At 41.7% G+C, this 72089-nt stretch overlaps 1 protein-coding gene across 1 annotated transcript; it reads left to right on the top strand.

Moving 5' to 3' along the window:
* Positions 1-17127: 17127 nt before the first annotated feature.
* LOC118588641 (T-cell immunoglobulin and mucin domain-containing protein 4-like) lies at positions 17128-47801 on the top strand. Its single transcript, XM_036195213.1, has 9 exons — positions 17128-17185; positions 21562-21903; positions 23803-24078; positions 25684-25767; positions 26085-26138; positions 41599-41645; positions 43849-43936; positions 46792-46831; positions 47717-47801. The coding sequence occupies exons 1-9, from the start codon at positions 17128-17130 to the stop codon at positions 47799-47801; spliced, it is 1074 nt and encodes a 357-aa protein (XP_036051106.1).
* The last annotated feature ends 24288 nt before the right edge of the window (positions 47802-72089 follow it).

The following is a 72089-nucleotide window of genomic DNA, read 5'->3' on the forward strand; positions in this document are numbered from 1 at the left end:
AACATCCAGTTAATCCAACATGTCCTTGGTCATGTGAAGGGTAAATCTGAAAGATTTCTAAATATTTCATATCTGATGGTTGTGTTGCCAGGCTTTTCTGGCAGGGTTTCAGGCTAAAACTGTTTTTTTCCTTTCTTTCTCTACTTTTCAACTAAATATTCAGAAGAATGGAATATAAAAGTAACTTAGAAGGTGTATATTCTGCAAGCCTAGAATGTGATGTCATATTTATCATAGCTAAAAGAAATTAAAGGGACAGGGAACAATTATGCCTGTGCTTAACAACGACAAGAGGTATTTTTGTTAAGTATAACAGGTATTTTCACAGGAAATCCTCCCTTTTCTCGGTATTAAGAAAAGAGTAGTGTGTGCACATACTCAAAACTTTAATCTCATTTGTGTATTTAATCTCATTTATATATTCACTTATTTAAATTTTTGACACAGAGTCCTATATAGTCCAGACTGGCCTTAAATTTATGACTGAGGATGACCTTGAACTTTTGATCTCCTTGAATCCACCTCCAGAATGCTAGGTTACAGATGTGTGCCACTAGGCCTAGTTACAGTGCTAGGGTTAAGTTCATGGTTTGGGGGAGGTGGCTCAGGTGTGAAGAGCACTAGCTGCTCTTGCAGAGGACCTGGGTTTGATCCTTAGAATCCACAGGGTGTACACAACCCTCTCTAACTCCATTCCCAGAGTATCTGATGCCCTCTTCTGGAATCTTCTGGTACTGCAAGCACATAGTTCAGTTACATGCCTGTGGGTAAGACATTCATACATATAAAATAAATAATTCTTTTGTAAAAAAAAAATCCAGGGCTTGATTCATGGTAAGTAAATACTCTGTCAACTAGCTAGATCCCAAGTTCTATAATTCTTTGTGAATATAATAGTACACAATGTAGTTTTTCTTGTCTGGGTTTTCCATCTGACATGGTATTTTTAAAAACATAATTATTTTGATTAATTTATAGTATGCACATGTATTGACCTAGATGTACATGACTGAGGTATTGCATATACCACCATTTTGTTATGATTATTAGTGTGTGACATAATATTATATGGACATTCAGGTCATTTCCAGTTTATGGCTAGTTAGAAAATGTTGCTATTGTCATTAAGAGCTAAGTCCTGAGTGGCATGCTTTCATTTCTCTCAAGGAAATACCAATCAGTGAAACTGCTGAGCATTGTGCTAAACTGTGGGATGGTATTTTGTCAAAAACTCTGTGCCAGATGAGGACAGCTATTCCTTTTTTATGGGTAAACTGAGGCACAAGAAAAATGTAATGACTTACTCAGACTTTTCTACTAATAAACTTTGACATGCTGAGACTGGGATGCAGCTCTCCAATGCTCACTTCCCTTTTGGTTTATTGTGTTTTATGCTTAAAAACTTTTGTTTCATGCAAAAATGTAAGTTGGGGGGCAGGGTGGCTAGAGTGCTTAAGAGCACTGACTGCTCTTCCAGAAGACCCAGGTGCAATTCCCCTCACCCACATGGTGGGTCACTTTGTGACCATTGTTCGTAATCAGTTCCAGGAGACCCTAATACTCTAACACAGACATACATGGAGGCAAGACACCAATGCTCGTAAAATAAAAATAAATGAATAGTTCTTAAAAGAATATGTTAGTTGTTGCATAGGGTTAGTTAAGATAGGGTCTTGGTATGTTGTCCAACATGGTCAACAATGTTCAAGCGATCCTCATGCCTCAGCTTCCTGTCTGGTGAGGTCACACATTCATGACACCAAACTTGGATAACCTTACTTGGAATATCTACTTAGAGTTGTGTCTAGGCATACATGTTGATCTTTTATAAATGATTAAGATTGTGCATAATCTTTTGTATCTTGGTTGTCTTATTTAGCTGTAAGGTTCTCCTATTCTGAATATATTTCTATAGTATTAGATGTGCGACTACAGTGTGTATGTGTATGTGTGTGTGGATGTGTTGCCTGTGGATCAACTCAGGCCTTCTTGCATATAAGCCAAATGTTTTGCCATTGAGTTCCATCCCAAACATGCATCCTTTTAAATCGTTGCTGAAATTATTATTATTATTATTATTATTATTATTAAATGTTTTAATTTTATACATCAGCCATGGGTTCCCCTGTCCTTCCCCCTCCCGCCCCCACCTTCCCCCCAGCTCCTCCCCTCCATTCCCATGTCCTCCAGGACCAAGACACCCCTGGGGATTCATTTAAACCTGGTGGATTCAGTACAGGCAGGTCCTGTCCCCTCCATCCAGACTGAGCATGTGTCCCTGTGTTAGCCCAAGGTTCCAAACAACCAGCTCATGCACTAAGGACAGGTCCTGGTCCCACAGACTGGGTGCCTCCCAAACAGATCAAGCTATTCAATTGTCTCACTTATCCAGAGGGCCTGATCCATCTGGGGGCTCCTCAGCCGTTGGTTCATAATTCATGTACTTACATTCGATTGGCTATTTGTCCCTGTGCTTTTTGCAATCTTGGATTCAACAATTCATGCTCTTGCAGTCCCTCCTCTTTCTTGACAGTTGGACACCTGGAGCTCCACCTGGGGCCTGGCTGAGGATCTCTGCATCCACTTCCATCAGTTATTGGATGAGAGTTCCAAGACAAGTGTTAGGGTGTTTAGTCATCCGATTACCAGACTAGGTCAGATCAGGCTTTCTCTTGACCATTGCCAGCAGTCTACAGAGGATATATCATTGTGGATTTCTGGGGACCTCTCGAGCACTCTGCCTATTCCTGTTCTCATGTGGTCTTCATTTATCATGGTCTGTTATTCCTCATTCTCCCTTTTTATTTGATCTTTCTTTATGAATCTTCATATTGATGTGCATGACACTTTCAACTTTTTGATAATCAGTATTATTTATATCCATATGCATATATACATTTTGTATTTCCAGATATTTTTAATATTCAGTGTTACATTTGAGGAAATCATTTGATCTGAAGAATCACTAATCTTCAAAAACTTAGCCTGAGTTTCTTAAGTTCCCTAGAGATGCTGGTGAGTGGTTTGGATATGAAGTGTTGATGGGAAAACAGAACTCATTTAAGTAAGGAGCCATGCCCATTATGTAAGATATCAACTGGAAAGTTGTGAATTTCAACTCAAATGTATTTTTACTTAAATATTGGGGGGAAATTCCTTTTCTATTCCAAAGAGCAACTGTGAGTAAGAATTTGGCCGTGAAACATCTGAAGGAATTAATATCTCTTAGCAATGTGACCCTGGAGTTTCACTTCTCCTCCTTCAAAGATAGAAAACACTTAACATACACAGACCTAGTTACAAAGAGCTTCAGTACCAGAGTGGGGCATAGAGTGATGACAAGAGACAGTTAAGTATCCCAACATTCAGTCACATGCTTGTCTGTTCCTGTGACAAAATACCTGTGAGCAATCAACATGAAGCTGGATGGCTCACTTTGTCATGTGGCTTCAGGAGCCTCCTCCATGGGCAGTTGGCTTTACCTTTTTGGCTCTGTGGTGAAGCAGAATATCACAGGGGAGCAGAGAGTAGAGGAAAGACACTACAGTGATCCCCAGGAAACAACAGAGAGTTGGGAGGGAGCCAGAACATAATATTCTGTCCAAGAGCATGGCCTCAATTATGCAACTTCCTTCTGTGAGGTCCATCTCCTAAAATCTCTATCATTTCCCAAAAGTGGCATAGGCTGATCACCCAGGCCTTTGACACTTAGACACTGAGAGATATTTCAGATCCAAACCACAACAATCTTTGTGTTCCCTTAAAGAATAAATGTTCTTGATGTCTCTTTTCCAGAGGAAATGATGGGATAGGAACATCATGACTGGAGATCAATCCACACTCATGTTTTTCTATCTCTGCATTTTCCATTTCAATAAGGAATATTTTCAGGTGTGAAGCTGACAGAAGCTTAGATATTCTTCAGTGTAGCTCTCCATTGTGCAGATGAGGAAGCATGAGGAGAGCATGCTCTTTAGATTTCTTTCTGATCTCCATTTTCCTTTTGTTCTGAAGGTTCAGTTCCCCAATTCTTAGTTTATGTGTTTTTGAAAAGGGTTGTTCCCTAGTTAATGCTTAATTTATAATGATTTACAGGGTTTTCCAACTGTGAAGAATTTTCTCCGAGGTTTAAATGTCTCAGCTTGAGGAATAATCTCTTTGATGTCTCTCATATAACATGTTATATTTTTCTGTGTTTTTAAACTTTGTTAGTTTACTCCTTCCTGTTTTAATGGAAGAAATAGCCTGGTTCCTTTGTAAATGTATTTTTTTTAAATTGCAAATGACAGAATAGTTTTAAAGTAGAAGTGTTGGGGCTGGAGAGAATGGCAATTCTTATAAAGGAAAACATTTAATTGTGGTAGCTTGATTACAGTTCAGAGGTTTAGTCCATTATCATCATGGTGGGAAGCAAGGCAGCATGCAGACAGACATGGTGCTAGAGCAGGAGCTGAGAGTCAATACATCTTGACTCACAAGCATCAGGAAGTGGTCTGAAACATTGGGTGTGGCTTGAGTATATATGACACCTCAAAATCCACAGTGACACACTTCCTCCAACAAGGCCATACCTACTCCAACAAAACCACACCTCTTAATAGTGCCACTCCCTTTGGGCATCATTTTTTTTTCCAAAGTACCACACTGGGTTTGGTCCCAGCACACATACTGTGGCTCACAACCATTTGTAGCTCTAATTCAAGAAGATCTAATGCCCTCTTCTGGCCTCTGAGGGCACTGTACACACAAGAAGCACGGATATCTATACAGGCAAAACACTTAAACAGATAAAATAAAAAGAAATCTTAAGAAAATTAAAAATAGGAGTGCTAAGATAAGTTAGCTAGGGCATCCTGACTAGTTTTTTGTTTTGTTTGTTTTTGTTTTGTTTTGTTTTGTTTTTCAGAGCTGAGGACCGAACCCAGGGCCTTGCACTTGCTAGGCAAGTGCTCTACCACTGAGCTAAATCCCCAACCCGGCATCCTGACTTTTGGTTCCTAGAAAAGAGTTGGATAATTTTCCATGATATTCTCTATCAAGTAGATCAGATTCTAATTAAACCTGGAATAGCCTCAGCAAGAATACAAGATGGAGGAACCTCTGCACTGTCTTTCCCAATCACAATCAAAAGCTGTGATACTGGCAGAAGAATGAAACATCCAGTGTAACATATATATTGTATGTTGTGGAGTCCTGCTCCAAGGCTACAGGCAGAGTTCTTAGAAGAAACAACAGCATAGCAAAACCTTATTTAGGACTTTTTTTTAAAATCTGAGGAGTATTTCTAGAGCATCAAACTTTTTTATGTGAGGGTCTTTACAAATAAATGTCTATCTATCCGAGGGAAAAAGACTCATACATGTTCTGAGGGTCAATTTCTTTTACTCTAGTTATAATTCTCGGATCTAATTCCCTAGCTCCTTTCTCTACATGTATACATACATCTAATAGGAGACTTTTGCAATAATAAGAATAGTTATAAAGCCCTCTGAAGATCACAATACATTCTTTGAATAGATGATAAGGAGCAAAGCCATTTACCATGGCAACCAATAGTTGGGGACATAGTGCTTGGCACTTTTTTTTTTAGGCAGTTGACACTGGTCTAAGTTATCAGCCTGATTTTAGAAAGCAAAAAATTGGCACCATATCTTAGGTTTCTTTGTGCTCATAACCTTGGTCCTGAAATAGACCTCTGGAAAAATATCCTTGTGTATTTTTTGTGGCAGTTAACCTTATAATACCTTTGCAGAAGTGTTTAGTTTAGTTTGAAATTGCTCTGAAGTTATAAATATGGCAATTGTCTATAGCAAGTCTTAGACTGTGGAGAAATTGTTATTTTCTTATGTTAGTCTGAGTAAGAAACAAAACAAGCCATTAAGTGACTTACAGTCTTCATGGAATAATAGATCTAATTATGAAGCATATCTTGGTGTATTTTCTATATATCAAAATTATACAGCTTAATGAGAAGTCATCTTCCTGACCATCCACAAATATATGTGCTCATTAGATTGAGATGTAATCATGGAATTACCTATACACATTACATGGAAATGCATGGTAATGGGGAGATACCATAGCTACTTTTGCACATGTGAAATTACAGACAGGATCAAGTTTCCAGAGTCAGTGGTCCCACAAGCCTTGCCTGGATGGGATTCTCCTCCATCAGAGAATCATTTCTCTGGTGGGTTGATATCTGAGTTATCAATTGCTATAAGCTGTATTTGTGTCATGGCCCATAGTAGCTTGTGACAGACAAGTAGCATAGACATTCACAATGATTATCTACTTGTCTGATATTTCACATCAAATACATGGCATTACATATCAATGAAAGAAAGATAGCTTCTATAGTGGAAAACTAGAATATAGAAAAAAACTGAAGTTGGACATGGACCTTACACCACAGATAAAAGCAAACTTCAGAGAGATTAAAAACCAAGTTAAAAGTAAAATTATAGTGTTTGTAGAAAAAGGCAATATTATAACAATTTTAAAGTGAGGCAGAGTCTCTTAAATAAGATGTCCAAGGAAGAGGCATAAGAATAAATCTTGATGAACTTAAATTTTAAAAAAAAATTGCTATGCTGGGAGTCAAACTCAGGGCTTTGTATTTGTTGGGCAATCATTCCCCTGCAGAATTACTTTCCAGATATTCATAGATTTTAATATGACAGTATTAAGAATTTTCATTCAATAAACGACCCAATGGAAGAAACCAGGAGAGGGATAACAGAGGAGCAAAATTATTTTTTATATCTAGAGAAGATATTATCTATCACCTATCATCTACTTATCCATCTACCAATCATCTATGGTCTATTTATACTGTCTCTTGGGTGAGGAAGAAGATAATGTATCAGTTACTTTTCTTATTGCTGTGTCCATACCTGACAAGAAGCAACTCAAGGGAAGAGGAGTTTATTTTGGCTTGTATTATTTGGGGTGCAGACCATCACGGTGGAAAGATTCTTTCTTAGCTGTAGTGACAAGAACATGAGTCTGCTCACTGACAGCTGAGTAGGTTATGAAGTAGAGAAAGGTTAACTTAACTGGCACTCAACTGTTTCTCCTTTTGCAGTTCTGGATTCTGTCCCACAGGATAGCACAACTCAAATTCAGAATAGATCTTCTTTCCACAGTTAAGGGCATTGGCATTGCCCTCAAAGACATGCCTTGAGGTGTATCTCCTAGGTGACTCCAAATCCAGTCAAATTGGCAATGAACATGACAACCAATAGAGAATTAGGCAAAGATGTGAGAAATCAATTCATTGAAGGAGAAACAGTGAATAGTTTTGTGAAGAGATGAGCAAATTAACTTCTGAACAAAGAAATTCCAAGAGATCAGCAATGAGAAAGCATATCACATCCAAACTCGTGGCAGATGTTATAATAAGTGGTTATTGTCATCACTTTCACACACAGGTGGTACGAATGGAATCAGTCAGAATTTCCTAGGGAAAGATTTAGTAATAGTTATTGAAATCAGTGTGTTGCTTCTGATTTAATCATTCCTTCTCTAGATACATACTTCTAACAAACTCTCCCTCATCTCTTTGTTGGGTACCTATGAGGTTGTTCAATGTCAATGAAAAGTTTATGTTCCCAAAACTTTTGTATTAGTAGGGATTTGGACGAGATGTAGAGATCCATAATTAATAGTATGGATACATCTTATAGGGAATATAACCTAAATAGTATAGTATGTAACAATACAAAGCCACAAATGAAGAGTATGTGTGGAAGTACAGCTAGGTTATGACAACTTAAAAAGAAAACAGAAATATTGCACACTCTTAAAAATATAACATACAAAACCATACTGTGCAACTTCTAAAGACACTTATATATGCAAGGACATTTACCCAAAACATTAAAGTTCAAATACGTATGGAGATGCTAGAGTAAACATGAAGACAATTAACAGACCATGATGGTGTACACTATATTATCAGCTCAACTCTGCACTTGTGAAAAAAATACAGATGTTCAGTCACATGAAGAAAATCTATTCACTCAACACATAATGAGCATTGCTGTAGTAGAACACAGCCACTACCAAATCCAACCACCTAGAAATAATCTTTGACCTTTGACATTTTGTGCCTCTGTGTTCTTTTCTGTCTTTCATTTCTGAATTCTTTCTTTAATTTATTTTGGTGGAAACAGTTTTCTGAATATTTTATAATTGACTTACATCTTACCTTCAGACAATGTTTTCAAGATTTTGAGCAAACAAACTTTCCTAATTATTTCTCAGTCTAGAATAATTGCTAATTGTTTTCACTCTTTCCTTAATGCTGTTTTCGTAAGTGGTGCTTCCTTTGCTTAGTAAGCATTGTTTGGTGTATGCCTTGCTGCATAGCCTGATGCACAGTTCTGTGCTAAGGGCTTAGGTGGGCTGAGTGATTCTAGTGCAGTTCCTGCACTCAGGAGATCATACTGTATTTAGAAAATATATAATGGAAAAGACAATCATTTTAATGCTTCTTTAATGTATCATATTTAAGTTGTTATTTCTACACTGCTACATTTGCTGTGTGCTATGTATTTAATCAACATGTAAAGCTATATAATATTTGTGGGATGCTGTATAATTTGTATGTGCAGTTTGAGTATACACTTATACGCCACAGTGCCCATGTAGAGGGCATAACAACTCGGTGGAGTCAGTTCTCTCCCTCTACCTTTATGTGAGTTAAAGAATCAAATTTGGGTCACTAAGCTTGCACAGCAAAGGCCCTACCCACTGAGCCATCTCACCATCCCCCTTCATATGATATTTTGATATATTTGTGATTATAGTTCAACATAGGCTTCTCATATTTATTTCCTTAACCATTTATCATTTCTCTGTGAGGAAAAAATTCAAAATCCTTTCTTCTAGTTTTTCAAATATCCAATACATTATACTTAGAAATAGTTAATCTTTTTTGTGTGTGACCCAATTAGTTTGATTGTGGTAATTTACAAGAACATGGGTGGAGGATTATTTACAGAATAGACAACTTACCAGTGGCTATTCTACTGAAAGGAACATCTCTTCTTCCCCCAGCAACCATCAACTTACCTCTAGATCCTCAGGATGAGACTGGACTTTGCCAGCCTGCACTATAAATGAGTGATCTAGATATGATGTTCTAGTAACAGGGTGTACTGGCTGGTTGTGTGTGTCAACTTGACACAAGTTAGAGTCATTAGAGGAAGGAGTCTCAGTTAAGGAAATGACTCTATGAGATCCAGCTGTAAAGCATTTTCTCAATTAGTGATCAATAGTGGAGGGTCTAGACCATGGTGGGTATTGCAGCCCTGGGCTGCTGGTCCTGGGTTTTCTAAGAATGTGGACTGAGCAAGCCAGTAAGTAGCTCCCATCCATGGCCGCTGCATCAGCTCCTGCATCCTGGATTCTGCCCTGTTTTAGTTCCTGCTTTGAATTCCTTCAGTGATGAACAGCAATGCTAAAGTCCAAGTCAAATAACCCCCCCCCTTTTTCCCCCAATTTGCCTTTTGGTCATGGTGTTTAATTGCAACAGTGGGAACCCAAACTAAGACACAGGGATAAGGTATTCCCAGGTTACTACTGGATACCAAGTAGGAATTTAGGATTTAGGGAGGCTTTGGGGGATGACACATTCTAAATGGTAAAGAATAGACCAAGCAGATTAAATTGATTCTAGACAAGGGCTTCCCACCCCTATGTGTATATTTGAGTGTTGGCCTCATACAAGGGTGACAAAATCACAACGTCCAGAGGTGAGCTTGTGGTTTCTTTCCTAATGGTAAGTAAGGTACATCATGTCTTGAGTACTGGAGCTCTGGGCTAACAGGGGAACAAGAGCTGGGATACAAGATGTAGACTGACTCTTCAGTGTCAGAGCTTCCTATTCACAATGGGTTACTTCAAAGAACATTCTTACCTATTCCTCATTATTGTTTCTGCAGGACAGAGATGGTGTTAGGGTGTATTATGATGTTGTGAAGAAAGATGGAATGGAGAGCTTTAAGACTTTTTTTCCTCTACAGGTTTTCTTTTATTTTGTACGTGTTTGTGTGACTGAGTGTATGTATGTGTAGTTGGTTTTTTCTCTCTCCCTTTTTTTCTTCCTTCCCCCAGCCTAAATTCTTCTTCCTACTTACTCTCTCTGCTGAAAGTTCTGCCTATACTTCTTCCCTTGCTATTGGCCATTCAGCTTTTTATTAGACCACTCAGGTCCCTTAGGCAGGCAAGGTAAAACAACAGCACATCTTTACATAATTAAACAAATGCAACATGTCTTTACAGAGTTAAAAAATATTCTGGAACATGTATGTGCATAGTGTATGTGCAGGTACTTACGGGGAGACCAAAGGAAGGTATGCCCAAAAAGGAACTAGAAAATTTGTAACACACACACAAATAAATAAATGAAAAATAAAAACAAAATACCCCCCAAAACAAACACAAACTCCTACCATTTACTTAACTATCACTAATCTATATAAAACCAATTGATTACAGTTTCCAGAGTCCTCCAGTTTTATATCTGAAGTTTCTCACTGTTGTGTGACCTGGAAGAAGCAATTTCACTATAATTGTACCAGCTAGTATCTCATCAAAGAAACTGAATGCCCTCCCTTTTCATTCTTAAAACTATTATTGTTCTACTTTCAATTTCTTGAAGCAGACTATCGTAAGAGTTCAGTTTCTGATATTTCAGCATTTTCTGTAAACCCTCAAATAGAAACTCCAATTCAGAGAGGAAAATAGATGCAACACTGACTTTTTGAACCATGCAGAACATGGACCCACCCAGGCTCCATTTCTCTTTTTCAGCTCGTGGCTCCTGCTCTCTGAGGTTAGTGTCTAATACCACATGACTCAAATCAGTTTCCTCACATCTTTGCTTCCTTTGCTTATAAATAATAACATTTCCCCAGTAATTTCATTCAATTTTCAAATCAGTTCTCTGGTAAAGAGATTATTTATTTGTAGCTTACAGATAAAAAAAAAGTGAGGTTCAGAGTTAAGGTCAAGCCTTGCCAAAATTCCCGACAGTCACTCTTGACTATTCTACTTTGTCATATCCCCCACTTAGTGGCTCGGAATATGAACCCATTCATCCATTCCTTCAGTCCTTCTTTCCATGTATGTATAATGGAGAAGACACTGCACCCTTTACAAGTTTATTTTGGAGTTTATATGTAAACAAGACACAGTGTTGAGCACATAGCCATGGTCTAGGGAACATGAGTTCCCTTTCCATTTTTCTAGCAGCTAGGTCTGGGGGAAGGTGGAACAGATGGCCTTGGGAGGAAGTGTGCAAGTAGACACTTGCTGTACATACCATGCTTTAGGATAAATGTTTAGATTAGATCCTTTAGTTGTATTTGTTTCCCAAGATTACACACACACACACACACACACACACACACACACACACACTTACACAGAGATAGAGTCAGAGGGAGGAAGAGACAAAAGTGGGAGACAGAGACAGAAAGACACATATACACATACAGAGACAAAGAGACACACAGAGAAAGAAAAAACTGGAGATGGATCACCCTTTGGCTGAGAGATTTCTTGAGCATTATTAGTGTTGTAGATAGCATCAAGATCTGAAGAGAGTGAGGGCCTTCAGCCCCACTAGACAAAGTGGGGCACCTACTCTTAAAGGCTTCTGAGGCAGACATTGACCCTTGCACCATGCAGAAATAGGCTAGTTAACAAGTGACCTATGCAATGGGCATATGTGACACGGACCATGTAATAAGAGTCACAAAGACACTGGAGAGTTGAGTGGGGTAGGTGACTATGGTTAGGTTGTCTCAAGCGCCAGCAGCAGTGGTGGTTGGGCATTCTTATACTCTTTCCACAGAACCAAGAGGAGAGATGATGGCAGGTGAGAATTATGAGTGGCCTGTTCCTTCTTCCGGGCAGCCCCACGAGGGGAGAGAGACGGCAGGGGAAGTGAGCCCTGACATAAAAGGCAGCAGTGTCTGGAAGGTCTGGGATCTGGAGCAAAGGCCTTTCTGGGTCTAAATTTCCAAAGGACAGAGAATCTGTCACAAATTGCCTTAGCTCTAAAGGGAATTTATTGGCTCACTGAAGTCCTTATTTCAGGAGCCTAAATTAAATCTTAGACTGAGACCAGCCATGCTTTATTTTTCACCCATTTTTCTGCTTGATCAGTTCTCTATCGGCCAGGCTTTACTAACTGGTGGCACAGTGGTTAGTATGTATTTGAGACCCGTGTCCTCAGAGATCAGAGATCAAGGGGAAAGTAGGGAGAATCCCAGCTTCTCAGAAGGCTCCCAAATTGTCTCACAATTATTAATTTAGTTTGGGTTACTTATTTAGCATTGAGCCAATCACCATGGCCACAATCAAAATCACCTGCACTTGAGCCATGTTTACTGAGAACAAGGAAGGACCTGTTCTCCAGAGGCAAATCTCCGGATGTGGAGAAACATGGTGGACTGTCAATCATAATGTGCTTTAATGCAAACTGGCCATGAGACTTTAGGATGCAAACTTCTCAAAGCCTGTCCATGGGACATTCCAGACACCAAATTGCTATTAACATTTGTGTGTCTTTACCGTTTCTAGAAACACTTCTCATTGGAGGAGTGGACATGCCTCGTTATGAGTGTGGAGGTCAGAGGATAACTTGCTGAGGTTGCTGCTCTCCCTCCACCATGTGGTCTGGAAGGATAGAACTCATATAATCATATGGCTTGACTGCAAGCACCTTTACCTTCTGAGCTACCTTGTCTGCTCACATTTGTGTTTCTTAAATAAAGGAATATGTGCAAAAAACTTTTATTAAAGTTTATAAAGTATACTAAGGCAGTTTTAGATTTATGTAAGAATCACAGAGAGAGCAAAAGAGAATCTTTAAATATCCCATATATAGCCCCCTTTATATTGATCTTTTTTACTTAGCATACAAAATAATGGGTTTCATTATGGCATTTTCATATATATGTATCATATTCTCCTTCCAATTGCGTTTCTTGTCACCCTTACTTCTGTCTTCGGGTATCCTTTCTCTGCCCAAGTAGTCCCCCTTTTTCAATGTATATACACATTTAAATGTATATTTCAATATATGCATTAAATGTATATTTAATAATAATGTATTTATATATTAAGTAGAATAGATATTTGTATGTGAAACATTTATCTAATAATAGATGCTTTAATCTACACTCCACATATGAGAAGTGTGACATTTGCTCTTTTTTTTTTCTTTTTTACTGGGAAGAAATATGAAGATATCTGCCTGTCAACTCATAATATGGATGTCCCCAACATTAAAAGGAACGATTTCCAGCTGATTGGCATCCAGGATGGGTACCTATCCCTGCTCCGGGACAGTGGTGAGGGAAGAGCGGACCTTCATTGGCCTGAGGGAGACCTTGGCAAGGAGATTGAGCAGAAGCATGACTGTGGAGAAGAGATCCTGATCACGGCCCTGTCTGCCATGACATAGGAGGCAGCGGTTGCCATCAAGGCCATGACAAAGTAACTGGCTCTCAAGGTGGCGGTGGTGGCATCAGTGATCCTTGAGCCTACAGAGCCCCCCCTCCCCCCAAGCTGGGTTCCACTCTGGCTGGGCCCTTGGATGGACTCCTATACAATTTATTTGACGTTTTATTTTGTTTTTTTTCTCACCCCTTCAAACTGTCGGGGAGACCCTGCACTTCACCTAGCTCCCTTGGCTAGGAATGAGGGAGCCATGGCCTTGGTGAAGCTACTACCTGCCTCTTCCCTCACAGCCCTGGAGGGGGAAAGGGAACTGGGTATTGGTTAGGTCCTCCACCTCTCCTTTTTTTTTTCTTTTTGATTCAATTTGGAATCAGAAAGCTGTGGATTCTGGCAAATGGTCTTGTGCCTTTATCCCACTCTCCCTTGTCTGGTCCCCTGTTCTCCATAGTCCTTCACCCCCAAGCACCACTTGTACAGACTGGGGACTAGCCCCCTTCCCTGCCTGGGTCTCTTCCCCAATCCCTTTTAGTGGTGGTGAGATTGGCAGGGGGGAAGCAGACAGGATCCCTCCTCAGGCATCTGGGAGGGCCTTGCCCCCATGGGCTTCACCCTTTCCTGTGGCTCTCTCCTTGACACATTTGTTAAAAATCAAACCTGAATAAAACTACAAGTTTAGGGTTGGGGATTTAGCTCAGTGGTAGAGCACTCGCCTAGCAAGCTCAAGGCCCTGGGTTCAATCCCTCAGCTCAAAAAAAAACAAAACAAAACAAAACAAAATAAAAAAAACTACAAAGTTTAATATGAAAAAAAATGTGGCACAATAGTTAAATAGCCTTGTTTTTAAATTTATTATTTGTTTTGTGTATATAGGTATTTTGCTTGCATCTATGTTTGTGGCCCATGTGTATGTAGTGCCCCACAGAGGCCAGCAGAGGGCATCAGATATCCGGTGACTGGGGTTGCAGATGGTTGTGAGCCATCTAATATGACTGCTGGGAGTCAAACACATGTCTTCTGGAAGAGCAGATAGTGCTCTTAACCATTGAGTCATCTCTCCCAGCCCGACTTTTCTCTTCTTTCTTCCTTTCTTTTTCTTTCTTTCTTTGTTTCTTTCTGTCTGTCTTTCTTTCCTTCCTTCCTTTTTCTTCTTTCTTTATTTCTGTTTGTTTGTTTCTTTCTTTCTGTCTGTCTGTTTTTTGTTCCTCCTTTCCTTCCTTCCTTTTTTCTTCTTTCTTTCCTCCCTTCCTTCCTCCCTCCATCCCTTCCTCCCTTCCTCCCTCCCTCTCTCTCTCTTTCTGTCTTCTTTTGGCCATTACCCTCACTTGACTTCTTTAGATATCTTCCCTTCCTTTCCCTACAGACCCCATTCTACTTTCCTATAAACACTCATACACATGGATTCTGTGTATTAGAGCAAACAGACACTTTATGATACTACTGCTTCCTCTACGATTAATATGACTGTTGCTATCATGGTTGTGGTGATGAACTACAAAGGACCTTGGTCTTGCAGTCATTGCAAAGAAACAAAGCAGCACAGTGATAGCCAGATCTGAGGTAATGGCCGTGGGACTGTTATCTTTCTCTCATCATAGGGGTGAGTAGGGAATGTTGCCAGACCCTCACCTGAGATTCCACCTTTTCCTGCCTCTGGCCTATGTGTGCTTTTGGGGGATGGTGAGGGGGGGGACTCAAGTGGTATAGCATTAGAGTCCTCACCCATGCCGGAGAAGGTGTTTAGGTGATGCGTCAACCCACAAGTCAGGCCTGTTCTCTAGTAATAATCCCTTATCCTTCCTGGTATAGACAACCCCAATAAATTCATTGGTTTACCAAGTGGACTTGGATAGAATGACTTCTTTGGGGTGTCACTGTGACTTTTTCCATTAAAAGTCACAGCACTAAGCAGTGTCTGTCAGTCTGGTTGGCTTTATTTCAGTTAACATGATGATCTCTGGTTCTGTCTCTTTTCCTTCACATGATGTATTTCACTTTCCTTTATAGCAGAGTAAGAGTCCCTTCTGAGTGCCTACTACATTCCTCTGTTCAGTCACCTATTAATGGACATCTAGGCTGGCTGCCTATTGTTTCAGTTGCTTTTCTACTGCTGTGACAAAGCACCATGGCCAGGACAACTTAGAAAGTGTTCAGTTGCACTTGTGGTTTCAGAGGGTTAGAGTTTATGATGGTAGAAGAACAAAGGCATGGTGGCAGGAATAGCTGAGAGCTCACATCTTCATCTGCAAGCAGGTGGCAGAGAAAACATACTGGGAATGGCCAGTCTTAGAATCTCAAAACCTGCCCCCAGTGACACAGCTCTTCCAACAAGGCCACACCTCCTAATCCTTCCCAAACATCTCCACTACCTGGGGACCAAGTGTTCAAACACACGAGTGTAGGGGCCCGTTCTGATTCAGACCACCACAGCACAGCCATCTGGACTGTTGTGAATAGTGTTGTAATAAACATGGATGTGCAAGTCTCTCTGTGGTATGCTGACTTGCATTCCTTTGGGTTTATACTCAGGGGTAGTTTATTATTCATATCATACATTAGGTTCTTGTATGTATTACAATTAATAAATTAGTAATGAAGCATCACAATGGATAAAAGTCCAAACGTTATTTAGACTTCTTTAACTAGACTTTTGTTTTCATTTAGTGGGTTTTTTTCTTATTTTAGTAATAATTTTTAGTTTTATTTTATATGTATGAGTGTTTGTTTGCATGTATGTATGTGCATCATACACATGCCTGGTATCCAAAAAAGCCAGAAGAGGGTGTTAGGTTCCCTGGAATTGGGTTTACAGACAGTTATGAGCTGCCATGTGAGTGCTGGGTCCTCTGCAAGGGCAGCAAATGCTCTTAACCACACAGCCAGCTCCAACCTAAGGGACTCTTTCTGTTCTAGGACCCCACCCCTGTGTTATGTCTTAGTTCTAGTCTGGTTGGTGAGGGTTGGCCTGATTTTTCCTTTGCCTTGTTCAGGTTGAGTATGTCATTGTGTTTATAGAATCCCAAAGAACTACAAAACCATCCCATCCAGGCCCTCTCATCTGGTTTCCAACTTATGCTTTGTGCTCTTCCTTGTTGGTAGTGATGGGCTGTGGGTCTGCTTGAAGGCAGGCCTGTTTTGGAACTAACTTGGTGAGCTTCCTCTACTGGAGATCTTCTTTCCTGTTCTAATAAACTCTGACAGTGTAGGGAGCGTATTTCTTTCAGTGACTGATTGCACCCTACTTTTCATTTTCCATTGTGAAGGCAAGGGGTTGAGAGCTTCATGGTGAGTGCCCAGGATGGGAGTGGATCAAACCCTAGTTTAGCTTTGCTTTGGCCATGACGAGGAACACTGTGGCTTCTGCAGTTGACACACACTCACACACGTGACCAGGCACACACAGGACAAAGGACAGAGAAGCAAATTGGCACCCACACTGTCCCTCCCCACATTTACACATACACACTGGCCACCATAAGAAAAGTGCTCAGCACATTTGATCACACATCCCAGATTGAGGGAGATCATTTAGGATGAGGAAACAGGAAGATTGTAAGGCAGAACAGGAAGTGAGAGTTCAATGTCCCACCCTGTCAGCAGTAATTGTGATATAAGGCATGGGTTTTGACAGACACACAGACTCCTGTCAAAATGTCCAAGGAGCTTCTTCTCTTCTGGCTGGTGACAGAGCTCTGGTGTCTTTATCTGAGTAAGTGTTTTGGAGGCTTCCATTTTGGGTCCCAGGGAGGGTAGACTGTAAGGTAGGGGTCCTACTAACACCTGCCTCCTTCTAGACTTACACTTTTATAGGATATCATCCTTGCCTTGTTACACAGAGATTTTTTTCCCTAGGGACTAATTTGGTGTTCCAGGGGTGAGTTTATCTGTGCTTGGGTTAGAAATAACAGTTTAAGAGATGGCATAGAAGAAACAAGGTGTCAAATGAAGGGCATGAGAAATTTCATCCACAGGGCTTAAAAAAGAAAGAGCTTATATATGCTTATTATTCTCTTTGTTTTCAGGAGATTTTATTCGCTTTCTATTTTGTTTTGTCTTGCTAGCAATAGGGCTTCATAATGAGTTCTCTCTCCTTTCCTTCTTCTCTCCACCCCCCACCCCTTTTGATATTTTGAGATGAGGTCTTTATATTATGTAACTCTGCCTGTTCCTGAAACTCACAGAGATCCTCCTGTTTCTGTCCCTGAAGTGTTGGGATTAAAGGCATACCTCACCATGCCCTACCACTGTCTCTGTTTCTTTGAGACGGGATCTCACTGTGTAGTCTAGGCTGCTTGGAAGTCAACAATCCTCCTCCTTCTGCCTCCTAAGTGTTAGTGCCCACCTACAGGGAGGTTTCTCTTCATCACACTGTTTGCAGATTCAGACTGACACAGATGAATGAACAGTCAGTTTGGATGGAGACTCTGAGGTGTCCAGCAACCACTCTGCTTTGGGCTGCAGCCCTCCCAGTCACTAATGCTGACATTGTGAATATGGCTTGTATCACTCTGCCTCACCCTCTTCCTCTCATTCTTGAATAGAGGAGGTCAAGCCAGGTCTCTGGTAAACAAAGCTTTTCCTATTCACCTGCAGTTTCCAGTCTGCTTCAGGGGTTTCTGCTGAGTTCTTATCATGGAGGTTCCTGTGTTAGAGAACTTGTTGCCACACTAAGTGCTAGCTAGCTCTGCTGCCTCTATCCTCAGATCCTCTGTAGAGCCCAGAAGGTGGGTGGGGACTGCTACATCTCCTGTAACTTGGCACATGATGTCATGAGTACGTAGACATTCCAGAAGCAATTCATGGAGTGAAGGCAGTCTCTGTTTTCACAACCTCTGTTTGAATTTTACACAAGCACTTATTACTTACTTACTTACTTATTTACTTATATTTATTTGAGACAGTGTCTAACAGTGTTACCCAGATTGGACTTCAACTTGGAACTCTCCTGCCTCACCCCCCCTGAGTGCTGGGATGACAAATACCTTGTCTAAGAAGTTTTTTGTTACATAGCAAAACTATAGAAAAAAATAGCTGGAGTTTATGTCCTTATGTCCCATCTGTGCAGGGACATAGCTGCCCAGCCTCCCTTCAAGGAGACAGCACCTGGTGAACTGATCTCTCTGTTTGCTTATTTAACTGTTTGATTCTGACATAGAGTCTTGCTAGGTAGCAGGAGCTCCCTTAGGCCTGCTTCTGCCTACTGAGTATAGGGATTACAGGTGTGCATCACTCTGCCTGGCTGATTTATTTCTTTTTAATGTGTCTTTACTTAAATGGTCAACTGAGAAGACAGTGACCATTCAGAGTTTCCAAGGATCAAAAGTAGATGTGTCAGAAGAGGTGGTCCATGACATCTTCAGTCTGACAAAACTGGGGTTTGGATTGGGGAAAGGTCTAAAGGTCACCAGCTAGAGAGGAAAAAGGCTGGCAGTGACAGAGAGGCTGCGTTCACATACAGCTGTAATCTGGGAGCATCGCACATGAGAAACTGATATGGCTGCTGTGATTTCATTTCTCCCTGACACTTTCATAGCTGAAGGAAACGTTTCTCATTCTGTTTCTGCATCTAATGTGTGTGGTTCCTCATTCTCAAACTTTTAGGAATTTTATGAGGTTAATTGCATGATGTTTCTTGGCATATGGATGTTGGAACTCCTTTTGTGGCAAGTACTGCCCTCTGTGCCTTTCGATAATGAAGAGTGTGGCTTCCCTTCAAGAACCCCCAAACACACACTGATAGAAAAATGACGTTCACCATGTCACTCCAAAGGGGATCTTTCTGCCATACCAAGTTTCTTGCTTCCTTTTTTGAATAGTAATTTTTTTTATTAGGTGAGTAATATGGAAACTTTTGGGTGAAAAGAGAAGAACATTATAAAGGTTAAATCCCTTTTGATCGCCATGCCAAGTTCCAGTTCTTTCCTTTCATCATGGAGGCATTGGTGCCATGAGATTGCTGTCAACCTCAGCAGATAATTTCTAGGCATCTGCTTTCATATATCAGTGTCTATAAGAAGACACAAGGGTTTTGTTTACTTACTTCACAAAAGAGACACAATCAGAGTAATAATGCATATTTCAAATTTTCTAAATCACTTTTAATGTCCCATAGTTATTGTACCCCATAAATATATATGATGATTAGTTATCCATTAAAAGAAAAATAAGTGGAGTCTAGAGAGATGACCTAGTGGTTCAGAGCACTTGCTTCCTTCCAGAGAACCTGGGTTTGATTCCCAGCGCCCACATGACAACTTACAGCTAATCAAAACACCAGTTCCAGGGGATCCGGTACTGTCTTCTGGCTACTATAGGCACTAGGCACACATGCTGTGTGATTATATGCCTACAGGCAAAATACTTACCCACATTAAAGAAAGGCACATACATCTTCTTTGAAAAGAGTAAATGAGTGAGTCAGGAGCTGTGGCTGTGTGCATAGGACCTGTACAAGATTAAGCCAGCAAAGGCCTCACACGACTGTTAAGCGGGTCATCAAGTCCCATCCCAAGCAAGGGAAGCTGTTGGCATTTGATGACCGCTAGGAGAGGGACAGTCTGTTGTTGTCAGGGCTGTGGCCCCGACAGGCTATCCATGCTCTAGCAGATGGTCCTCCATGCATGCTTATACTGGCAGCACCAAGTGGACTCCCTTAGGTTTTTAAACAAGGGAGTACATGAGTTGGAAGGGTGTGGGGGTAATTGGGGAGAAATTGGAGGAGAAAGACTAGACAATGGATTTCATCAAAAATACATTATAAGCATGAGTGAAATTATTAAACAGTGTTAAAAAGGAATAAATAAGTTATGTAGTGGATAGCCATCCCAGCATTGGCCTGGAAGTTCCAACCTCCATTGAGGCTTCAGTAATGATCACGCCCACAAGGCGGGGCAGAGGAGGGAGCGGAAGACCGAGGAGCAGGAGGAGGGGGGTCTCTTGGTTCCGGGACACGGGACGCAGGAAGAGACCAAGCAGAGTTCTCCAGAGAACACCGCCGGACTGCCCTATACCTTTGCCAGACCCTGCAACCTACCCCTTCATTTGTAAGTTATCCCACAAAATAAACCTCCCTTTTAACTATGTGGAGTGGTCTTAATAATTTCACCAATAAAGTTAGGTCCAGCAAGGTGGCTCAGCAGGTACAGGTGTGTGCTCTAGAGCCGTGGTTCTCATACCTTCCTAAAGCTGTGACCCTGTAACACATGTTGTGGTGACTGCCACCATAAAATTATTTTGTTGCTACTTCAAAATTATATTTTTGCTACTTTTATGTTTATGAATCATAATATAAATATATGATATATTCAGGATATATGATATAGGACCCCCAAAGGGGTTGTGACCCACAGGTTGAGAAGTACTGCTCTAAAGCCTAAAGACCTCTGCTCAGTCCCCAGGACTAATGTGAAAGTAGGAGGAAGGAACCAATTCATAAACACCCTCTAAGCATCACACACTCATTGTAGCATGTATTCAACTCACTACAAACACACACACACACACACACACACACACACACATACACACACACACTAATGACATTTTAAACAGTAAAGAAGTGCATATCCATGAACTCTTCCTAACTTTGTATCACCTAGCAGCAAACAGATGATCCAGAGTGAGCAAGTCCCACCTCCATTTCTGAACATGGAGTAGGAAAATGGAGTCTACCTAAGCAGCATTCTTTCCTGTTAGGATTCTGTCTGGGTTGGTTAACCCATTTGAGACATTCAATCAGCAGCATGCGATATCTACTTAGTGAGACGATGGGAACAGGCACAGGTTTTGGGTGGCTTTTGGTGAAATACATGGGCAAGACTAACGGAATGGTGAGCAGAGTGTTTAAATTGGCTTAAAAGGGTCTTTCTGTGGAGATAAGTTTAGAGATTCCAGACCTCTTTTCACTAATTTTGGTATGGAAGCTTGTGGACTTAGGCGTCCAGGAGAACAGGCAAGCACATCAACATTTGTGCTACATTAACAAAGAACTCTCTTGTCTCCCTGGAAGCCTCTATTTGTACACAAATGTTGGAGTGTAATCCAGAGGTTTTCAACTGCATAACAGCTTTCTCACTTTCCCCTTAGCACCAGCTGCCTCCCAGGATATAGTAACAGGGTTTTTGGGCCAGTCGGTGACTTTGCCTTGTCGGCACACATCCTGGTCCAGGAACCGCAACAGCATGTGCTGGGGCAAAGGTGCATGTCCCAATTCCAAGTGCAACCAGGAGCTTCTCCACACAGATGGAACAAAAATCATCTCCAGGAAGTCGTCCAAATATGCACTTAGGGGGAGTATCTGGCAGGGTGATGTGTCCTTGACCATCTCAAACACCAATCAAGAGGACAGTGGGGTGTACTGCTGCCGTATAGAGGTGCCTGGCTGGTTCAATGATGTCAAGAAGACTGTGCGCCTGGAGCTGAGGAGAGGTGAGGAGAGAATGGAACTCAGCTCTGAGAAAGAGCTCCGTGGTTTGTGGTAACAGATTCATTCAGTGGGTGCTGGTGAAAAGGCAGTTTACCTGAGCAGAGGGTGAGCAGGCTGGATTTCAAGTGGTGAGCCACAGAGTGTGGGCAGGGAAACCCACATGCTAGTCACAGCCAGGACAGCTGCAGAAGTGAATGAGGGGATCCAGCTGGTAAATGAAAGATGCTGAAGATGGAACGTGCCGTCTATCTGGGTGGAGGCTGGTCCTCACCTTACAGAAATTTGGCCCATTTTTTTTTGACCTTCCAATTTTTATGTGAATCACATTTTTTTTTCATATTGACTGATTTCCATATAATAAACAAAAAATACCATGTGAACTGAATAATATCCATAGGTCAGTTTTAGCCTACAAGCAAATGATTTATGATTCCTGGAAGAGGGAGAAGAGCATTGGGCACCACCCCTGGCTGCTCTCAAGCTCTTTTTCTTTCCATTCCTATCGATGCTTTGGGTAAACTTTGGGATGTGAAGGTACCCTTAAAGATTGGGCTGTGTAGGACAGGCGACATGGATCTTATGGCTGAAGTACATGAACAATAAGCACTTTTACCACATGGGTGGCTATGTTCTTAGTCTGCTCAGATGGCTCTCATGTTCTGAATTTGGAACTGAATGATTTTAGTTAGTGAGCTCCCATGCGTATTTGCATATTTATTTTAGTCTTACAGCAAATTTGTGCTATCAAAGTAGAGGAAAAAGATGTTTATTGACATTAACTTAGTCCAACAGGAGTCATCTCTTTATTTATGTGGTATCTTAACTACTTACTAGTTTATAAAACATTGTTGATCTCAGTACTCTGCAGGATCAATTCCAAGTTGAGTGGAACAAATACTATCCTTTTGCTTCATTAAAGCCTATAGGAATTTGGCATATCCTGGAGAGGGTGAGAGTCATACAAAAAACTGTGAATAATGAACCCAAAATCTATGTTAATGAAGTGAGTCTCACCCAAAGTTGCATACCTAGGGACCACTTTGTGTATTTTAAGATAGAGTCCCACTATGTAGCCTAGGCTGACCTTGAACTGGAGATTCTCCTGCCTTAGGTGTCCAAGAGTTAGGACTATGGGTGTGCTCTGTGACTCCTGGCTGTGGGCTCACTCTTATGCATTAATTCATTTGTATAGTACTAGATACTGTGATAGGTATCAGATTCATGTCACAGAACAGAATAAATGCTTGGTTTCCTTGTGTATGATAGTATGGTGGGAGAATCAGACATGAATCAATAGTAAACAAACAAATGTGTAGTTATAAAAATACAATAGATGCCATGATGATCAGGTATTAGGGCATACAACATGGAAGACTTGTTACTGCAGAGAAGAGAGCTTTTAGCTGAGATCTGATTGCTCAGTAAGGGCTAGCATGCTGAAGAGGACCAGCAGCTGGAGTAAGGATGAGGTAAAGCAGGTGCAGACATTGCTGCAGCTGGAAGATCATGGATGCAGGGAAAGAAATACAGAAAGGAGAGATGGTGGAGGAAAGTGAGAAGGTTCTCTTCCAGCAACACGTGACTGGGATGACAGAAGCGCGGGCAGCACATTGCAGGGCAACAAGCAGACCTAAGTGGGTTTTGTTTTATTTCTTAATCTGGTAGACAAAGAGAACTGCTGAGGAGTTTTCAGCATGGCATGGGCATGCATAGCATAGATATTTTTAATAAGATTTCTGTAGCCAGAGTGTGACAAATAGACCAGAAAGGATAGAAATGTGACAAGAAACTCAGCTGTAATGAGTGGTCCAAGCCAATGCACCAAGAGAGGCCAACAGAAGTAGAAAGATCTTGGGTTGTGTTTGTGGTGTTTCTGATTCCCCATCTCTACTTGATTACAGCCCCAACAACCCCCAAACCAACAACCACCACAAGACCAACAACTACCACAAGACCAACAACCACTCCTTACTTGACCACCACCACAACAGAGCTTCCAACAACAGTCATGACCACATCTGACCTCACAACTGCAACACCACCCCAGCCACTGGCCACCATTGTCCTCACTACAGCAGTAACTACATGCCCCTCAACAACACCTAGCTCCTTCTCACAAGAAACCACAAGTTTTTCAAACTCTGAGATCTTCACCAAAGGGTCTGCCATCACTGCAGGTGAGAATTGTCCATTCTTTCACCTCTGCTGCTCAGATAATATTGTGATTTCCTTTGGAATGGATTCTTGTACAGTGGCTAACCCAGTGACCTGCACGTGCACTCATGTGTATGTGTTTCTTTTCCTTTATATTTGTGTCAAGTCAGCATTTTAGGTTCTCCACTTGACCTCTGAGGAGTCTTGCAGAATCTGTGTGTTGAAGGTTATCCAGGGTCAAACTCCCTCAGGAACAAAAATCTCTAAGTGTTTGAGATTGGTTGAAGTAAGATGGCTAATTAGTGGCCTTAAGATTTATAAGAGGAGGGGGTTCATGATGCCCACCCCTTCCCAGCTCATGGTTTTTGGGGAGAGGTATTTTCTTCAGTAGACTACCCATGCTGCTGTAAATGACTTATCACCTATGTACCTATGCTCCTGTAAGTAATTCTAATTGGCTCATTGGAATGTGCATGCATGCATGCACACACACACACACACACACAGACAGAGAGAGAGAGAGAGAGAGAGAGAGAGAGAGAGAGAGAGAGAGAAGGAGAAGGAGAAAGAGAGAGACTGAAAAGAGGAAGAGAATCAGCAAGACTGGAAAACAGACAAGAGAAGGTAATGGGGTGAGTATAATAAAAATGCATTATATACATATATCAAAATGTAATAAATACATTATGTATAATTAATATACACTAATAAAAACTTTTTAAAAGAATGTAAGATATATTCCTTAACAGTAATCAGTTATATACTTGTTTCTTAACTTCTATTTTGTTCTGAATTTTTCTTGATCCTGAATCTCATAACTCTGGGTGACCTACTCCACGGCTTAGGGATTTGTTAAGGTTCTCACTATGCTTCTGATTACAGAATAAAAAAAATATCAGAAAGTCATTGTAAAGTAGCTTGACTGATTTTCCAGGCAACCCAGCTGCCTCCCAGAGGCCTGGATAATTCAAACAGCTTTTCAATGTTGAGTTGGTTAATTCTGTTATATTCTGAGTAGTCACTAAAATCCTTGAGCTCCTAATTAATCAAATTTTGTGAGTATTTTTGTTCTTTTGTGTTTTGAAACAATCATCTCGTGTGTGTGCGTGTGTGTGTGAGTGCGTGTGCGTGTGCGTGTGCATGTGCGTGTGTGTGTGTGTGTGTGAGTGTGGAGGTCAGAGGTTGAAGCATTCCTCAATCACTACTCAACTTGTTTTTTGACACAGGGTTTCTCACTGAACCTGGCTCACAGTTTCAGCTGGAATACCTAGGAAGCATATTCCAGGGGCCTGCCTGTCTCTGCTTCCCCTGCTGGGGTTACAGGCACATACCACTATGACCAGCTTTTTACATGAGTGCCAGGGATCTAAACTCAGGTCCTTATGCTTGAATGGCAAGCACTGCATATTGTATGGGCCATCTCTCCAACTTTAAAATAATCATCTTAAAACAAAGGTTATGATCTGTTTTTAATTCTAAAAATCACCTCCAATTATTGAGAAAAACTGTAAATGTATCGATAATAACAAAGACAATAATAAAAAGAGTCCTGAATCCCACCACCCACCACACTGTTGATAGTTATCATTATTTTTTTTATCAGTTTAAAAAATCTTTTTCTCCTCCAGAATCAGAAACTCTTTCTTCATCCAAGCACTCTCAAAGAAGCATGGTGACCATGTCTGCAGACACAGCCTTACTCATACCCACAGGTATGAAGACCATATTGCTTGGAGCTTCCCTTCTCCCTCAGCTGGGGATATGTAAACTCTGAATAAAAGTGATCCAGAGATGACCCCAATCCTTTGTGCCAGGATGTCCACCTGAGGCACATGGACATCATGGCAGTGTGTGTGGTTGGTTCCTTCCTGTAGCTTGGAAGGAGGAGGGGAAGGGAAGAGGGAGGAGGGAGAGCACCTGCTTTAATTCATGAAGTTTGGGGACTTGCACATGACATCTCTGTCATATTTACTATTACACTTCTGGCTAGAAACTTATGAGGACTTTGTTCTCTCTTTGTTTTTTCAAGGGTCCCAAGCTTGGGTTCTTTCATTAACTTCACAGCAGATGACACAGAAAACTGGTGAGTTTGAAACTTCTCAGCCTCGAGGTCAGGGAGGGCTCTCTGTTCTCTGAGTGGTTTGCCTCTGGCCCTGGGAACACTCTGGTGTCTGTCTGTGGCTCTTGGAATCAGCTATTTTGGTTCCACAGTGGTTGTCTCCCACATCCTCCAGCTAGTCCAGAGGAAAGTGAAACATTCTTGCCTTCTGCTTTCTGAGGCTCCTCTCTCGAGGCCTTTCCTTTTCCTCAGCAACTTCTAACTCAAATTGCCTTTCCATCTGTCAGCCCATTATTTACTGATTTCAAACCACACAGACATTATGTCAGTGTGCTTTTGTGAGGGGGACATAAAACAATGGGAAACAAAATTCTCTTGTACATTTTATCCTCAATCCCAGCCCCTTCTCCTGAAACAATCTATCTACTAGTCAGAACACTCTAGATGATTTTATACTATTGCCTTATTTATATGTGTATTCTTTCCCATTGAGAGTAACCTTATAAAATGTATCTGCAGTATTGATGTTGTAAACTTTAGGGTCCTTGAGATATGCAAGCTTCTTGTATTGTACCTGGTACAAAACCCATTAGTTGGGCTCTCTTCTTTGCTTTGGTTACTTCTTTCTGTATCCCACAAAGCATTGTTATGTGACCACCCAGCAAACATAGAGCTCCCCTGGGACAAAAACTGTACCTTCTTATACTCTATACATTTAGTTTACATTTTTACTTATTTCCTATTATGATGTGTGAATAGTGACATTTGGGCCATGGCATGCACATGAAGGTCAGAGGACAAAGCTGTGGAGTCATGTCTCTTCTTCCACCTCTATCTGGGGGCTTGAACTCATCAAGTTTGTGCTGCAAAGGCTTTTTGTAGTTAGAGTTTTCCTGCCTGGCCCCCAGTCAGGACAAATCTCTCTCACCCGCCAGGCCCATAGACACTCAGAACCAACAAAGTAATCACCCAACAACTTACATTGTTTACAAACTGTATGGCCATGGCAGGCTTCTTGTTATCTACTTCTATCTTAAATTAACCCATTTCTATTAATCTATACTTTGCCACTTGGTTCGTGGCTTACCTGTACTTACATCTTGTCCTGGCGGTGGCTGGCAGTGTCTCTTTGCCCCAGCCTTCTACCTCCCAAAATTCTCTTCTCTCTTGTCCCGCCTACACTTCCTGCCTGGCCACTGGCCAATCAGAATTTTATTTACACAGAGTAATATCCACAACACTTCCCCTTTTCTTTTTTTTTTTTTTTTTTAAGGAAGGTTTTAACTTTTACATAGTAAAATTACATATAACAAAACAATTATCAAGCAAGAATTACAGTTACAATATTAAAGAAGATATCCTATCTATCTTATATTTGTGAGTCCAAGGTTTTATAACTAACGTATCTTTTATCATAACTGAGAAATTATAACTATCTAGTCTTCAACCATATCAAAGACCTCAGAAGGATACAATATTACCTGAGAACCAGGAGAAGGATGCAAGCAACTTTCGGGAGTCTTGTAGGGTAGACAGAGACAGCTGGCAGCCTGGACAGTCTAATGTTCCTTTGTAAATTTGGAGCATTTGTCTGCAGCCCAGAGGGCTAGAGTCTCTTGGTCACTTTTTTCGGTGTCCTGTAGAATGTCTGGCAGTTTCCTCTGTGAAGCAGGAGCCTGAAGGACCATTTTGTCAAGCAAAGTTCAGTGGTCACCTTTCTACGGGTCCTGCATGTTCAGTTGATCAAGCAGTTCAGGCAAGAACAGTTTCTTGCACAAATGGTTATTTTTGCCAAGGTGAAGATAAATTCCATATGAAGTGTCTTCAATGCCCATCCTCCTCTCTGAAGTAAATTGGTGCTGCCAGGAGCAGACATGTCTCACTGTCCAGAAAGTCTAAATTTTAAAAGTATTTTAAGTGCCATATTCTGTAGGTCTTTGAAGTATTTGAAGATTACCTATCTATCTGAAATATCTCTATGTATATCCAGAAGACCTAACTAACATGGCTATGAGTATGATTATCATAGATGACTAATATTAATTATTAATTTTTAATTATCCATTTCAATTTAAAATGAGCTATACAAACATAATACCTTAAATAAGAGTAGAAATATGCACACAGTATAACAAAATTAACTTTAAGTTTGTATCAATAGACTAAAATCTATACTAATGTAAAATATTTTAAACAAATTGTTGTTCTTTAGAAGTAAGTTCCTTAATCTACCTTTCATCCTATTATATCTGTATCATATCCCCTTTTCTTCTTTAGAAAGAGATCGCATTTATAATAAACCTGCTTTAAATAAAAATATTGGTTTTTTTCTGTCCCACACCAGAGGGCTCTTCTGATTTGGGATATAAAAATCTCTTAACCTTTTCTTTTAGCAATATGTCTGGGTTTAGAGAAGGGGTGAGCCAATTCCATCTCCAAAGCCAGCTTGATAATTTTGGGGAAATTGGACGTAGTTTTTCTTACTACTTTCTGCTGGAGGGGGGCGCTGTATCTTATAGGGACACAAAGAAAATTTTAGGATTATGGAGTAGTCTGTGAGGGTAAACCTCTGAGCCAGTTGCCTTGAAACCATTCTGGATGTTGGATCATCTGGGCCATGGTGTCATCGAAGACCTTTCAGGTGGTCTTGGCTGATCAAACCTGATGTATCTTAATCTGGAACAAATCCACAGTCTCTGGCTTTCTGTGGAAACAAAAGCAGAGACTCTTTTCCAAAGCAACATATCCTTATATCTAAATTTTGAAGTCAAGCTACCTTTAAAATTTACATATTTGTTTAACTCAACAGCTTTTACGATCAAATCTTTTTCTGCAATTAAAAATCCCAAAGACAAGAAAAACCAGATTGTCTGTGTAATATCCATCTTTGTAAGACTGAAATGGCAGCTGTGGCTGCTGGCTCTGTCCCTGTCAGCTTCCCAACATGGCAGTGATACAGTTTACTGCCAGCTCTGGGTCTGGAGCCATGTGTACCATCAACTATCCACTAAACCATCTCATTGGACCACACTGTACACTTAAAAGCTTTATACTGATAGACGTGTGTGTGTGTATATATATATACATATGTGTGTGTGTGTTGTGTGTGTCTGTGTGTCTGTGTGTCTGTGTGAGTGAATGCCACACATGTGGGGGGCGCTCATAGAGGCATTGGATCCCTTGAAGCTGCAGTTTCAGGCAGTTGTAAGCCACTTATGTGAGTGCATGGAACTGAGTCTTCTGGAAGACCAGCAAATGCTCTCAACTGCTGAGCTGTTGGTCCAGCCCTACAAGATATATTTGTTTTTGTGTTTTTAAGACATGGATTCTCTGTATAGCCCTGGCTGTCCTAGAACTCACTTTGTAGACCAGGCTGGCCTTGAACTCTCAGAGATCTGCCTGCCTCTGACACCCAAGTACTGCAATTAAACGTGTGTGCCACCATGCTTGGCTATACTAGACACCTTTTTTAAAAGGCTCATTATAAGGATTTTTCCATTGGAGTGGGCAGGTGGTTCCTGCTGTTTGCCTGTTTGTATTCATTTCTGTCATGAACACCTTCTCCTCCACAGCACCTCACCAGTTCTGTGACCTCTAAAGCAGAATGCAGCCTTTCAGCTTCTTCCTGCTCTGTACCCTATAAACATTGATACTATCATTCCTTGCTGTTTCTCATCTACTCTTCTTCCTTGCATATGTTGTTTTTTTTTTTAAATCCATTAATGCCACATGAAGACTTTGCATTTGGTTTTATTCATCTCATTTGTACATCAGACCACTTCCTTTCTCATTCTGGGTAGAGGCTTGCCTTGTCATGTTAGCTGCTGTGAGTTATTTCATTACCTGTTGAGTGACATTTCAGTTGCCCTGGTGTTTTAGCCTTATAGACACATAACTATGCACTTCCTTCAGCCTGGGTACTTCCTTAAGTACTTATGCAAGTGTTTCTTTAGGAGAGCTGGCAATGAAGTAGAGATGTTATCTTGAAAAATGTGCACTATTAAATTTAATAGCTATTACAAAATTGTCCTTGGAAAAGGCTGGAGTCAATTTGTTTCTCCTCCCACAGATTAACTGCTTCTCCATATACTCCCTTCACTTGATGCAACCATTTGCTCCCTTTGTTTTTGGTCGCCCAAGAACATGTCATCTTGTTCCTCTCTTGTTCTCGTTAACAGAGCTAGAGCATATGTCTTTGTGTTCATTAGAGAAAACACGTGTCCTTCAACTGTGTGGAGGAGTCAATGCAGCATCACTCTTGGAGGCTCTGAAGAAAGTATTGCAGGGGACAGATAGGCCTGAGTGGAGGGGAGATGATGAGTCTTAATGTAGGACTATGAATCAAGAGGAAATGTGAGGGGGATCTGATGTTGAGAAGCTCTGACTTGTGCCCACTCATGGAGAGGGTGGACAGAAATCTGGACTAGAAGTTGACAACTTAGGGGAGACTGACTGTCAAGATTCATCATTCTTTGTTCATGGGTTGGGGTAAAGGTGGGTACTGTTTTCCAGTAAAAGAGAATGCAAGAAAGAGAAATGTGATGGAGGACATGCAGAGTGCTTTCATTCCATCCAAACCTTAAACTGGTTTATATTGAATTACAAGAGATAATTGTCATTTCACTTCTCTATGGCCAAATTCCAGCAGACAGAATTCTTGCTGCCCTGTCAGTGGCTACACTGCAAAGGAGGACCATGTTGTAAGACGGACCATCTCCATGTCACCTGTCATTATGGAAGAAACTGGGGTTCACTTAGCATCTATTAAGTGCTGGGTCAACGCTAGGGTGTTTTCATGTACCACTTCATTTAGGATCTCTTTGGTAGATATTTAGAGTCCTATTTTATCTAAATGTCCTGAGGCTACACAGCTCTCAGATGCTCTGTCCTGGCAGTCAGTCCACTTGTAGCAGTTACTTTTTAGTTGTTGCTTGTGTTAGTGTTATCAAGCGTTGGGGGTGCTACAAGCTTATGTGTCAGGGAGCTGGATCTCCAGCCATTGATGCTATTTTATTTATGTGCGTCCATGTCCGTGTGTCCGTGTGTCTGTGTGTCTATGTGTCCGTGTGTGTGTGTGTGTGTGTGTGTGTGTGTGTGTGTATGTGAGTCCATTTGTCACATGTGTGTGGGTTCCCACAGAGGCCATGAGAGGGCATCAGATCCCCTGGAGTGGAGGTACAAGCAGTTGTAGGCCACCCCACTTGGGTTCTGGGAACTGGACTCAGGTCCTTTGGAAGAGCAGGAAGTACTTTTAACACAAAGACTGTCTCTCAGCTCCCAGTGATGCTAGTTTGGAAGGTTCTGAAAATCTGGGGAGATGAGAAGTAGCTGGAGGAAGTAAATGGCAGGAACAGGTCTTTGGGGGTACCCTGCCTGTTACCCCTTTGTCTCTCTGCTTGCAAGAAGTGAATAACTTCATCAGCCACATTAGACTCTCCAAAAACTTCTGTACTGCTTCAAATGGTTAGTAATTATAATTATAATTCAACCAAATAACAAGAAAAACTCCAAAGAAGGTTGTACATGAGTTTCCTTTTTTTTCTCAAATGTAGACATTGGAGAATTCTCTAATCCTTTGTATTTCATAGCAGAAATGTGTGACATGGTCCCTATTTATCCCTTCTGTTCATGGATTCCTCAATCCCCTTTTGTGGAGCTCCTCACAGCCTTCTGCATAGCGTCCCGTAAGTGTGGAAAGGAGCTCTATGGGAATCTAATGTCTCACAGTTATATCACCATGCTGTGGCGATTTATTTTCATTTTCAACAATCTCGGTGAATTACTTTGTCCTTTTCTAAATCACAGTTTCTTCAAAATATAAGATGTAGATGATAGTGGTGCTTATATCCGAGCCATTAAGAACAGAAATGCACGAGAAAAGGCTAATGAGTAATTATTGACTGGTAAATGATAGTCATCATGAAAGATCCCCTTTTCCTTGATTCTTTACTCTGCTGCCACAGCCCTCCCTTTTGGGCTGGTGGGGAAGATATATAATAAGAGGCCATTTACACCGGCTGTGGGCTAACTCAATATTCTTGCTGAGAACTCAGATACTTTTTAGTTTTATGGCATTTTTAAAACTGCTAATCATGCTAGGGAAACAGCCAATGAGCGACAAAATGACAAACTCTGGGAGGTTTCAGAAGCTTTAAAAAATCTTCCAGTAGTAACTCTCAACCATCAGGGAGAGTGAGGTTTCGAAAGCTTTCATCGCCTCTTTTCTAGACAGCTTTGTCGACTTTGCAATCAGTGGTTTTCCTGCTGGGGGTGAGGTGAGGTGGGGTGGGGTGTCTTCAGTCCCCTCTTGCCTCTTGGTTGCTTTGTGCTTTTTATCTTTCTCAGTCTGTGGAGGTTCCGCTTTACATCTAAGGAGTGGAAATCAATTCATGGCTTAAAAAAAAAAAAAATAAGACCTGCAGTTCAGTCTTCTCTTCAAGGACCTCCAGATTTCTGCAATTTATTTTGTAAGGCAATTCTATGTACATATGTCTACTAGTTCAGTGTTCTCTACTTTCAAAGTGTTTGGTCTTCAGTGGAAGAAGCCTTACCCAGGATGGCACGTTCTCGCCTCCATGGTCTTGCTATGTGAAAGGTACTAGGACTTGCCTAAGACCAGACAGCTACATTAACAGAGAGCGGGGGCTTACAGCCACATTTCAGGGCTCTTCATTTTTAACCATAGCTCTAAAAAATATAAGATTGGGAAGTAGCATAGAGGAGTACTATTTGTAGAATAGTGGAAAACTGATCCCAGTGATCTTTAAAAAAATATTTTTTAATGTCTGTGTGTGTGTGTGTGTGTGTGTGTGTGTGTGTGTGTGTGTGTGTGTGTGTGAATGTGAGCATACAGGTACTCACATTCCTATGGGGGGGGCAGGGTACCTGTGCATGAGAAAGCCAGATGACAACCAGTGTTCAGATGTCATCTTCAACTCCACCATCCTCTTCTTTTTGAGTCAGAGTCTCTCACTGGCCTGGAGATTACCAAGTGGACTACACTTTTGGCTAATGAGCCTCAGGGATCCTCCTGTCTCTGCCTCCCAATGCGGAGATTATAAGTACATGCCATTATACATGCCATCATTATACATGCCTTTTTACACAGGTGCTGGGGATGGAAGGTCCTTGCACTTGGAAGACAGGTGCTTTCCAGACTGTCCCTTCCCCCACCACTTCAGATTGACCTTTGTTCCTGGTCTGGCTGCCATTTTCTCTCAACAGAGCTTTCTTGAGAGCAGGATATTGTGTTCCTTTCTAATGTTTAAGTTTATTATTCTCTCACCCCTAAAGGAATCTTTACACTACTGTTAGTGTTCTATGTCAGAAGCATAGATGACAGTGTCCTTCCACAATCTCAGAATTTATTGAATAACAGATTCACAAGATACATTAGTTTTGTTGGCTGTAATTTGCCAAGTGCTCCTGAGTTCCTATGATAGCTGGCTGGTTGCAAGCCCTTTTATTTTAATTTTAAGTACAAATGTTAATTCTCAGATCACACATTACATATCACACAGCAAACATATCCACATGTATGTACATATTATATTACAGAATGGTTACAAAAGGGTTAGAATACGGGCTGGTGAAGACATTATTATTATAACGTTAAATGTCCTGTTTATGGGGTCCAGGGAGCATGCTGTACTTGTCATATCTGGTGTGTTCAGTAAGTTTTCAAACTTGTTTTCTTTTTCTGATATGACTTTAATTGGCCTAATCTGCTTTGGTAAGTTTAGAGTATGGTGTCCCAACCTTTGGTTATTTATCTGTCTGGGCCTCATGAGTGGCCTTGGACAGTTTGTGGTGTTTATACCACAAGGCACAGAGTTAGCCGGCAAGACTGAGTCAAATGCTGCTTGTAAAGCATAGTCTCTTGGGGCATGGCAGGGGTGACAAATACTGTTTTACACAATACAAAGTATCTTCAACGAGGCACAGCTTGATCTCAGCGTACACACATCACCTGGTGCTGTCAAAGCAGTGTGTGCTCAGACAGACTGAGGACCGCAAGGCCAGACTAGTAGAGCTCACAACAGCAAACACTGTTCTGGTAATATGACATTTTTCCTTGCTTGTGATTCTTACTTTCCTATTCTTGGCTCCAGAGGCCAAGTGTTGGCAAAGTATGGTAAAGGTGTTTGGGGGAAATGTTTCTTCTTTTCCCTCCTCTTATAGTAACTTTCTCTCCAAAGCCAGCCAAGTTTCATTTTCCAAAGCAAGCTTGTTTTTTGTTTTGTTTTTGTTTTTTGGGTTTGTTTTTTGTTTTGTTTTGTTTTTGTTTGTTTTTTTGTTTTTTCCAATTAGTTCAAAGGATTCTCGGAAGAAGGCATGGCTAGAGGTAGAATTTCATATCTTCATTTTATTCTTCTACATTTTGCTTAGACCCATGAAAATAGGTAACATTATCTTTAGTTGCTACCCTGTAAATGACAAAGGGTGTGTAAAAATTGAGTACGTTGGAACTGAGGTTGTAGCTTGATTGGTAGAGTGCTCGACTAGCATGCATAAGACCCTGAGCTCAATTTTCATCACCGTGTAAACTGGATGCTGGGATCCATTCTTATAATCTCAACACTCAGGAAATGGGGGCAGGAGGAAGTCAGGTACTCCTCAGCTGCATGGTGAGTTCAAGGCTAGCCTGAGAGATATGAGACCCTGTCTTAAAGCAAAATAGAACAAAACAACTAGTAAGTCATGGTCACTTTAGTCAAAGGTGTCCCATGCTTCGGTGGTGTGGACAGGCTTATGTATCAATAGCCACCACCCATTGTGTTCTGGTTTTGTTGCTGTTGTTTTTGTTTTTCTGCCAAGAGTATGAAAAGATACACTGGAATCCTGATCAGACCACTTGCTGCCCTTCCAGACGACCCAGCACCTACACTGAACAGTTCACAATTGCCAGATGACCTTTCAAGGTTGACTCAGGCTGGGCTGAGACAACGTGGGGCGGGGACCACATGTGGACTTAGTTATTCTTATTTCTTGCCTTGGATTAAAATGATCACTATAGGACCGTGAGGATGGACTCAAGAGGGGAGGAGTCATTGGATATCTCTGTCCCTCCTCCCAAGTGTGGCCTCAGTTTCTTCTTCTTGCTATTAATTTAGCTCTTGAAATTGGCTTATAAGGGAGGGTGGACAAACTGAACCTGGCTTGTTGTGGCCCAGGTGGTGACCCATAAGTTCAGAAGCACTGACTCTGATCTTCTGTTCAAGTTTTGGCAACTTTCTCTGTCCCGTTAGCTGGCTTTTCTTCTCTATCAAATGTGATTCCCTTGACATGAGAGAGGAAGAGGAAGTCTTCCTTTTGCCTTTCTTCATCCTTCTCTTCAACTTCATCCTACTCTTCATCTCATAATACCTGTAGGTGACCCAACAGGTACTTCATTTAGTCCCCATGTACGAAACAATAAAAGGCTTAAAAGCCCAGGTTCAGAGAATCATAGAGGCCTATGCTTCAAGCTCTGATAAATTCCAAACCCGTTTCTTCTATATAGTAGACAGAATAATCAAATCTTCCCTGTGGATCTAGACAATGCCTTACAATAAAATAATGCATGAAAGCTCTGAGTCCAGCTCTGGCATATAATAAGTACTTGATAAGTGTCTTTTATTAGCACCAACTTCCAAAATTACATCTCGACCTTGAACTACCCCTTAAGAGACAATACCCGAGAAAGAATTGGCATGCCAGCAAGCTCTTGCTCAGCACTTACTCTTTGAATCATCACAATAATTATTTTGATCAGAAAGAAGAGCCAGTGATTAAAGGCACACATCCCTGCCTCACAACTGAGTCATTTGACACCAAACTAAAAAGCACTTGTACAACAAAGAAAACAAAAGGGAGAAAACTTTGGTCCACTATTAATGTGATGTTGGATTGGTATCAACCAGTCACACTAGTGGATACCCATGAACTGTAGACCAATAGCTGTGGAGCCCCCATGGGACTGGATTAGGCCCTCTGGATATGTGAGACAGTTGTTTAGCTTGAACTGTTTGGGGGCCCCCCAGGCAGGGGGATCAGGATCTGTCCCTGGTGCATGGGTAGGCTTTTTGGAGCCGAGTGCCTAGGGTGTGACACCTTTGCAGCCTTGGTGCAGCGGGGAAGGAGCTTGGACCTGCCTCAGCTGAGTGTGCCAGGCTCTGCAGACTCCCCATGGGAGACCTTGACTTGGGAGAGGTGGGAATGGGGGGTGGGTTGTGGGGGATGCTGGGGGGCAAGAAGAGGGGGTATATAAAATGAATAGAAAATTTCTTAATAATAATAAAAAAGAATGTTAAAAAAAGAAACCAAAAGAAATCAGAAAAACGAAACAAGCAACAACAACAACAAAAAGTAAAAGGAACTGAAGCAAGGCAGAGTTGCTGACTTCACCTCTCCTGACTCCTCAACAACTCTATGCCCTCATCTCTTTGATCCCCGCTGGAGGGAGGTGAGGTTTCACCGAATCTGATCTGTGTTTCCTTGACTAGTAATGAACATTTTCCCATATTTGTGGAGATATGTAGCTCCTCCTTTAAGAAGTGCGCACCAGATCATCATATATTTACTATCAAGTTGTTTGAGTTTCTTTTACCTTAGATACCAACCCGTCATCACATAACAGTGGCCCAAAGTTTTCTCCTATTTGTTTTCTTTGTAGTACCGAAGCTTTTAATTTGGTGTTAAATTTTCTCTTTTTTTGCTTTTGTGACATGTAAACTGGGGGCCAAAACATCTTTACCCTAACAAATTTCCCTCTGGTAATTTCATATCTTAATTTCAGTCTTTGATATAATGTGCATTGGCATTTGTATACAGTGAAAGGCAAGAAAGGCTCTTCTTATGAAAATCATACCTTGAGGGTCTAGTGGATATTGCTCTGGAAAGGGAGGCACTATTCAGCTCACTACCATTCCCCGCTTGCAGAATTGCTTCACTAGCAGGTTCTGGAAGTCTCCTGTTCTGCAGTATTATATAGAGCTCAGGGCCTTCAGGACCTAAGGGTCTGGAAACAATTTATATGGAAAACAGTCTTGGTGGGTCCAGCTGTATAAACTGTTGACATGACTAACCCACAGTTAAGGGGAAGGATTCTATTGTAAATATGAGAGAGGGAACAGCCAGAGGCATCTGAAAGAGTCTAAAGCAGACAGAGAAAGAAGTAGACTGAATATGACCAGCAGATTGGACCTGAGAGAAGCAGAGACAGAACAGAAAGAGGGAGACAGAAATCAGAGTTATAAGGAGAATGAGTAGCTGGGGAAAGGGGAAGCTTGTGAGCAGGTGGCAGTTTAGGGTAGAGGAGGAGGTAAGAACTAGAATGCTAGCATGGACTTTGAAATGTGTAGTATATACCTGTGATACTGAAGGAGGCCAGCATGCGCTTTGGTATGCTAACAGTCACCATAGATACCCCGTTTGTCCCTCATGTCTTTTGGAATTTGGGGACATGGAGTTTTCTTTGGATCTGACACCAGCTCCATTCCAGATGGCTGGCATGGCTGCATTTCACAGGGAAGAAAGTAACCACTGATCTTTATCCTGTTGCTGTTTCATGCACAGCACGGTGGCCTTTGGAGTATGCCCCATGTGGCCTCTCACATTTTATGAAAATGTGTGTGGAGGGGGGGGGGTGGGGGGGGTTGCTATCAAACCCCAGCGCTGGTGTTTGCAAAGTGTCTCTTATGTTAGACTTTTCCAATTTAAAACAGATTAGCTCTGATAAAACTGACCCAGACTGGCTTTCTATGTGATGGCCTCAATTTCAAGCTGATCCATCATGGATGATTACAGTACAATAGGATTTGGCAGAACAAAGGTAGGAGTTTTGAATTCTTACCTGCAATTTCCAGCTGTGGGAGACAATAACAGAAAAACAAATAGCAATGATGGTTGTAGGGGATGAGAACACACTGACTTTCCGTCTTGCATTTTTGTGTTCCCTAGAATTCAACAACCCATTTTCCCCAAAGAACAAATAAGCTCTCTGATACCAATTGTGGGTGCTACCAAACCTTCTCCTTTAGTCTCAAGAGCTAGAAAGCTGGGGAGAAAATACAAGTGATTGATTTCAGAGATTTTTTTTTTTTTTTGGCTGAATCCTTTAATATTCAGGTCCCCGTCTCCGTGTTTTCTGTGTACATGCATGTGAATACATGGGTGCAAGCACCTGGGCACTCATGCATGTGGGAATCAAAGCAGGATGGTGGCTGCTATTCTGCTGCCTTCCACCTTACTGCCTTGAGACAGGGTCCCTTGTTGGACAGGAAGCCCACTGGTTCTGCCAGGCTATTTGGTTGGCCAGCTAGCTCTCAGATCTGCCTGTCTCTACCCCTCCTCTAATCCTGGGGGTTTCAGTAATTTGGAGTTTTGAACTTGGGCCCTCACACTTGCAGAGTGGGTGTTCTTACCCACTCAGCCATCTCACCAGCTCTCTGTTTTGTTTTGTTTTTTAATGTGGTATTTTTATTATAAGATCATATTGTGTTTTTCTTGGATGCTTTTCTCTGTTCTGGTTTCTGCATGGCTGTTACTTTTAATCTTCCTGTTGGCCTTTTCTGTTTCTTTGCCTATTTTTTTTCTTCCACCTCCCCAGCCCACCTCCTAATCCTGATATTCATCAGGATTTCCCTTGTTCTCATGGGATGTATGTTCTGAAGACTTTAACTGCTTGCTGGATACTGATGATTCCCCAAGAGTATGGTATCTCTGGCTGTACTGTGTTTACAAAAATGGATTCAGATTCAAATAGATCAGCTGTTTAATGGCACATAAAAGGTGTGTGTGTGTGTCCCACTAGTATAGTAAACACTGTGTCTCTGAGTGTGTCACATAACCTGTCTCCCTCAGGAATCTACCCCTGTCCTTCACTCTTCAATCTTTCTCAATAGGTAATAGTCTGTGTCTCCAGTGGGAACTTGGAGTTACTTAAGGCTCTTAAATCTGTAGCCCACATTTAATGACAATATTTAATTTCCTATCCCCATCAAACATTTTTGTAACCTGTCTCTTACCTTTTCTGTCTACCAGCACAGGACTTCAGACCCCGAATCAGATGAGGTCCCTCTGGACTGTTCCCTTGTCCTGATTAGGCTCCATCCTACATAAACATCTCTGTGGTTTTTAATGGCTTGAGAACCCAGTGGAGTCTTAGCATGTTAAAATAAGGTCCTCCATGGCTAGGTTCTGCGCACGAGGTAACCTCTGGCTAGTCCGGCCCCTGGTGTTGCATCTTCACAGTTGCTTGCATGTCAGCATGGAAGCCATGCTGCTTTATGTCTCCATGGCTTGGCTAGGCTTGTTTTATCTGTCTGAAATACCTCACTGCCATTCCTTGCCCAACTAGTTCTTGCACAACCTTACCTCCTCTAAGCTGTCAAACTGGCAAACATTTGTTGAATACTGAGTATGCGCTAGGTCATGTTGAACAGGCAGATAGGGACTCTGTGCCTGTAAGGTGCATTCTCATAGACACATTGCTGAACTTTTATTCTTGAGCTGAGTGTCTTGCCTGGGCTTACCTTCCTCAGCAGCTTGTGTACATCCATTATTGCTCTTGGTCTGGTAGGCTAAATCAACCTTCTGCCCTCCCTCCACTGGCATACTGTCAATGTCCCAAGGGGCATAAGGTCTATGGTGCAGTCATCTCAGCATTGTAAGCAGTTGGTGCTTAGGTCTTGAGAGATGCTGGAGGGAAGTACCCTTGGACCTCTGCTATTGGTTACGATTTTTTTGTTTCATCTTTAATGTCTCCTTTCATAGGAGTTTTCCTGACCCTTCCAAAGAGTCTGCATCCTCATGGTTCACTGTGGGATATCCTTTACTCTTTCTTCATGAAGTTCTGTATGGCTGTTTTTATCAACCTTCCATGTTGCTTAATGATGAGGTGTCTTACAGTAAGGTGACCCTTGTGATACCATCATAGAGTAGACTTCCAGATTTCTAAGTGGTATAGTTTACTGCATGCCTCAGTCACATGATATATCTATGCATCATGTGTACATGGACATGGTATATAAATTATATACATATGTATATATGGTATGTATATGCATGTATGTGCATGCATGCATGAATGCACACACACACAACACACAGTATAGTGTGTGAGGAAGAAACAAATCAAACACATGAGGACAAAAAGATGCAATCAGGAGACATGGCAAGCACAAGGTGTATGAGGCTACTGCTAGAGGAACAGGGTATGTTGTATTACAGTATATATAATATTATTCTAAGTTCAAAGCCTATACTCTAAAATAACAATAAAAGACATAGGACAATGAACAAGCCTATGGCAGCCATCTGCTGTCAAGTACAGAATTGCCTTTGCTGTATGCTCATGCAGTTCATGGCACAGCAGGTTTACAGCAACAGCAGCAGGAACAGCAGCAGACAGGTGAACCATGTATTTTGCAGTGACGTTCTTCTGGCCAAGACATATTAGTTGATCAAATCTTTTGACTCCGTAATAACTCATGGTACCATTGTTAGGTGTGGGGTTCATCACTGACCAAAATGTTGCTATGTTATTATTTAAGTTTGATTTTTTTTTTTATGTATTATGTGGTAAGTTCCAACAGGTCTAGGGTATAGCTAGCAGAGTAGCTGATAATAAATTCTTAATAAATATTTGTTAACTGAGAGATGGATAGTTTTCCTTGCTGGATAAGAGTTTTGAATGCATGGCTAGGGCTTTTGGAAAAGTCAAAGCCAGGTCTGTCGAGATGACTTAATGGGTAAAAGTACTTGCCACCAAGCCTGACAACCTGACTTGGACACTCAGGACCAACATGGTAAAAGGAGAGAAATGATTCCCATATGTCATCCTCTGCTGTTCACACATATCCAGGAACTCAAGCAAGCAGGTTTACATGTGTGTATATGCACATACATGCCTCCCCTCCCCAGACATGTACACACACTAAATAAAATGTAATCTTTAAATTGGATTGGTGACTCAGTGATTGAGACCACTTGCTGCTCTTGCAGAGGACCCAGGTTTAGTTCCCAGCACCCATATCAGGCAGCTCAAGATTGCCTGGAATTCCAGTTCCAGTCCCAGAAGGGATCTGATGCCTTCTTCTGGCCGGCATGAGCTCCAGACACAGATGTGGTGCACATACATGCATGCAGGCATTCACACATACACATAAGATAAAAGTAAATCACTTTTTAAAAAGTTGTAATAATTAAAAAAAGAAAAGAAAAGAAAAACAGAAGCAAAATGCTTTTTCTCTGGTTCACCTTTCAGCCATGTGCAAAGTACAGATGTTCTGTTCCTCTGGGGTTGTGCTGGAGAGCAGGTGGGCATTGGAGTAGAGTCATATCAGGGAAAATCTGCATAAATCACATATACAAACAGAGAGATGGTGTTACAGAATTGAATAGATGGTTCTGGCTTAGCAGGTGGCTGTGGATAGCTATTTCAGCAGGTACCTTTAATTCTCCCACAGGAAGTCTAACTATTTTCCTCTCTTTACCTCCCCAGCATTAGCCACAAGGGAACCTCAGTGGAGAAAGGTTGCATCAAACCAGGTAAAAGATTTAGGAAGTATTGGAAGCATTTGCCTTTGATTTTAGAAATTTCCAGTACAGGTTTTCACAGATGGGCTGGGAGAAATAGAATATTGCTAAATGGCACATGCATAGTAACGATTATGAAGTAGTCAAAGATTTGTGAACTTGTACATGTGGCAGAAGTACTATCGATCGTTACTTCAACATGCACAGATGCTCTAAAAGCAAAAAGAAAAATATTTATGAAAACATGCATGTGTCCCTTGTGTGACGCCCAGTGTTGTTGATGTAACCACCGTGCCAATTCCTGCTCTCACTGTTGCTCAGGTTTTTTTTTTTTTTTTTTTTTTTTTTGAGGTTTCCTTTTAGTTATGTTTATTGCAAAAATTATTCAAGTGGCTTCAAGTAAAAACATTAGGCATCACAGATATCTGTGAAGGCAGTCTTTCCTGGGAGACAGTCATGTCTTTGCTTCTGTTTCTGGCTGGCTCTGGTCTTCTGTGTACTAGAGAATGAGACAGGAAGGGAGGAGGGAAACACTTTAGTCTGCCCAAGGGAAGTAGGAATGTCCTCCTAAGATGACTGATTTCCCGGCTGAGTGCAACAGCCCTTTAAATTCCTCAAAGTTAGCAGTGAGATATTTTTTAAAAAGATGTATTAATTTTAAAACCAAAGATAGCAAACTCACCACATAGCCACACAAGTAGCACTTTGGCCAATCTCATTTGTATGGCTTAATTGTAGTGTTTAGTTACTGTGGTGCTTGATGTGAACTGTCAGCTTGACAGAATGAATGCATAATTGCCTGTGAGACAGGTCTCTGGATGTACCTGTCAGGGATTCTATCGATTATATCAACTGAGGTGGGAGACTCGCCCACTGTGGGTGGTGTCATCCCCTCTTGTAGTCCTGGGCTGTGTTAGAAGAGAAAGGGAGCAGAGCAGAGCAGCGGCAGCGGCATGCATTCAATGCTCCCTGCTTCCGGGGTGTGGATGTGATGTGGCCAGTGGCTTCAAGCTTCTGCTGACTTGATTTCCCTGCCATGATGGACAGTACACTGGAACTGTGAGCCAGAAGAAATCCTTTTCCTCTCAAGCTGCTTCTTAATGATTATTCATTACAGGACCAGGAAAAGAAATTAAGACAGTTAGCTTTGTTGTTGTTGCCTTGCCAGAATGCCAAATAGAAACAACTTAGAGAATGAAAGAGCTATTCTGCTCAGGATTTAGGTGGGTTTTTTTTTTTTTGGTTTTTTTTTCATCATGGTATAGAGAACATGGTAGAACTAAACAGCTCACATCTTGGCAGCCAAAGAGCAGGGGAAAAACAGAGAGAGAGAAGGAAAGAGAGAGGGAGAAAGAGAGGGAGACGAGAGGATGTCTGTGTTCTTGGCATTTCTCCCTTCCATTTCATCTAGCTCCCCAGTCTACTGGTAGGTGTAGTCCACAGTCAGGGCAGGTGTGCCCAGCTTGGTTAATCCTGCTTGGAAACATTCTCACAACATGCCTGGAGCCGGGCTTCTCAAATCTCCTAGGTGCCCTTCACTGCAATGAAGTTCTAAAGATTAACCATCACAAGGAGACAGGGCTAGGTCTCATGTCCACTCTCATGTTCTGTGTGATGAGTAATGAGTGAGGCTGCCTGGTGACATCACAAATCTGTCTCCCTTGGGAAATCGCACTGTGGTATTTATGAGAGAACAATGTTGGAAAAGGCCGATCAAGTCTCCTGGAAACATTTTGATGTGCTAGGCTCCCAGGCTATGCCTTCAGAACCGTCCTGACAGAAAATTTGAAATTGAGCTTTTTCTTCCCTTCTATTTTGTTATCTAGAAGCTGAATTCAGCCATGAAAGAAATACACAGGTCTAGGGAGAGCTCAAAGGCTTAAGACAGTGCCCAACGAAGAGATCTGATAGTGGAAAACAACTCACAACATAGTTATTATATTTTTAATCTCCCAATGTCTGAACACGATAGCCCAAGACACCTGATGTCTAAGATGGGGACAAATATGGGGGTAAAAATGCTTTGGGTATTTAGTGGGAAAGTTACACTTGATTTAGATCTTTGTTTGTTTTGAATGGAGATATATCAGAAAGAATATCATGAGATATAATGACATCATTGGTAACTAGAAGTCATCCTTGGGGTGAGATGTATCCCAGGGTACCCTCCAGAGATGATGGCATTCAGCCAATCACCTTGCCTGTATTTTGGCAGAGCAACAGACAGACCAACATCTTGATCATTGCTTGCTGCGTGGGGTTTGTGCTAATGGTGTCAATATTTCTGGCATTTCTCCTTCGAGGTAAGGTGGGCAGGGCCAGATGTGATAGACCTGCAGGAGTGGATGTTTGTGGGTGGATCGAAGAGCTGTGGAGTCTCAGGAGTGTCAATGGAGGGGGAATATTTCTGTTTACTTCTCTTTCCTTTTTTCCTGAAAAGGACCAGTTCCCTCACTGTCCTCACCCCAGCCATGGGGTGACAGGTAAATTCATCACCACCAAATTGCTTTATTTGTAAAGAAAAGCTTGGTAATGCTGACACTTTGACAATGAAAAATTGGGACCAAGAGCACTTTCACTGATAGGACACAGATGCCATACACAAGTTTGCCTAATTTCTTCTCTTTGTTACTGCCTTGTGTAGAAAAGACTGTTGTTACTCCTCTCTCTCTCTCTCTCTCTCTCTCTCTCTCTCTCTCTCTCTCTCTCTCTCTCCCTCCTTCTCTCTCTCCCTCTCTCTGTTTCATTTTTTTGAGGCAAGTTTTCTATTTGTAGCCCTGGCTGTTCTGGAACTCACTCTGTAGACCAGGCTGGCCTCCAACTCAGAGATCCACCTGACTCTGCCTCCTGAGTGCTGGAATTAAAGGCATGTGCCACCACTACCCAGGTATTCTCTTTATAAAATCGGTTATTTATTTATTTTTGTGGGTGGTGGGGGTATTTTGCCTACATATGTGTCTGTATACCACATGTGTGTCTGGTGCTCATGGAAACCAGAAGAGGGCATCAGATCCTTTGGAACTGGACTTACAGACAATTATGAACTGCCATGTCAGTGTTGGGAATTGAACCTGGGTCATCTGGAAGAATGTCCTGTGCTCCTAACCACTGACCCATCTTTCTAGCCCTGATACTCCTTTCTTACAGTTCAAAACACCCTTGAACCCCTGTCATATATTTTCAAGGAGTGTCACAGACGTAAAACTGTCAACAGTCTTGCTCTATGTGCACCTTTGAAGCAGGCTTGCTTAGGGACCACAGGTGGCCTTCAGGAGAGAGAATTCTTGGAAATGGTTTTTCAATATGCTCATGTTTCCATGTTTACATTTTTCAGGGGACAGGGCTCAAAGTTTACATAAAATTCTGAAGCTGGCCTGTGATTTTACATCTTCTCCACCCCAAAAACAAAACTATAAATCCTGCAAAAAGGAGCTTCGAAATTAGCATTGTGGTTTTCATATAAAGCACAGGCACACAGCACCCACTACTGTTATAAAACAGGAAAACTGGTGCTTCACAATAGTCAGCTGTGAGATGAGATTATTCACAATTGAACCTGCTCTTGGAGAGTACTGCAAAAACTATCTAGAACTTCCTGGAGGCTTGCTATTAGTACTTACATGAAGTCATAGCTACTGTTTTAGATGATTCTTGATATATCTCATAAAAGTGCTTTAAAACCCAAATGAGGTGCTGGAGAGGTAGGTTAATCAGTAATGTCTTTGCCACAAGCATGAGGACCTGAGTTTGATACTCAGAACCCATGCAAAAAGGCCAAGCATTGTGGCATTTGCTTCTAATCCCAGTGCTGGGAAGGCTAACATAGGTGGATCTCTGAGGCTCTCTAGCCAGCCAGCCTAGCTCATCAGCAACTCTAGGCCAGTAACAGATTCTCTTTCAAAGAGCAAGGTGGGCCATGCTTCAGGAATAAAACTCAAACTTGACATCTGGTTTCCACATGCATGTACATAGCTGTGCACAGATGCCTGCATACACATATAGACATGTATGAATATTCACAGACATTCATGTACACACACAAAGTTTGATAAGCCCTTGTAATGTTACTAAATAACTGAAAAGTGCAATAGCTTACACCCTTTGAGCAGAGCATTGCTCAGCCCTTATCAGAGAGGCTCCTTCTTGCAGCAGATGGCAAATAACAAAGAAATCCTTAACTGGACAATGTACAGAGAGTGACAGACTTTGGAGCACTCAGCCTCAAATGAGAGGTCTTTATCAAACCCCTCCTTTCAAGGTTCAGGGTTCTATTTGGAAGAGGAGGCAGGAAGATTACAAGAGCCAGAGATGGTGGATGACTCCAAGTGAACAGTATATTCCAGACAAAACAGGCCTGATGCACATATGAAATCACAGGGACTGTAACAGCATGCACAGAGGCTGCACATGGCATGCACAGGCCCTATACAGATTCAAGCTGGACAAAAATCCCAGCCCTGAGAAGTGAAGTAGACACAGAGTCCCAGTCCTAAACCAGAACCTATTTGCAATTGGTACCTGTTGGGAAAATCTGTTTTCTCCAATGAAGTGTCACTGGATATATCAACCCATAGTCTAAGACAGGTCCCATGCCCAGGAATAGCTGACTAACACAAAATGAATTCCATGTTTTCTTTTTCTTTCTTCCTTTCTTTCTTTCTTTCTTTCTTTCTTTCTTTCTTTCTTTCTTTCTTTCTTTCTTTCTTTTCTTTCTTTCGTGTGTGTGTGTGTGTGTGTGTGTGTGTACACACATGTACTTTCTATTTCGTTTTATAATTTTTGTCTTATTGCTTATTGATTTTCTTTCTTTTAGTGTGTTTGTTTTTATTTTCGTTTTTGTTGTTGTTTTCCAGGGTTTTTTTGTTTTTGATGTTTTAAGAGAGAGAGAGAGAGAGAGAGAGAGAGAGAGAGAGAGAGAGAGAGAACATGAATATGAAGTTGGGTGGGTAGGGAGGTGGGGAGGAACTGGTAGGAGTTGGGGAAGGGGAAGAAAAATGACCAAAATATGTTTTATGAAAAACATTTTAAAATAAAAATTTAACAACACCATCATCAACCCGGGGAAGGAGAGGCTATCCAATCTAGTCTATTTGGAAGGGGGTGAACTTTTCCCAGCAGTTCACAGAGCTCTGCTCACATTGTGGCCTTGTTTTTTCAGGGAGAGTCACAGCAGCCAATTGTTTGCAGAGACACAAGAGGTAATTCATCTTGCATGGCCGATTGTTGCGATGATTATACAGGCTGCTGCACATGATTAGATACTACTCAGTGGTTTAATGACTTGTGCTTATGTTCTGATGAAACACAGGGTTAGAGAGACATTGCATTAGAGGCAGAAAAGGCTGTGGAGTCTTAACTCACATTAACCTCTGTCTCAGTTAATATTACATGCATGTCCAAAATAGGAGCAAGAAAAGCAGGGAGCATTATTGGAAGTATAGCATAAGAAAGAGGACGTGTGCCACAGTGTCCTCACTTGAAATTATTTGCAGCATCGAGTGACTTGTTTCAAAAGCACATTGTTTGTATGGAGTCATTGAGAAGAGGGTTAGCAATATGGAAATTAGATAAGGTGTTTGCAACATTTTTCCTGACATTTGGTTCCTTTGTCCCATAGACCAGCATGTTTCACTGCTTGCTTTTTTTGAAGAGTCTTTGGGATTAGATTTTGAATATCTCTGTTCTGTTTATAGCTTTTAGGGTGCAATAAATGAAAAGATTTAGTATAAATCATTGCAATAATTAATTGTATCAGCACCACAGCATTTATTAACAATAATGCATTATTAAGTAGGGAATCTGAGGCCCTGCAAGGTGACTTTCTGAGTTCAAAGCTTGGGATCCCTTGAGATATCAATGCATTTAGATAATAATTTTATACTTTTCAAAGCAAGTTGTATTCTCTTTTTTTGTAAGGGGTTGGCAAAAGTCCTCTGTGCTCTATAGCCTCAGTTTTCTCACCTGTAAAATAGGAGGCTTGGGCAGGATAGAATCTGAGTCTTGGTTCCTCAGCCTGGGTTAGCAGGTCCTTTGATTTTTTTTTTTTTTTCTGTTTTTTAATCAGCCTTTTCCTCTCTTCACAGGCCAGACAACCTTGAAGATCGTAAAAGTGTCCTCAATGACATGTCACATGCACAGGATGATGAAGACGGAATCTTTACTCTTTAACTTGTCACCCTTTCTTAGGATTAAGCATGGGGGATGAAGTTTGAATTTTCAATTATAGGTTTGGGGACATGGCAATTTTCTTTTATGGTCTCACTTTTTTTTTTTTTTTTTTATACTGATGCTATGGGTCTGGTCTCATTTTATCTTCCCGCATGAAGGGGCTTCGGAGACACATCCTCCTGCCTAGTGCTTTAGTCCTGTCTGTAGTATTGTGGCCAGGTGATCTTTCTCCACTGGGCTTGTTACTGTCAGTGATAGTGAACTCATTGCCACAGCTGTAGGAGTCCCTTCAATCTCTCAACAGTAGGTTGAGTTAGAAATACCCAAAGCAAAAACTTCTGCAGACAGCATAGCCTGTTGGTGGTAGCTGGCCTCTATCAGCACAGTGCTCATTTAATCTGTCTGGCTTCTTCTAGGTATCAAGTTACCTTTCTTCTGAGACACAAGTTCTGGTCCATTTCCTACCACATGTGCCTGTGTCTCCCTTTTTCTGCCAGCTTTCTCATTTCAGTGCCCACATTGGGTGTAGTATGAGCAGCTCAATGCTTCATTCGTTGTGCAGGTAATACTACTGAATCACATCAAAAGTTTGACTTGTTCTAAAACTCCTGGGGTTTTTTTATGATATGAATTTCTTTTCATATTTGAGTGCTTTAAAGCCAATTGAACTCTTGCCAGAGAAACTGCACTTTGGAAGCAGCCCAGTGCCCATCAGAGCAAGGGTATCAAATGACAAGTATTATGCACTGATGAAACACTGAACCCGTCCAAGTGAATTCCTCTAAGTGTAATTCATTGTAATTCCAGCCCAGGAAGAACATATTTGTCTTAAAACTTTAATAATTACTAGTATGAGGAACCCTGAGAGAGAAATAAAAGCAAATAGCTGTTGAATCAATGAATGTAAGAAAACATATGTCTGAGTGAGGATGCTTCTGGCTGGCTACTATGGAAAGCTAGCTAGATCTGAAAGACATTTCTCAGACTTCCCCCATGCTCAGAGCAGCAATATCATTAAAGGAATAAGCTCCCAGTCCCCTATCTAACCCACCTTTGCATTTTTACTCCCTTAACATTACTTTTAAGAGGCAAACAGAAATTGTGAGAAGGATCATCTGGGAAAGGAGCTTGCTGCCAAGTTTGGTCTCTAGGACCCATATGATAGAAGTGGTCTTCTGATGTCCACACCCATGGCATAGCATGCACCTCCCTATATTATGCACATGCTCTACAAACAAATTATAAAGTAAAACACACACACACACACACACACACACGACAAACAAAATTAGTCTCATGGTGCAGCCTAGAGATCTGTCACCCTGTAACTTAGTTGACATGGCATGATCCAATTGGTAAGAACCCATACCCAACCCTTTCATTGGGACATTTGTTCATCCTGTTACATGGAGCGAAAGAGATGGGAACCATTAGCCACAGAATCATGCTATTTCTGTTTCTTTTTACTCATCTTGAGGCTAGCTTAAGCTGCTGAAGTCTGTCATATAGAAACTAAGGTCTGAAGTAGGTCTAAAGCCAAGTTTAGGGACTTAGTGTTGTCACATGGAAAGTGGAGTTTGACCACATGACTTAATAGAGGTAGTCAGCTTTAAAAGTATGTGATTCAGTGGTACCGTCCTCCCATCTTAGCTTTGGCTCCTGTTCCCTATCCATTTTCTAAAACCACTCCCACCATCAGTCATCAATTTAAGTCTGACTAGAAAGAAGACAGGAGGGAGCGCCCAAAGAGCATTTAATTCTGCCCGATGCCTATTGGCAATCATTCCCCAATAGTGGTCTTGCGATTCCTGGGTCAGACTGGGCCACGTTTCCATGTACACCCACTGCATTTTAGATGTGGTAATGGCCTCTGAAAGTCCTGATCCTAGTAATCCCTACCTTGTAGTCAAGAGGAGAGTTTTTCAAATGGAAAGCTCTGAGTCCACGTCCTAACGAGATTCCTTTGTGGCTAGTCCAGGGTGTGAGTTGAGCATCTGAATTTTTTTTAAGGACCCAAAGAAATTCTAATATGCATCCAGTACTGTTACTAGAATTTGGGGAGTGATCCCCCAGAGTTGTCACATGTTACTGGGGAAATTGGGGTCTTAGAGTTCTTAGTCTAGTTAATAAAAGAATTTAAGAATGGACTCAAAAGGAAACTTGAGGACAATTTTATTATATATATATGAAAAACTTACTAAGTCTAGTGGCACATGCCTTTAATCCCCAGCCCTGGAGAGGCAGACACAGGTGGATCTGTGTGAGTTCAAGGCCAGCCTGATCTACATAGTGAGTTCTAGGACAGCCAAGGCTACACAGAGAAACCTTGTCTTCAAAAAAACAAACAAACAAACTCCCAAGCTCTAAAGCAGGAAAGCTGTAAGTCTCCATGGCCACCTGGAGGAAGGACACAGAGAGGATGAAGAGACAAGAAGGGTGAGAAGCTTTTGATTTAGGCCAGCATGCAGACCAGTCACATGATGGACAGATAGCCACATAACAGATAGACAGCCTCGTAGGAGATGTGCTTTAAAGAAAGAAAGAAGCCTAAGTGATAGGGAAATTGTACTTAGGACAGAGATAGAAAGAAGCAAAGGGAAAGTTATGACTTTTGAGTAATTCAGAGAAGTGGGCAGACTTAGGGAGCTGCCTGGCTGCATCTCTGCAAGTGAGGCAAAGGAATTCTGGGAAGGAAAAGAAAAATCTCATGAAAGGGATCACTTTTCCTCCCTTCTCTTTAGCATGGCTTACTGTGAACCTGCCTTCCTAAAGGGTGGTCTTTGGGGCAGATGACTGACCAGCTCAACAGGATTCACTCTCAAGGTAGCAGAGGTATGTCTCCACCAGTGCTGGATTACATTCTTTAAGGTCAGAGCACCACCCTCCATGTGCCAACCAGGCTGTTTTTAAGCTATGTGCTTCAACCCAGCAGCTACCACGACACCTGAGCTTGTAAGGAATATGAATTCTTGCCCTCATCTTGTACTTACTGATCCAGAAACTGTAGGGAAAGCCTGGAGACCTGGGGTTTAGCAAGCTCTTACAGAATAATAGCTCCAAACAAGTGGGGTCTCCCTTTCTCAGACTATGTGGTGGCAACCCTGAATGAACAGAGGGTTATGGGATTCCTCAATCAGGAGGCAGGCAGACTGTAGATTCAACTCTCAGATGATTTGCCTGACTTTTGAAGTGTCTTCCTACAAGGAACCACCAGCTACACATCCTTTTCCTTGCTAATGTTTTCTCCATGTACTAGCAGGGATGTTTCCCCTCAACACAAGCCAGAGTCCTGTTTTCTGATGTTCAGCTCTTAAACCCACAGAGGAGTTCTTCCTAGGGCAGATAATAAACTGATGACTTCAGCAGCCAGGCAGTCAATGCAGTGAGTGGAGGAACTGAAGGCAACTGTGGACAATGAGAATGTGCATATGTCTAATTAAAGGCATTGCTGGGCAGCAGTGTCGCATGCCTTTAATCCCAGCACTCAGGAGGCAGAGCCAGGCTGTTCTCTGCGAGTTTGAGGCCAGCCTGGTCTACAGAACAAGATCCAGGACAGGCACCAAAACTACACAGAGAAACCCTGTCTCAAAAAACAAACAAACAAACAAACAAAACAAAACAACAACAAAAATAAAGACATAAAAATTCAGTTAGTTTAACTATGTCCCATGCAAGCAAACATATAGCTGTGGGTTAGGACAAGGAGCCCAGCTTTAGACTAGATTTATAAAATGATGAGATAATTTAAAACCAAACTGTGGATGTAGCTCAGTGGTAGAGCATTTGACTAGCATGGGAAAGGCCCTGGGTTCTGTATGCGGCACCCCTAAGTATACCAAGACTCCTTGACTAGAGGTGGGTTTTGGTATAGCTGCTTATTTCAATCTTTTTATGTAGTCAGGATGAACTGGTAGCTTGTGCAAACACAGCTTTCTAGTAGCCATTTTGTGCTAGAATAGAGGCCAGTGTGTGTGTGTGTGTGTGTGTGTGTGTGTGTGTGTGTGTGTGTGTTGTTATTAAGGAGTTTAAAGTCTAAATGAGACAAAACACACCGAGTAAGTGATGGACTGGAATCCTGTTGTTTCCCAATTCCACAAGGCAAGATTTTGATGCACAGTGGCTCTTACAACTGGTGTGTATGAGGAAGGCCACAATCTAACCCTGAGGGTTTATACAACCTAGTTTTTTCAACCTTGGCCTTGGAATAAAATAGGCAACACAATCATCAGAGGTCTAAATTGCATTCTGGGCACTCAATTAAGGGTTTCAAGGCAAGCATCGAATCTGGAAGTAGTTCAACAAAGCTGACTTGTTACCCCTTATTCGGAAAACTGAAACATGGACACAAAAGAACTCACTCAAGGTCATGTAGTCCATCCTCCTGCAGCAGAGCCAGGCCTTGAACCAAGCTTGGAGGACCCCCATCCTCTTTTTGTTTTGCTTTGCTTTTTTGAGATAGATTCTGGTGTGTATCATGCTAGCTTTGAACTTGCTATGTTGCTGAAGATGACTTTGAAGTCCTGATTTTCCTGCCTCCATTTCCTAAGTGTTGGGGGTTATTGATGCTCTAGCCTCTACCCTGAACTTTCCAGTGAGGACTTTAGTTCATGACTTCTTATACTGCTCCTCCAGCCTTGACCTTTGTTGGGCCCAAATGGACTTCAGTTTACTGGGATCACTGTCAATGTGAATGTATTGACTGTTCACTCACTGCACCCCCTTTGCAGTTCAGTCTTCCTTGTCCCCATGTTATTGACTGAGAACCCAATTTGCATTTGCAGAGAAAGCAGCAGTGGAGAACCTGGCAGGAGCCTTAATGAAGCCAGGTGGGACACATTTAAACAGGAATGTGTGGAAGTAACTCACAAAGAGCTGAAGCCAGCTGTCAGCAGGCTTAATGAAAGGTTAACAGGAATTCTGCAATGGCTGGCTGGGGAGACTCTTTGTCTCTCTAAAGAAAACAGAAAGCTGAGAAGTGGGCTCCCTGGGTGGACACAAGAGCAGAAGGAGGAAGCCACTTGAAACCACAGGATGGAATCTGTAAACAGAGTTTCATTTAGCTTTGTAAACCTGATACAGTCTTTAAAGGGAAAAAGAAAGTGCCTTGAGTTCTTGTTGCTCTGAGCATTGGAGGACAGCAGGGGGAAGTGTTCCCCAATAAAAGGAATGCTAGTGCTGTATTGAAGCACTAGCCTGGGGAGCCTGGAGATGATTACTCTGTGCAACAGAAGGTTGGTGGGAGCAAAATGACAGTTCTGAACCTGTGCACAGTCTCCATATTGGAAATGGACTAGCTGGGCCAGAGACCCTTACACTGTTTTCATCTCAAATAGTCAGCTGGAGAAACTGAAGCCAACAAAGGAGGCAATGAGTTGCTCTGGGCCAGACAATAAGCAGACTTAAAACTGTGTCCCTTAAACATTAGTCTGGAAATGTCATTAACTTGATTCTTGGTTACTTTCCAAGTTCACTGGATCTGCCTGGTTACTGCTGACCCCTGTGCCCACTCAAATCCACTAATCCATTATGTTCTATTGGTGTAGCCACACATCTCAACATTTCTTTTCCTAACTGTACATCGATGCCATCTTTCTCAGCACCCTCCTGACCCATGATGCACTACTGCTTCCAGAAGGAGGAACTGGAGTGTGCAAGTACACAGCCAGGCTGCTCTGTTGCTCTCTTATCCTCCTGACTATGAGGCTACCATGTCCAGGTTTGCTCAGGACTTTTCCAGTTTTAAAAGTTCCAAACCTAGCATGCTGGAGAAGCATCCACTGACCGGCCCTGAGCAAACACTGATGACTGACTGTTCACTCTATGTCCACACTAGAGATCAGAGATGATCACTCACAGACCTTGCACTTGACTTTCTGATAGTGATCACTTTTTCCTGTGACTCTGACGTTGATGAGATTCAGTGTTTGAATGGACTGCTAGCAGATCTAGATTCTAGAACCTTCTGGTTTAAAAAAAAATCTGGGGCTCAAGTCTCCTCCTTGGAATGCAGAATCATAGGCCCTGCTTTCACCTGATTGGATTAGAACCTTTAGTGTCACTTGTAAGATCTTCCGCTAACTTATACATCTCAGATCTAGGAATTCTGGCTGAAGATATTAATTTTCAAACTTGGCCACAATCATCTAGGGGACTTAAGAGAGTACTGTCATGTGGCTTTTCCTCTGAGGTCCAGATTTGATTGGCTTGGGGAGACTTGGCTGTCAGGAGTTCTAAAAGTACCAATGCCTGCAAACCACTGTTCAGACAAAGGTAGCTTTGCCCCAGACAGTAATGTTGATTAATCGGGGGAAGGCTTGGCCTTGAAGTTGCAAGATTTTGTTTTTAGTGCTCCCAAATGATTTTGCTCAAAGAAATGATCGATAAAATGCTCAAAAAAAAAAAAAAATCTGAGAGACAAGATAATGACCAATTATTATGAAAAATTTGCATTAAAGTAAGTAAAAGCTGGGTGGGGGAGGTAGCTCCATGAGTGAAGTGCTTCCTCCACAAGTGTGAGGACCTGAGTTTGGAGCTCCAACAACCATATAAAAGCTGCCTCTAATCACAGTGCTCTGCAAGCAGAAAGGGGTGCTACCAGGGCCAAAGCTACTAGCTAGACAAGATGAATCAGCAATCTCTGCATGCAGGAAGAGACCCTGCTTCCAAAAATAAGATGTAGTGTTTGAAAAAGAGACTCAGCATCAACCTTCATATACACATGCACACATGTGCCCACCCACATGCAAGCATTTATATACATATGCATACACACACAGGCAAGCAAAGATAATATATATTCTAATGTATAAGGTCTACCCTCATATATAAATATAGTGGAAGATCCTCATTGATGAGCAACTATTGTCCTCCTGAGATCATATTCAGCTGCCAGGAAGAGAATACAAGATTAGTGACCAGTTAGCTAAGACTGGATTGATTTCATGTAACTAGCAGTTTGAGAATAGGGCTGTTTGAGGTCTGGTTTAGCAGCTTCACTGAGTTGAGTCATGATTTTATGACTTTCTTGTCTCTTGCCTCATGGCTGCAGGATGGCTGCCACAGCTCAGATAGGCTTCACACAAATGCGTCACAAGCAAGGAAGGAGATGGCTAATGGGGATTTCCCTCATATGTGACCCTATGTAAAAAGAGAACTCTCTCACATAAGTTACTAGAAGGTTTTCCCATATGTCTCATTGTCTGGAACTGGGTAATGTCCTTGGCAAAATGGTTGGCAAAGTGGCTTATTTACATCTACCGTTCTCTTTTCTTCCAGGATCTAGACTTGGCTACTCAAAACATAGGCTGGTTAGGGTGAGTGAAACTAGGAGGCTGCTAGATAACCTTGACTTGGCTATATGGACTCATCCACTGAGAGCAGACTGGTTGGCTCCTATGTGCCAAAGAGCCATGCAGGGCTCTGGGGTGTAACAAGAGCAGGAAAGCTCCAGGCCCTGTTCCTAGGCAAATTGAAGGCAACAAAATCATTTTCTTTTTAAATCTTTATTCTCTGCTTCATAACTCCTAGTGGTTGGAACATTTATGATGTCCCCAAGGGACAATAAAAGAAAGAAATAAAAGTTCAGAAATTCTGTGTATATCTTTTCATGAAACTTTTGATATGGGAACATTGGTGCATTTTTTTTGAGAATGCAGCCTTTCTTAGAGGGCTAGGATTCCAGAAACTCAGTGGCCTTCAAAGCTGCTCAGACCCAGGGTCTTTCAGGTTCTCATCCCATGGATTTCAAGAATGAAACTCAAAAGGTTCATTATAGTTAAAAGGAGAGAGAGAGAGAGAGAGAGAGAGAGAGAGAGAGAGAGAGAGAGAGATATTGTATAGGTACACAGAGATCTTGTCTATCAGGAAGGGTCTCAGGAAACAGGGTATCATCAAGCCACTAGTCTGGGAATTTTAAAGCACTTTTGACAGAAAGTAAAGTGAGGCATGGGAAGCCCAATGACCCTCAGTCCGTTTGGACCAGTCAGGGGCTTCTTCTGGTTTACAGCACTTTAGGAAGAAGGGCTCACTTAGGAAGTAACAAAGAAACAGGAACAGAAGACTCTTCTGGCATTTCTGTTATCCAGCAAGGACATTCTTGGAACAGTACTTGGGAGTCTCTGTAACCAGCTTCTATCTCCTGTCCTCATTCCTTTGAAATCAGGCTTTTGATGTGTCATAAGTCACTGGCTGAGTGGGCTGAAAGTTTAGACTGAGAAGGTCAAGGAAAATTCCAGCAAGAATTCTTAGTTGTGGTGGAACATTAAAAGCTCTGCAGAGAGGAGGTGGTCTTATCAAATCACAAAGTTGGAGGACTGGAAGCCATCCCCCCACACCTTCTCTTTCTGTGCTGCATGGTGTCTAAGCATTTTCAGACCTGTCACACAGTGTCAAAGGAAGGATGGAGCCTCATTTGATTTGGGGTGGGGAGGGGGATGGAAACACGCCATAGAAGCAAAGCAACTACCTGTGGTTCTACAGTAGCAAAAATCAAGCAACTTGAGTCCTCCTCAGTCCAACAGATCAATCCCCCTCTGTGGGATGCTTGTGTGTCCAGTTCTGTCCTTTCTTATCATAATACTGTCAAGCACCATCACTAGTATTATTTGAGCACTTAAAGCAAACCAGACCCTTCTCTAAGCTGTGGGGTTCTCTGAAAACATTCCAGCCAGCAGAGTGTCAGTCTGCCAGAGGCAAGAAGGAAGTCCCATTCAACATGCCTTGGTAGCCGGGGATGGTTCAAACTTCAAGAGTCTGACATTGGGTAGTTTATTAGGCATATTTAAGCACAGCACAATTTGGAAAAAAGTTTCCTAGTGATAACTCACTCCTATGTGTACAACAAAGCGTAAGACATGATTACATCAAAACTTTGTAATGTTCATGAGACCTTGTCCATAAAGATGTGTTCTATAGATTGACTGAGTGTGACATTTAAGGGTCTAGGGGAGGATCTGGTGTGGTTTTGGTCATACAGATAGTACAAAGGTCACCAGGCTATTACTACCTCCACTTTGAACCTTCTGAGTAGAAAACAGGTCTGCCTTTGAAGACACAACCCTGCCTGTTTAACATTCTTTGTTTCCCTAATTCTTCTCTGTGAGCACAAGGACTGTATGACACCTACATTACTGTTTTATTTTTGTAGTGGTAGATATAACAAAGCACATGGGAGTCAACATACACCCCATCACTGAGCTACATTTCTACTCTATGATTCCATTTCCTCCTTTGAAGTAGTTGGTGGCTTCATTGTATTTATTTGACAAATGAAGAACCAGGAACTGAGACAGATGCCTAGTTGACCCACAGCCAAGCTGGAATTCAAACTCTGGTGCTGTGTCACTGCACAGGGCTTTACTCCTGAGCCTCTTCAGTGATATGAAGGTACCTCTGCCTCTGTGCTGACTGTGGCAGAAAGTGCTGGTCGTCCTAGCTGCTTGGGAGGCTGAAAGAGGAGGCTTACAAGTTCAAGGCCAGCCAGGAAAACTTGGTAGCATGGACTCAAACTAAAATTAAAAAAAAAAAATGGTTGTAGAGTCATATAGTAGTAGAATGGTTATGGAGAGGAGGCTCTGGGTTTAACGTCCAGTAAAAAGAAAAAACAAAAAGAAGAAGAAGAAAGAAAGGAGATAGAGAAACCTTGGTAATTTCTTAGTGATTCCATTCCTGTCCTGCAGAAGGTGGGAAAGACCACTCAACGATGAGTTTTAGGGTTCCTCTACTCCTCTTTAGGCACCTTAGTTTGGTGACTTGGTTTTCTTTATCCCTAGTTTTTCTGAATACTTCCAACCTATGGGCTTGGGGAGTGGCGAAAAGCACAATGTTAGGAGGATCTAGGGCCTGCTGGGTCTTACATTCTTGAGGAGAGTCAAGTTTCCTTACCTCCAAGTAAGGTCACAGATTTGGATACAGAGAAGGGATGGTAAAATTGAACATTTGAATTCTGATATAAACTTAGCGGCCTTCAGCTTTGAAAATTATACCTTGAAAGACTTCACATAAAAAGGAGACCAGGGAGATGGAGCAGTTGGTAAACTAATTGCATGTACAAGCCAGAACCTGAGTTCTATGCCCAGCACTCAAAGAAAAAGCTGGGCAAGTCAGCAAGCATTTGTAATCTCAGTGCTGGAGGGTGGAAACAGGTGGGCCTCTTTTCCAGCTTTGCTGCATGCAGAGACTAGTCTCCCTGGTGAACTCTGTGTTCAGTGAGTTTTACAACAAAACAAAACAAAAACATCAGGGTAGATAACAACTGAAGAAAACCCCGGAGACCTTTGGTCTCCACACATATGTGAACACATATGTACACATACACACACTACACTAAAGCTAGAGCCAGAGGGGGATGGATTGTAATTTACTCCCCTGAAGAGACTCTTGGCTGGCAATCCTGCTGCCTAGCCTTGTCTTTATTCTGTCTCTTACCTCTGTTTCCACCTTCTGTATCACTGTTGCTCTGCTCCATTCCTCCATTTCCCGTGTCTCCTCCCTCAGAGATGAATAATGTCTTATCTCCCTTCCACAGCCCCATCAACAACACCCTATCATGTTTTTACCTCCTGATTCATGATGCTTCCTCAATCCTTTTAATCTGTTCTTCTGCACTTTGGCTTTCAATCTCCTAGACCTAATCTTAGGCAACATGTTCCCTGAGATCAGAGGAAATGCCTTAAGGAGACAACAAAGGCTCCAGACACCTTCTGGGTAGGGGATCGAAACGATCAGAAAAGACAGTGAAGTCTCACTTCACCATAGTTCCCTTTGTTTAACAGAGGGAATGAAGTTTATTAATTAGCCAAAGACTCACTGTCAACTACTGGTACAGCCACCATTACCCTTTTAAAGTCTGATGTTGAAAATGTTTGCTGCATGTCAGTGTACAGAGAGGACACAGAGCCTGCAGTCAAATTGGCCTAGATCCTAAAGAGCCCATTGCCCAGCGGGGTGACCCTAGAGAGTTGCTTCTTTTTCCTTTGGCTCCGTTTCATTATTTCCAGTGGATATGCAGAAGGATACTGGTACTCTCTGAATAAGTAAGTCGTGGATGGAGTGATGTTGACCAGTCTGACAGTATGGTACCTGGTCCAGGCAGGGATTCTGTGATGAGCAGGTGTCTCTGTCAGCTGCAGGGAACCATCAGTACATGTTTATTGATGTTTGCTGATAGGACCTATATGGCTTCCCTGAGGGAAGGGGTGCACCTGCTATGCTTGGGGAATAAGACATTTGGACCTGGATGCTGCAGGTCTATCTCGGAAGCTGAGTTCATGTCCATTAGTCTGTATTCTGGTACATTTAAGAATCTTAGGATCATATGGGAAGCACATATCTGGGCTAGCCCTCAGAGGTGCTGGTTTGATGGACCTAGGGAGGGCCCATGCAACCTGCATTTGTGATAACACTATCTACTAGAGATCTGACGCAGAGAACAGAGAAGTACCATCTGAGATGCCGGCTCACGGTGCTCATGCTAGCCACACTCATCCCTGATCACTATCATCTTTCCATCTTTTCCTGAGCTCTTGTTAGCCTTTGCGACCTGTGCCTAGCCCGATTTAACTCTTTCTTGTCCCACTGTGTCAACCCTGGGGTTTGTACCCTCTTCATCTCTGGTTCTTCCCCTCACCTGTGACTTCTGGCCTACAGCTAAGTTGCTGGAACATTCCTACCGTCACTGATTCCATCCTAAGTTTCTTCACACACACACACACACACACACACACACACACACACACACACACAGTGACTCTCCACTATGTAGCAGTCCCTCCTAGTGCTTTCGGATGACACACTTGGTTACTAAGCTCTGGGCGGGCTGCAAGTGAGGCAGGGGGTGACCACAGAGAAGCAAGCACACCTCTTTGCAGGGTTTGTTGCCTGGAATGGTCCCCAGTGGGACCATGAAGAAGGCCTGGTGCCTCCTAGTGAGGTAACTCAGGGGCAGGTCCACGACTAAAGTCACTATTTCTCACAAGCAGGGGGGACATGTTGAGGCTAGACACCTGGGAAGGGGCTATCCATTGTGAAGCTTTCCCAACTCCTCCTGTAGCTACTCACAGGGCTTTCCTGCCTTCCACATCATCTTCTTTTGACTTTCCTTTATGAATGGTATCAGCCAGTCATACTGGGCTTCCAGTACAGAGGAAAATCTCAGAAGACAGCCTAGTGTACCATTCTATATGTGAATAAAGGTTGCAAAGCAGCAGATATGTAGAGTGTAGACAATATGTTGAGCGTTCATTATCTCTAAGATATATTCTAGAAGTTATTTTTATAAACATTTATTTTAATTTTAAATGTATTAATATTTTGCTTCTATATATGTGGGTGTACCATGTCTCTGCTTGGTGCCTGGAACTGGATTTACAGAGAGTTGGGTACTAGGAACTGATCATAGGCCCTCTGCAATAGCAACAAGTGATTTTAACTGCTAAACCTTCTCTCTAGGCCCTAGAAGTGATGTTTTACATTTTAATATTCTAGATTTATTTTATTTTATATGTGTGTTTTGTTGCATGTATGTTGGTGCATGCTTGGTGGCCACAGAGGTCAGCAGAGGATGTCCTCTGGAGCTGGAGTTACAGATGATTGTGAGACAGCACATGCATGCTGGGAACCAAACCTGGAACCTCTATAAAAGCAATAAGTTCTCTCAACTGCCGAGCCATCTCTCTGACTCTATATTTCAATTTTAAATCCATCTTACACTTCAGTTCACTGTGGACTTTTCCATTCCCACTAAGGGATGGGGACTACAAGATAAATGTTCTGGGCTCTGTCTGGAGTCTGGTTATTTCAGGTTTTATTGTGTGTTGAATCAGATATCATGCCATTATTTAAACTTACATTTCCCTAGAGCCCTGAACAGTAGAAAATGGCACATAGGAAAAAGCAAATGAAAACTACAATCAAATCCCACTCTAAAAAGACAGATAAGCTGGGTATAGTGGCTTAGGCCTTTAGTCCCAGTACTGGGTAAGCAGAGACCCCAGCCTGGTCTACATAGTAAGTTCCAGGAGCCAGGGCTACATAGAGAGACCCTGTCTCAAAAACAAATGAATAGACAAATAAGCAAACAACAACAACAACAAAACAAAAAGACAATGACAAGCACTTCAAGGGCTGGGAGAAATCAGATCCCTCACACACCCACACCATAGGTAAGATGGTACACACAACTCTTGAATGTACATCTAAGACTTGTGCAATATTGTGCCTTGTACCACTATTTGTAACCACCATCAGTAGAAATAACCCCATAGTCTGTGAACTGATGATTAAAGATAATGGATCTGTGCAAACAAGACAATTCCATTCAGTATTAGAATGATGGGAGGCAACTGTAAGAAGGAGGAATCTGAAGACATGCTAAAGAAAGAGGCTAGTCTGGAAAGATAACCTGTGTGGCCTCATTTATATGAAATCTGCATATGTAAATCTGTAGCAGCATAAAGATTAGTGTCTATGCTGAGCTAGGGTGAGTGCAGGAAGTGGGTATGATTACCAATGGGCACTGGGATAGATGAACTTAGACAATTAATGAGGGTCCATCACCTTCCCCTCCCCAAGGTGATGGAAGCCCTAAACTACTTAAGCTAAGGAGCCTAAGTCTTCTGAGCAGCTAATCTCCAGTAAGGAGACTCTCAGATCTGAGCTGCCTGTAAGTCTAGCAGAGAGCTACAGGCTTGCAGCTTTTGAGAATCAGCACCCTGTTGGCTCCATGACTCAGCTGTATGTGAATCATGCCCATCTCTGTAAGTAACCCCTCACTAAGTTGAACTTAGGTAGATTCATTACTTTGGTCTCTTGTGGGCCTTATCTGGGGTGTGTAGATGTGTGTATCATATGTCCCCAGGGGAAAAAAAATCAAACAACATTGTATCTGCTGAGTTACAGGTAACATAAACCTGGAGTCAAGTCTGGTGAGACCAACAGTGAGGAAATCCTTACCTGGGCCAAGAAGAGAGCTGTTAATCTGACACATGCCAGGAGAAAAACCACCAGCCATCATGGCCAAATTAATTAAAGCAAGCAACTAATTAAGGCAAGCTTATTTGTTTGTGTCCACAAGCTGTCTCTCCCTAAAGGTAGGGTTCAAGAGATCAGCATTGGACATTGGAAAGATGAGGGTCTTTGTAGTTCAGGAGAAGGGGGTTTCCAAATGGGGGATTTGGTGGGCGAATAGACGGGGTTACAGAAGCAGAACATAAACATATCAAGTTGATCATAGTAACCTCCTGAAACAAACACATGGTTGAAAGGTGTCTAATAACCTTTGAAGCAAACGCATGGTTGCCATTTCCTGGAACAGGCGGTACAGAACCATTTGTAATTAAGGTTACAGGTGGGGCATGGCCCAATCCTTGAGAAACAGGTTTAATCATAAGCAAGAATGAATCTAGTTTGTCTTTACTATAAGATGGCTTTCAAGCCTAAGATGGAGGCAGGCTGGTTAATCAGATCTACGTGTGTCTTCCTTCTGGGAGGCAAGAAAATCTTCATTGACACTTTCCACTCTAAATCAAATTTAGGAGACTGAGAGTCTGGGCTTCTTTATTAACTGCAGTGAGTTCTTGTCACCTGAGGTCTCTGTTTAATGAAGAGTATCATATTTAATTTCTAGAATTTTGCTTATTTAAATAAATTGTTAAAAACAATTTAATAAAACACTTGAATACAAAGTTAAACATTTTTATTTTTTATTTTAACTTTTTGGGTTTTTTGAAACAGGGTTTCTCTGTGTAGTCCTGGCTGTCCTGGAACTTGCTCTGTAGACCAGGCTGGCCTTGAACTCACCTGTCTCTGAGGTCCACCTGCCTCTGCCTCCTGAGTGCTGGGATTAAAGATATGTACCTCCACTTCCTGGTTTAAGTATTTTTAATATTTTATCCTTTTCTTTCTTCCTGCCCAGAGAAAACTATACTTGCCTTTTGAAAAATGCGTATGTCTAGTTTAATTCACAAACAAGCAAATCTTATATACTAATTTTTCTATTATTCACAAAGGGCTATTGTACAAATTGCTGGGTATCTTGTTCTATTCTCCAATATGAATAATGCTGGAGATCTGTCTGTCTGTCTGTGTATCGATCTATCTATCTATCTATCTATCTATCCATCTATCTACCAATGTACCTATAAAATCTATTTTATTTTTAAGCTTACAGAGCATTTTATTAGAGTGTGAGAGGAAAACAACAGGACAATCTGGAAATCCTAGCAGTTTCTGGGAGGAGGGAGTTGGATAAGAGACAGAGAGACAGAGTTATGTTTATAGGCGATCTTTTGAGGTCAGCATATTAAAATGTATTCCATTCATTTATTATTGTTAAATAATGTGTCATTATGTATGTTACTAACACTTAACCATTGAACTATTGGTAGTTCGACTGAGACCAGTTCTTTGTTATTACACTCTGCATTACAATGAATATTCTTATGTAGATTTTTTTAACCTTTAGTGTGTGTGTGAGTGTGTGTATGTGTGTGTGTGTGTGTGTGTGTGTGTGTGTGTGTGTGTGTGTGTGTGCTGTACATACATGCCACAGCATCAATCTGGAGGCTGGAAGACAATGTATGGGAGTCAGTGCTCTCCTTTTACCATGTGGGTCTTAGAATTGAACTCAGAATGTCAGGCTTGGTAGCAAGATCCTTTAGCAAAGAAAATTATTTATTATGTGTATGTGGGTGTATCTGTGGATGCACCATGCCTCAATATGCATGTGCAGATTGGAGAATGACTAACAAGAATAAGCTTTCTCCTTCCACTATGTGAGTCCTAGGGATTGAACTCAAATTGAGGGTCTTGGCAATAAAAGCCTTCCCAGCTGAGGCATCTCATTGGCCCTGAGTATAGATACATGGGATGGGAATGTAACGGTGTGGTGCACTCCTAGAAGTAGAATTGCTGGCTCAAAGTGTATGTTTACTTAAAATGTTGACAGACTATTATTATTGGTTTTGTCTTAGATTGTACTAGACAGTGTTTACCAAAGTCTCTCATTGATGGCCGCTAGGCTTCTATCACTTGGCGGCTTACAGTTCCATGATACAGCCAAAATAGTTCATTGTGGAGATAGCCCTTCCAGACTGGGTAACACTTAGAAGGCAAGTGGTCTGAGTTCTAAACTTCTTTAATTTTCTTTAATTCTAGGTATGGTAATGTTTAATTATTTTGTTAATCCTTTGATTTGTTAATAATTATCTTGATTATAGAAGCCAGGGGACATGGAGGGTTGCCAAAAGATAGTGTCTTCTGAACACAAGTGGGATGCAACACTCATGAGCCTCAACAGCTGTGGTTGCCTGTATAAGCCTTGCACACAATGACATAGCCAGCATTTAAGCATGGATGGAGGAAGTGCTCACAAAGTCCCACCCCTAGGTGAGAAGCTACAGGTGGTAGATGGTTGCAGAGGGAGGGATAGTCAGGTTTCTTCAGGAATGAACCTTCTGGTGGGTTGTTCATGCTCCAGTGTCTAGCCCTATGCCCATGTGCTTGTGGGTAACACTAATTGGACTCGGTAGGTTGTATAATAATAGTAATGATAGTGATAACAAATATAGTAGAAGAAGACGTAAGTTTGAGAGGGAGACTTGGAGGCCATACAAGAGGAACTGGAGAGGGGAGGAAGGGGTAGATATGACGAAAATGTATTGTAGTCATGTAGGAAATCCTCAAAAATATCCTGGTATTTTGTTTTAGCAGTAGGCTCATTGGCCCAGACTACCCAGTGGGCATTAGCAGAACTGGTTGCCCTTAAAAATGCACATTTCCTAAGGAGCTTTGGTAAAGCTAACCCTTATCAAATTTATTAGGGAAATAATTTTCTTCAAAGTTGAGATAAACAGGACAGACAGATACATTTGTCCCTCATTATCTTTGGGGAGTGGCTCCAATAGAATCCACTAGAATCAGAGGATACTCAAGTTCTTTATAGAAAATGGTGTCATATTTGCATGTAGCCTCTGTTTACTCTCGAAATACCTTACGCCTTCCATCGATCACATGGAAGAGAATGACCAGCATGTAGAATGGATAAGGAGAAAAAGACTGTCTGAAGGGTTGAGCTTAAGGACATACAAATATATATTCTTTGCTTCCCCAATACTCTTAATCTGTATTTAGTTGGGTATGGGCTCCAGAGCCTTGAGGCACCCAGCAACCTCCATATGCTGTAAAAGTTCTCTACTACTGAGCTGTACCCAACTCCCTCCAAATTTTTTTTTTTTTTAATTTTGTTTGGATCTGTTCATCTTCAGGGTAAATGCAGATATGACATACCAGACAGAGAGGACTTTATGAGCTGGACATAAATTCATGCCCATTATTAGTAGACTCCAGTGGATTTGGTAACGTCAAAGGGACTTTCATAACACTAGATTGTCCATCCTTCAGGGTCAGGAGAGACTGAAGTGATGCATATCTAGGCAGGGGAGGCCGTTTACGTGCAGACATTCATAATGCTTAATCTTGGAATGAATTCCTTATAGAGAGTTGGATTATTCACTTTGGACTAAATTAAGTTATCTCATTTACGCAAAACAAGACTCCCTGACAGGCTGTGTATCACAGCTGGAGCTGATTAATGAATTTCTTTGTCGGGATGAATTATCGATTAGACCTTTGTATCATCTGCCTGGGAGACGATGGAAAGTGATTTGATTTAAAAGATTTTTAAGTATTTAGACGTCTACATAAATGAAGTTTTGAGTACTGTGCTTTTAGCTCTCTATACTTAATCATCCCGTGAATATTTCTAAAAACTCAATCTGAGTTTATATCATGGTGTTGAGCTATTTTTAGGTCAAAATAAGTAATATTCTCCATCTGTGGTTTGATTTTTTTTTCCTTTGGTAGTTACAATTATATATGGTTTAGGTCCAGATGTTTATTTTTTAAAGTAGGAAAATTTCCTTTCAAATCAACTGAAATGCCAAGTACTTAACCATGATGACTTACATTTCTATGAGGTGTTTAATTCTGCAAAATGTTTCCACCCCAATTTCCGCAGTGCATAATAGTTAATTAGCATTTAGGATGTGCTGAGTACTTTGCTGGGGATGTTTTGTAGCTATATCATTCAATCCTTACAAAATGCTTCAAACTAGCTACTATTAATATCCCTGTTTTATGAATGAAGAAACTGAAGTGTTATAATGGATAGCTAGTTTTCTCAGAACCCCAAGAAGCCAGAATTTTAAAAATGCATGCTTTTACCTGGAACCTAAGCCTTTGACCTATATTCTAAACAACCCCTGCAAATCTCATGGCATTAAGAATTTTAATACAGCCACCTGCATAGCAATGTGGGGTTCTACCAGTGGTTTTTGGAACTGTATTATTGTCTCCATTCTTCAGGAGAGGAAAGTGAGACATAGACATAAAAATGACATGACATGGGTCACACTGCTTTATATTGGTCATAAAATCATTTTATCACCTCATGACATTAAAATATTATCTCCAATTAGATAGCTTTCACTAAAGCAAAGAAGCCTTTGAGTCCCTTCACAGTTCTAGTGGAAATGGAAAGACTTTTTTTTTTTTTTTTACAATAAATAGTGAAGAAAAAAAAAAGGAAAAGAAGTATTTATCTCTAAATCAGACTCTAAATCTACAAACCGGTAGACTAGAGAGAAATAACTTTTACTCAATTTGGGAGGCTTTCTTCCCCTCCCGGAGGGGATACTTCAAAGTTTTAGCAGCCAGGAAGTAGGGGAAAAATATGTTCATTATTAGTCCTTCACAGAAGTCTCTACCAAGCCTCAGTTATGGAGGGGTTTGGCAAAGATATCTGGTACTTATGTAGAAAGATTGGATCATAAATATTTATACAGAAGGGAGACCTGATTGCTAGAGTCAAGCCCACTGGCTCCCAAAGCAGCGGGATCGGAATTTTCTGTCTTTCTTTGTCTTTGTCTTTGTCTTTGTCTCTGTCTCTGTCTCTGTCTCTCTGTCTCTGTCTCTGTCTCTGTCTCTCTCTCTCGTGTGTGTGTGTGTGTGTGTGTGTGTGTGTGTGTGTGTGTGTGTGTGAGTGAGTGTTCCTGTGGAGACCACAGGAGGCATCAGGTGTCTTGCTTTGAACTAAGGTCCTCATGTTTGAACTGAAAGTTCTACCAACTGAGCCACCTCTTCAGCCCTCTGTGTGTCTCTAAAGCACCACTCTGGGGAAGGTCAGGACAGCTTCAAGTCCTCTCCACTGCAGAGCCATCTGCTCTTTTGTTCCCCCTTTTTTTCTGGCTTCAGAGGCACTCCCCTTTTTCTGCTCTTCCCATTACACTCATTCCCATCCCAAGCTTCTCACAGAGATAAGATTCTAGAGCAAACATGAACAACAAAGACCTTGTGATATTGTGTCCTTGACTCAAGAATTCCAAGGGGAATGGGAGGGTGAATATTCTACTATCTGGTCTGGGGGTCACAGCCAGTCGGGAAGGAAACATCATATGTTCAAGACATCACCTTGCCTCACAGAGCTTGTTTTCTCTTCTGAGTAGGGAATGAGCTACACAGTTCCAACTGAGCTCTCTTCTTGCCTGGACCAGGGACCTTTAAGTTCAAGAGATACTCTTTCAAAGGAAGTTAACTCACTCAGGAGATGTAGAACAGTGGTTCTGGGCTTGGTGAATGAATAAAACCCACAAAGCCCTTCTGAAGAAGAGGGGGTGCTATGGGGCTTAAGGACAAAGAAGTGTCTAGAACAGAGATCTGCAATTATAAAACTGAGAGAATTTTCTAGAGATTGGGTAGAATGTATGAGTTGATGTGGAAGCAAATGTTTTTTCCTGGTGGAGATTTTCAAACACAGATTGAGAGATGACCTGTCAGTATATTGTAATTTATATTTAAGTATAATCAGGGACACTTAATCTTGATTTTGTGTATGGTGCTGGGGTTCGAACACAGGCATGGGCACACGCTAGACAAATGCTCTGCCATTGAGTCACAGCCCCCAGCTAAGATACTTGACATTTAAGGAGAATTTTTACCCTGGGACTCCTGAGTGTGTGAATGAGTGGGCCTCTCTCTTTATCTGTCCCTTGTGTGTTTTTGGACTCTTTCCCTTCTGTCTTATCCTGTCCCAATTTGTTTCTGTTTTATATTATGATCTATTTTATTTAATAAGGAAACATTTGTATCTAATCTGGGGTACCCCTTTTGTAACCTTTAATTCTCATGGTAGTAAAAGAACACAACCAGTAGTGAGTTTTTGGTTATCCTTTATTGGTTTGGGGAGAGAGCTCTTAGATATGGATTGAGGCTTCCTAATGGGGTGTATTACATGCTTGCCCTTTGGGAAATATGTGATAAATGCCAAAACTACAATGTGTGTTTCCTCTGTTGCATTTGATGATCTATTTTGTTACCATCTGACTAGGTTAAAACAAAAGCAGTATATATATATTTTATAAAACGAAAGTATAAATATGTAACATTTTGAATCATTATGTACCAATACCTCTTCACTGGTCAAATCAATATGTAGGGTTTTTTTTGTTTTTGTTTGTTTGTTTGTTTGTTTTTGAGAAGGAAAAAAGACAGAGCAGGGGTGGTGGGAACAATCAGGTGGGCTTACAGCCTGCAGAATGAATGATTAAGATGGTTAATTCTACATGATGATAGCAGATAAGCCATTTGTATAAACTGACACTCTGAGTTTATTATCTTTCCTTCTGAGAAGGAACCTGACTGTCTGGTGAAAGCTCAGCTGTCCCAGGCAGCTGTTTCTTTAGAGTTGCTCAGTGGATTCATTTAGGAATGTCTAGGGGAAAAACAGCCAGCTGTCTTCAAAGCAAGCACAAGGTCTTCTTCAGAGGGATCTTGTCTAATCTAGTGTTTAGCAGAAGGGCTAGACTGTAGGACAGTGTTCCCAACCTGTGGTTTGTGACCCTCTTGGGGTCCACATATCAGATATCTTGAATATAAGATATTTGTATTACTATTTATAAAAGTAGCAAAATTACAGTTATGAAGTAGCAACAAAATAATGTCATAGTTGGGGGTCACCACAACACAAGTCGCTGTATTGAAGGGTTGCAGCGTCAGGAAGATCGAGAACCACCGCTGTAGGGTATTTTAATCTGTGGTCTGGAGACATCTCAGAAGAGTCCACTCCTCTCACAGATGGAACTGCAGAATGTCATGGCTATCCAGGAGGGTTCTCAAATGAAAGTCTAGTTCCAAAGTGTCTGGATGACATATGGGGAAGTGTGCTCTGAAAAGAACCAGCAACTTGCTAGCTATTTGAAGGCTTGGCATCTCAGCCTGGAGCCAAGCCATCCTGCTGCTCACAGTGAAGCCAGATGTCCTGCCTTTTTGCAGGGGTATTTTCTCTAAGCATGGGTGTCATGCCATCATTTGAGAAAATGATAATTCTTGAACATTTTGTAAGGGAGATTGAAAAGGGGGACTCTTCCCTCATTGTTTGTATCCAGTGCAGCAAATAAGTCTCACTCACCACTGCTACTCAATATTGGAAGTATTCTAACTATATATGCCTGTGAACCTGTCCCTCCACCCCACCCCAGGACACTCTTGTTAAAACAGATTCGCCATCCTGCATCTCTAATAAGCTCCCAGCTGATACTATAACACTAGCCTGGCTTGCTGCTGTTTGGGTAAGGGAAGTTGCAATGACAACATAGATTCTATTTCTAGCTTTCCTTAGCCACTCCCAGGCAGCATTGCCTCTGCCTCTCAAGGACCTACACCTGATAGATTCAATTAAAGTAGGCCCACATAGATCTTGTAACAGGGAGAAGGCTGCCAGTGAGGCCGCTTCCAGGCTTCTTTCTTTCCTGCACAGAGATTGTGGCCCAGGTCAGAGTTCGGGACTAAGTCTAGAGGATCCAGGGAAGGTTATTTGGCAATTGTCTGCATCACAGATGACTCCTACTGCACTGAACTTCGAGTCTCTCCAACACCGAGGCATACTGATGCCCAGCCAGTAGAATTAGGGTGAGTCCCAAGAGAAAGGCTTTGGGGTCTTCCTCATTGCTTCATAAATCCAAATTGAGTCTGTCAGACCTTCATACTGTGAATGCTTTGCCTTCCTCCTCCTGCCCTCCAGTCTCCAAAGAAACCCAGTTTGCAGCCTAGAGAAGTCATTATCCATGTGCAATTCATAATTTATTATTTAACCTTGGTGGACAGCAGGAAACAGAGTTTTGAAGAGCCCTGCTGGAATAAAAATCATAGGGTTAATAATCTCTGCTCTTTGGAAGAAATTGGAAAAAATGGTATCCTGGTAACTAGACATTAGCAGAAATAAGGTGTTTTTTTTTGTTTGTTTGTTTGTTTTTGTTTTTTTTTTAAATCAGTTTCTGTAGGATATAAAATGGTAAGGAGTGACTAGAATAATTTCATCATGAGTCTCTTTCCTCTTGATTCACACAGCACTGGGATGAGCAACTGCTTTCTGAGGTTGACCTTTTATAATATGAGAGTCTATGTTTCTCTGCTAGAGCTGTAGGTAACAATACCAGCTTACTGCTTCGTGCCTGACTGCTTCAGTTAGCAATGGGCAATGGCTGTCCATTGTCATTGCCTGTGCACCTGCCTTGCTGGTTTTAGGTGTCAGATGAGGCTCAGCTGTGTGGAAAATCTGCATGTCCTAAATTGGTCAATGATAAGAGATTTTGGGGGTTTCCCAGTATCTATAACTCTAGGGTTTTAAGAATGGGAGAAAGGGGAAGGAAGCTCAGGGTTCCTTGGTGCTAGATGTGCGGGGGTGTCAGAGAAAGTGAGCCAAATGTGAGAAGCAGTGTCTCTTGTTGAGTATTTTAGAAATATTTATTGGGACAGAGATACTTCTCTCCATCTGGGGACCGTGAGGACAAGGGTGAACTAGGCAATAGTCTTCATAGGGAATGAAAAACTAGTATGCAAGTGTGAGGCTGGTGCAGAGTAGGAACACAGTGCAGATGATTGGGAATGAAGGCGAGCCTGCTCCCATTTCAACAGTGGTGGTCAGGAAAGCACAATTCCTACATGTAGAGACAGACGCCACAGGGTGGCAGGCTACCCCAGCAACTGGCCAGGCTGAACTGTTGCTGAAGAACTCAATCAATTGTAAGAGAGACTCCACTAACTGAAAAGTGCAGAGCTGTTTCTAGACATGGCTGACTGACCAGGGCTGCTCCAACGAACCATTTTCTCTTGCTCCCCCTGAACCCCACTGCAGCTTGATTGTATGTATTAGTTAATTGTTAATTTTCTCGTTTCCATGATAAAATTCCTGAAAGAGGCAAGAACCTAGGGTGGAAGAATTTCTCTTGGCTCATAGTTGGAGAATGTACTGTCCACCCTGGTGGGAAGGTATGGTGGGGTTCATGGCTATTGGAATTTGTAGGGAGAACTCCTCACATCTTAGGAGGTGAGCAAGGGAGGACAGAGAGAGCGCGCCAGATTGTGCTCCACTCCCTGATGACCCACTTTTGGTAAAACTTTCACCCTACAGATTCCACAGCCTCCTTAAGCAGTGCCATCACTTGGGGCACATATGCCCATGTGGGATACTTTACAAATGCAGAAGTGTGTTTGTGTGTTTGGTTGAATGACTGAATCAACTATATTTTCAATACTGCTATTTTTCTTGTTTCCTATCTAATGAAAAGTAGTGTGAGCCTAAAGGAAATTTGATTTTTACCCAGTTCTCAGAATATTTGCAACTGCCCAGTAGCCATTTCCTGTCTCATATCTTGATGACATTCAGAAGTCATTGTGTTCAAGCAATAATTATACCCTGTCTGTCCTCACAGGGCTTTGTTGAATTTGTGTCTTATATCTTGGCTGCCTGGCCTGCTTTAGGCCCCATAAACATCTGCCTGTACTATTGCAGTGGCCTCTTAACTGATCTTTCTGACCAGGACATTTCCCACTATGGTGTCAGTGGGGACAAATAGTTCCAGAGAACTTTCTGAATCAAAACTCCAAGTAAAGCCCCTACTTGTTCCAAAACTCTCAATGGCTCCTCTTGCCTGGAGGACAGTGCCATTATTGGTGCTTAGCTGGTGTTCAGATGGGCTCTGAGAGTGTGGTCCCCCACCCCCACCCCTGCTTAGCCCTTTCCAGGGCTTAGTTCTTATCATTTGCCTGAGTAGCTTCTCTGCTGACCAAAAACGGTCTCAAATGCAGATTGTCCACAATGCCCTTCCACTCTTGTCTACTCATGTTCACCCTGTTGTGTTTATTCACTTATCTCTATGCTTAATCGATCTCTCATGCTGTGTGTGTGTGTGTGTGTGTGTGTGTGTGTGTGTGTGTATGTATGTGAGAGAGAGAGAG

The sequence above is a fragment of the Onychomys torridus genome, chromosome 8, assembly GCF_903995425.1.
Source record: "Onychomys torridus chromosome 8, mOncTor1.1, whole genome shotgun sequence".
In the NCBI taxonomy this organism is placed as follows: domain Eukaryota; kingdom Metazoa; phylum Chordata; class Mammalia; order Rodentia; family Cricetidae; genus Onychomys; species Onychomys torridus.

Bases quoted from the DNA above. Each gene is read 5' to 3' on its own strand.
- LOC118588641 (XM_036195213.1), top strand. From the start codon at position 17,128: ATGTCCAAGGAGCTTCTTCTCTTCTGGCTGGTGACAGAGCTCTGGTGT. The intron at 25,768-26,084 runs GTATGAAGACCA...TGTTTTTTCAAG, and splicing joins AGCCTTACTCATACCCACAG to GGTCCCAAGCTTGGGTTCTT. The intron at 41,646-43,848 runs GTAAAAGATTTA...GTATTTTGGCAG, and splicing joins GAAAGGTTGCATCAAACCAG to AGCAACAGACAGACCAACAT.